The following is a 60208-nucleotide window of genomic DNA, read 5'->3' as shown; positions in this document are numbered from 1 at the left end:
AAGTCCTGTACATGTTTGGGGAGATTTATAGCACAATATTTCTCTTTTCTTGAGCAGTTGTAAGTGGTATTGTATTTTAAATTTCAGTGCCTATATGTTTATTGAGACATAGCCTGAGAAATCTTGAGAAAGAAGAACAAAACTAGAGATTATCACAATCCCAGATTTCAAGATATACTACAAAGCTACAGTAATCAAAACATTATGGTACTGGCATAAAATAGATGTATAGACCAATAGAACAGAATTGAGATCCCAAAAGTAAATCCATGCTTATATGGCCAATTAATCTACAATAAAGGAGGCAAGAATATACAACAACAAATCAAGTTTTGATTTGCATCTTCCTGATGAAAAGTGATGTTGAGCATCTTTTCATGTGTGTTTTGGGAAAACTGGACAGTTATATACAAAAGGATAAAACTGGACAGCTATATACAAAAGGATAAAACCACTCTCTTTTCTTTTTTAAAAAACTGGGTCGCTTTCTTACATGATTCACAAAAATAAATTCAAAAATGGATTAAAGACCTAAATATGAGACCTGAAACCATAAAACTCCTAAAAGAAAACATAGGCAGTAATTTCTTGGACATCAACCTTAGCAATACTTTTCTAGATGTCTCTTTAAGCAAGGGAAACATATGCAAAAACAGCCTATTGGGACTACATCAAAATAAAAAGCTTTTGTACAGTGAAGGAAACCATCAGCAAAACACAAAAGTAACCTACTGAATGGAAGAAAATATTTGCAAGGCATATATCTGATGAGGGGTGATACCCAAAACAAATAAAGAACTTATACAACTCCACACCAAAAAACAAACAAATAACCTGATTATAAAATTGGCAGAGGACCTGAATAGACATTTTTCCAAAGAAGAGGTACAGATGGCCAACAGACACATGAAAAGATGCTCAACGTTGGGGCGCCTGGGTGGCTCAGTTGTTAAGTGTCTGCCTTTGGCTCAGGTCATGATCCCAGGGTCCTGGGATCGAGCCCCACATCAGGCTCCCTGCTCCACGGGAAGCCTGCTTCTCCCTCTCCCACTCCCCTGCTTGTGTTCCTTCTCTCACTGTGTCTCTCTCTCTCTCTGTCAAATAAATAAAACCTTTTAAAAAAAAAGATGCTCAACATCACATAATCAGGGAAATACAAATCATAATCACAATGTAATATTACCTTACATGAGTCAGAATGGCTAGACAAGAAGTAGCGAGTGTTGGTGAGGATGTGGAGGAGAAGAAACCCTTGTGCACTGTTGGTGGGAATATAAATTGGTGCAGCTACTGTGGAAAACAGTATAGAAGTTCCTCCCAAAATTAAAAATAGAACTATATATGATTCAATAATTCCACTACTGGGTATTTACCCAAAGAAAATGAAAACGCTAATTCAAAAAGATATATGTACCCCTATGTTCATCACAGCATTATTTACAACAGCCAAGATATAGAAGCAACCTAAATGTCCATCAATAGATGAATAAAGAAGATGTCACACACACACACACACACACACACACACACACACACACACACACAGGAATATTACTCAGCCATAAAAAAAGAATACAATCTTGCCATTTGTGACAACATGGATAGACCTAGAAGTTATTATGCTAAATGCAGTGTATAGAATTGTCGAGTCAATATGTTGTACACCTGAAACTAATATAACATTATATGTCAATTATATTTCAATAATAATAAAAAAAAATTTTGGAAACTTCTTTTAAGTAGACATATAAAACAATTATTATTGAAATAAAGTTTGTTAGAATGACTTTATTTGATTGGGTGCTTGGGTGACTCAGTTGGTTGGGCAACTGCCTTCGGCTCAGGTCATGATCCTGGAATCTCAGGATTGAGTCCTGAGTCGGGCTCCCTGCTCAGCGGGGAGTCTGATTCTCCCTCTGACCCTCTCCCTCTCATGCTGTCTCTCTCTCTCTCATTGTCTCTATCTAAAATAAGTAAATAAAATCTTTAAAAAAAAAGAATGACTTGATTTGATTAAGATCAAAGTTATAATTTTTATAGTCTTACACATCTAACAAATATAATATTCAATTATTTGATTAGTAAGTTCAAGTAGAATAAGAATGTATGCCTGTATTTTATTTAATACTAACAATTAGGAAGACACGGCTGTTTTTTAATGAAACCTACAATATCAAAACAATCTTATTTATCAAAGATTTAATCAAATCAAATGAATTTGAAAAATATTTCTATATTCCCAGGAATTTTAGGAACATTTAATTTATATAAGCACTTATTTTTATCTAAACCAATTAGAATAGAGTTTCCTTACGGGATTTTATAAATTAATTTGATAACACCATCTGGAGGTGGGAAAATATCACATACACATACTGTACATACAGACAGATACAAGTGGAGATTTTATGGTTTTCATTCTAAAAATTTAACCATGAGTCAGGCATAAACACAGAATACAAAACTCTCTAGTGTGTATAAGCCTTGATCCTCTCCTCTGCCCTTCTTTATATTTTTATCAGAACTGTGTTTCTGCCAGATGGAAGAAGTTATGGTTACAGGCTCAATATGGGGGCTAAAACTCTTCACTGTATTTGTGGGAGGCGACTTTTAAGATTGCCTTTGTCCCTATATCTAATCTTACAGAAGCTGTGGACTACATCTGGGCTAAGGGACTGAGAAGACATTGGACATTTGGGTGTCTCCAAAGCCCATATGAGTGGGTAAAATAGCCAGTCTGCCTCCAATTAGTTTTTTTTTTTTTCAATGTCAAGTGGTTGCTTTTGGTGTCCCTCGGTCCTTGAGACCCCTGATGGGGGAGCATGGAGTTTGAGTGACTACAAGGAGTTGAGGGGCTAGAATGGGAAGGGGCTCACAGGGGTGAGCAGAAGAATGCAGGAGGTAAGGGTATGAAGGGTGACATCAAAAGATCTAAGGGAGCTGAAGGGAAGATTGGAGGTGGTAAAAGGATGGGGGCATAAAGGTGACAGGAGAGGATACATCTTAGATGAGATGGTTTGGGGAGATATTAAGTTTCCCAAAGAAACCCTCGAAATGGCAAATTGCCCACAGTAATGTAATGCCAATGGGAAAGGAAGTAAACAGAATGAATACCATAGTGATGAAGCATATAGTTAGTAAGGGTTTGGGAAGGAGGGATTTCAGTTGACTGAAAAGCTGCCATATTCTTAATGGTATCTAACAAAGAAAGAAGCTTGCCTTTAATACAGGCTTTCTGTCTTATGAACAGGGAAGTCTGGGACTCTAACCTAGACTCTGTTTGCCAGGGATTCTAATTCAGCTTCTAGAATATACTCAGAATCTTAAGAGTCCAGAAATCTGCCCTTACTGGCTTCAACAGACCTATTTTTCAGAGCACTGGATCAGGAGTCAGACTCACCAATAGATTCCCAATCAGTAAATCAGGAGTGAAGACAAAGCCTTCAAAGTTATGCAGCTGGGGCCATTAGCTAAGTCACTCACATATAAAATCTGATCTCACAGCCCAGATCTGGATGGAACTAAGAAGCTCCTTTGTATTTAAAAAGACTTATTCTAATGAAAGTAATGCAGGCTCATATTTGAAGAGTGAAATTGGACAAAACAATAAAAAGCAACAGTCCCCTAACCTCTTTCTCTCCTTCTTTCTTCTATTCCTCCCAATCATTTTGCCCAGACGGAGAGCTCTGTGGCTTTTGATTTTGATTTTTCTGTAGTTACTTCCTTGTGTTGGTTGAATGAGAAAAAAGGAAGAGCTGAAATAAAACAAAAGCATTTATTTGAGGTCTTAGAATTACAATTTGGGAAGCACAGATGTGGGGAGCAATACAAATTGTGTCCTCCTAGCAAACAAAAGTCAAGGGTTTTCAAAAGACAAAATGAAATGTTTCTATGGGTTGTTTCCAAAGACTTTTGGTTGGTGTTGGCAGCAGAAAACTAAGCTTGGCTGAATATAATTGGTTGCTAAGGCTATCACTAAGCTAAGTCTCTTATTGTAGCAAGTTGCAGGTGTTTGGGTAGAGTCCTTGGAATATTTGCAGTTTAGCCCAGTTCAAATTTTATGGATTCATCTGGTGAGAATGTGCAGAAAGCCCAGCTCCTTAGTGACCTCTAGTGGCCTCTTGGCTCTCTTTAAAAACACCTTGACATAAGTGACTCTGTTTCACTTACCTCTCACATGTCTACACTATGTGTTTTTACATCACAACTTCCTGTCGGTTGACTCTCTGTGCTCTGAGGGATCAGGATCATCTCTTTTGTCCCATCCTGCACCTTCCTACTCCTCTTCCCACTTGACTCTGTTATGATCCTCTTTCCTCCCATGGTCACACCTACATTTTTAAACAATCATCTTCCAATTAAGAAAGTAAAAGAAAATCTTCAGAAATGAAGAGAATCAGAGAAATCACATTTCCAAAAAAAATTTATTGAAATAAAATACTGGAGGATTTTTCAAGCAATATAAATCCAAGGAAAGACAGACAAGACATGTAACTCAAGAAAGAGAGATAAGCAACAAAATTTCCCAAAGTGGTGATTGTTCTTATGACTGCTGCTAATGCACCTGTGATTTTTAATGTAATTCCTAGAAAATAGTTCCTAAAGTGGAAGGACAGTTGTATGTAAGAGCATCTGAAACAAAACTTTCAGATGGTTGCAACCAAACCTGGGAGGAAGAGCAGAAAGGAAGGGAAGAGAGATAAAGGCAAGCTCAATATTTTGTCTCATTCAGAAGTGACCAGCACTTCTAGACATTGAGAAAAAATGTATATAAATGTATAAATTTTTAAGGGTAATTATAGCTAAAAATAGGTTATAGAACTTCCAAACCACTAGAGGGCACAGGAAGAAAGAACTCTATGACCCACCTAGTCAGGAAAGAAAATACACAAGAAGGGGGCGGAGCAAGATGGCAGAGAAGTAGGAGACCTGGATTTCGTCTGGTCTCAAGAATTCAGCTGGATAGGGATCAAACCATTCTGAACACCTATGAACTCAACAGGAGATTGAAGAAAAGAATAGCAACAACCCTCTGAACGGAAAAGCAACCACTTTCTGGAGGGTAGGATGTGCGGAGAAGTGAATCCGAGGCGATATTCGGGAGGATAGATGGTGGGGGAGGGGGCCTCCATTGGCCACTTCTGGCAAGTGATAGAGCAGTGGAGCACAAAATCAGAACTTTCAGAAGTCGGCTCCAGTGAGGGATGTCGCTCCAGTGGCTAAGCGGTGGGTGGAACCCTCGTGGGACAGTATGGTCTCAGGACCCTCGGGGTCACAGAAAGACCGGGGGTGCCTGAGGGTGGCAGAGCTCCTGGGTATCAGAGCGGGGAAGCAGGCTGCAGAGACGGAGCCAAGGAGCGGGCTCTCAGCTCAGGGTTGCCATAAACTGTGATCGGTGACACAGTTGGGCCACTGCTCCTCCAGCAGGGACCCAACAAGAGGCAGAGCCGGGGAGACTCCCCTTCCTCCCCTGGGACGAGTGGCACGGGAGCGCACCACAGGGATCTGCTGGGTTTGGAGACTCCATACCGAGTTGGGTGCCAGAGATAGAAATGCTCGGTCACAGGCCGGGTGAGCACAGAGACCGGGTCAGAAACTGGGGAGATGGGAGTGATTGACTGCTTTTCTCCGGGGGCACACTGAGGAGCGTGGCCGCGAGTTCTTGGCTCCTCCGGGGCGGAGATTGGGAGGCTGCCATTTTCACTCTTACCCTCCAAAGCAGTGCGAAAAGCTTGCAGGGAACAAAAGCTCCCAGAGCAAACCCGAACAGATTACTTAGCCTGGACTGACAAGGGCGGGGCAATTCTGCCTCCGGCAAACACATTTGGGAACCACGGCAACAGGCCCCTCCCCCAGAAGATCAGCAAGAACAGCCGGCCAAGACCAAGTTTACCAATCAATGAGAACGGCAGAACTCCAGCGCTAGGGGAATACTGCACAAAGAATTCATGGCTTTTTCACCATGATTCTTTAGTCTTTCAAAGTGTTTTTTTTTTAACTGTCTTTTTTTGGGGGGGGGAATTTTTCTTTTTCCCTTTTTCAACCAACATCTTATCCCTTTTTTTAAAAAAATTTTATTTTTATTTTTTATTTTTTTAGTCATATTTTATCCCTTCAGAGTAGTTACCCTTATTTTTGACATATATATATAAGTTGTTCTCTCTTTAACATTTTGAGATACAGTTTCTTCTAACAGATCAAAATATACCCTAAATCTCTAGTGTATGGCTTTGTTCTAATCTCCTGCCTGATCACATTTTCTCCCCCCCAACTTTTTTTTTCAAATCCTCTTCTTTCTTTTTTCAAACAACTTCTTACCAATTCCTTTTATAAAATTTTTTATAATTTTCATCTTTACAGTCATATTCCATCCCTTCATCATATCAACCCTTATTCTGTACATATATAAGTCTTTCTTTCTTTAAAATTTTGGGAGGCACTTTCTTCTAACAGACCAAAATACTCCCAAAATCTAGTGTGTGGCACTGATCTATGCACCAGCCTGATCATATTTAATCATATTCTGTTTTTTTTTGTTTTGTTCTGTTTTTGCTTGTTTTTATCTCTTTCTTTTTTTTTCCTCTTTTTTTTTTTTCCTTTCTTTCCCTTTCTCTTCCCCTGGTTTCAGGTCTTTTCTGATTTGTTTAGAATATATTTTCTGAGGATGTTGTTACCCTGTTAGCATTTTGATCTCTCATTCATCTATTCTCCTCTGGACAAAATGAAAAGATGGAAAAAATCACCTCAACAAAAAGAACAAGAAGTAGTACCATCTGCCAGGGACCTACTCAATACGGATATTAGTACGATGTCAGACCTAGAGTTCAGAATCATGATTTTAAAGATATTAGCTGGGCTTGAAAAGAGCATGGAAGTTATTAAAGAAACCCTTTCTGAAGAAATAAAAGACCTAAAATCTAACCAAGTCGAAATCAAAAAGGCTATTAATGAGGTGCAATAAAAAATGGGGGCACTAACTGCTAGGATAAATGAGGCAGAAGAAAGAATCAGCGATATAGAAGACCAAATGATGGAAAATAAAGAAGCTGAGAAAAAGAGAGATAAACAACTACTGGATCACGAGGGCAGAATTCGAGAGATAAGCGATACCATAAGATGAGAGAACATTAGAATAATTGGGATCCCTGAAGAAGAAGAAAGAGAGAGAGGGGCAGAAGGTATATTGGAGCAAATTATAACAGAGAACTTCCCTAATGTGGGGAAGGAAACAGGCATCAAAATCTAGGAGGCACAGAGAACCCCTCTCAAAATCAATAAAAATAGATCAACACTCCGATATCTAATAGTAAAACTTACAAGTCTCAGAGACAAAGAGAAAATCCTGAAAGCAGCTCAGGAGAAGAGATATATAACCTACAATGGTAGAAACATTAGTTGGCAACAGACCTATCCATAGAGACGTGGCAGGCCAGAAAGGACTGGCATGAAATATTGAGGGCACTAAATGAGAAAAATATGTAGCCAAGAATACTATATCCACCTAGGCTGTCATTGAAAATAGAAGGAGAGATAAAAAGTTTCCAGGACAAACAAAAACTAAAGGAATTTGCAAACACGAAACCAGCCCTCCAAGAAATATTGAAAGGGGTCCTCTAAGCAAAGAGAGAGCCTAAAAGCAGCATAGACCAGAAAGGAACACAGACAATATACAATAACAGTCACCTTACAGGCAATACAATGGCACTGAATTCATATCTTTCAATAGTTACCCTGAATGTATATGGGCTAAATGCCCCAATCAAAAGACACAGGCTATCAGATTGGATTAAAAAACAAGACTCATTGATATGCCTTCTGCAAGAGACTCATTTTAGACCCAAGACACCCCCAGATAGAAAGGGAGGGGGTAGAAAACCATTTACCATGCTAATGGACACCAAAAGAAAGCTGGGGTGGCAATCCTTTGATCAGACAAATTAGATCTTAAACCAAAGACTGTAATAAGAGATGAAGAAGGACACTATATCTTACTTAAAGGGTCTATCCAACAAGAAGACCTAATAATTGTAAGTATCTATGCCCCTCACATGGGAGCAGCCAATTATATAAGGCAATTAATAACAAAAGCAAAGAAACACATTGACAACAATACAGTAATAGTGGGGGACTTTAACACCCCCCTCACTGAAATGGACAGATCATCTAAGCAAAAGATCAATAAGGAAATAAAGACTTTAAATGAAACACTGGACTAAATGGACTTCACAGACATATTCAGAACATTCCATCCCAAAGCAATGCAATACACATTCTTCTCTAGTGCCCATGGAACATTCTCCAGAACAGAACACATCCTAGGTCACAAATCAGGTCTCAACTGGTACCAAAAGATTGGGAATATTCCCTGCATATTTTCAGACCACAATGCTTTGAAACTAGAACTCAATCACAAGAGGAAAGTTGAAAAGAACTCAAATACATGGAGGCTAAAGAGCATCCTACTAAAGAATGAATGGCTCAACCAGGAAATTAAAGAAGAATTTAAAAAAATTCATGGAAACCAATGAATATGAAAACACAACTGTTCAAAATCTTTGGGATGCAGCAAAGGAAGTCCTAAGAGGTAAGTATATAGCAATACAAGCCTTTCTCAAGAAATAAGAAAGGTCTCAAATACACAACCTAACCCTACACCTAAAGGAGCTAGAGAAAAAAACAGCAAATAAAGCCTAAACCCAGCAGGAGAAGAGAAATAATAAAGATCAGAGCAGAAATCAATGAAATAGAAACCAGAAGAACTGTAGAACAGATCAACAAAACTAGGAGCTGGTTCTTTGAAAGAATTAAGAAGATTGATAAACCCCTGGTCAGACTTACCAAAAAGAAAAGAGAAATGACCCAAATCAACAAAACCATGAATGAAAAAGATCACAACCAACACCAAAGAAATACAATTATAAGAACATATTATGACAACTATATGCCAGTAAATTAGATAATCTGGATTCCTAGAGATGTAACAACCACCAAAACTGAGCCAGGAAGAAATAGAAAACCTGAACAGACCTATAACCACTAAGGAAATTGAAGCAGTCATCAAAAATCTCCCAACAAACAAAAGCCCAGGGCCAGATGGCTTCCCAGGGGAATTCTTTCAGACATTTAAAGAAGAATTAATACCTATGCCCCTGAAACTGTTCCAAAAAATAGAAATGGAAGGAAAACTTCCAAACTCATTTTATGAGGCCACCATTACCTTGATCCCCAAACCAGACAAAGACCCCATCAGAAAGGAGAATTACAGACCAATATCCTTGATGAACATGGATGCAAAAATTCTCACCAAAATACTAGCCAATAGGATCCAACAGTACATTAAAAGGATTATTCACCATGACCAAGTGGGATTTATCCCTGGGCTGCAAGGTTGGTTCAACATCTGCAAATCATTCAACGTGTTACAATACATTAACAAAAGAAAGAACAAGAATCATATGATCCTCTCCATAGATGCAGAAAAAGCATTTGACAAAGTACAGCATCCTTTCTTGATCAAAACTCTTCAGAGTATAGGGATAGAGGGTACATACCTCAATATCATAAAAGCCATCTATGAAAAACCCACAGCGAATATCATTCTCAATGGGGAAAAGCTGAAAGCTTTTCCCCTAAGGTCAGGAATGCAGCAGGGATGTCCACTATCACCACTGCTATTCAACATAGTATTAGATGTCCTAGCCACAGCAAAAAGACAGAAGAAATCAGACAACAAAAAGAAATCAAAGGCATCCAAATCGGCAAAGAAGAAGTCAAACTCTCACTGTGTGCAGATGATATGATACCTTATGTGGTAAACCCAAAAAACTCCAAAACTGCTAGAACTCATACAGGAATTCAGTCAAGTGGCAGGATATAAATCAATGCACAGAAATCAGTGGCATTCCTATACACCAACAACAAGACAGAAGAGAGAGAAATTAAGGAGTCGATCCCATTTACAATTGCACCCAAAACCATAAGATACCTAGGAATAAATCTAACCAAGGAGGCAAAGAATCTGTACTCAGGAAACTATAAAATACTCATGAAAGAAATTGAGAAAAACACAAAGAAATGGAAAAACTTTCCATGTTCATGGATTGGAAGAAGAAATATTGTGAAGATGTTAATGCTACCTAGAGCAATCTACACATTCAATGCAATTCCCATCAAAATACCATCCACTTTTTTCAAAGCAATGGAACAAATAATCCTAAAATTTGTATGGCACCAGAAGAGACCCTGAATGGCCAGAGGAATGTTGAAAAAGAAAAGCAAAGCTGGTGGCATCACAATTCCGGACTTCCAGCTCTATTACAAAGCTGTCATCAACAAGACAGTATGGTACTGGCACAAAAACAGACACATAGATCAATGGAACAGAATAAAGAGCCCAGAAATGGACCCTCAACTCTATGGTCAACTAATCTTTGACAAAGCAGGAAAGAATGTCCAATGGGAAAAAGAGAGCCTCTTCAACAAATGGTGTGGGAAAATTGGATAGCCACAAGCAGAAGAATGAAACTGGACCATTTCCTTTCACCACACACAAAAATAGACTCAAAATGGTTGAAAGACCTAAATGTGAGACAGAAATCCATCAAAATCCTAAAAGAGAACACAGGCAGCAACCTCTTCAACCTCAGATGCAGCAACCTCTTCCTAGAAACATTGCCAAAGGCAAGGGAAGCAAGGGCAAAAATGAACTATTGGGATTTCATCAAGATAAAAACCATGTGCACAGCAAAAGAAACAGTCAACAAAACCAAAAGACAACCGACAGAATGGGAGAAGATATTTGCAAATGACATATCAGATAAATGGCTAGTATCTAAAATCTATAAAGAGCTTATCCAACTCAACACTCAAGGAAAAAATAATCCAATCAAGAAATGGGCAGAAGACATGAACAGACATTTTTCCAAAGAAGACATCCAAATGGCCAACAGACACATGAAAAAGTGCTCGACATTGCTTGGCATCAGGGAAATCCAAATCAAAACCTCAATGAGATACCACCTCACACCAGTCAGAATGGCTAAAATTAACAAGTCAGGAAACAACAGATGTTGGTGGGGATGTAAAGAAAGGGGAATCCTCCTACACTGGTGGTGGGAATGGAAGCCGGTGCAGCCACTCTGGAAAACAGTATGGAGTTTCCTCCAAAAGTTGAAAATAGAGCTACCATAAGACCCAGCAATTGTACTACTGGGTATTTACCCCAAACATACAAATATAGGGATCTGAAGGGGTACGTGCACCCCGATGTTTATAGCAGCAATGTCCACAATAGCCAAACTGTGGGAAGCGCCAAGATGTCCATCGACGGTTGGATAAAGCAGTTGTGGTAAATACATACACAATGGAATATTATGCAGTCATCAAAAGGAATGAGGTCTTGCCATTTGCAACGACGTGGATGGGACTGGAGGGTGTTATGCTGAGTGAAATAAGTCAATCAGAGAAAGACATGTATCATATGACCTCACTGATATGAGGAATTCTTAATCTCAGGAAACAAACTGAGGGTTGCTGGAGTGGGGGTGGGGTGTAAGGGATGGGATGGCTGGGTGATAGACATTGGGGAGGGTATGTGCTATGGTGAGCGCTGTGAATTGTGCAAGACTGTTGAATCACAGATCTGTACCTCTGAAACAAATAATGCAATATATGTTAAGAAAAAAAAAGATAGCAGGAGGGGAAGAATGAAGGCAGGTAAATCAGAAGGAGAGATGAACCATGAGAGACGATGGGCTCTGAGAAACAAACTGAGGGTTCTAGAGGGGAGGGGGTTAGGGGGATGGGTTAGCCTGGTGATGGGTATTAAAGAGGGCACGTTCTGCGTGGAGCACTTGGTGTTACGCACAAACAATGAATCGTGGAACACTACATCACAAACTAATGATGTAATGTATGGTGATTAATATAACAATAAAAAAATTTAAAGAAAATACACAGGAGGAAAGCATGTTTCATAGGAACATAAAATAAGAGGAGAATAAGTCCAAGAAAATCAATAACCACAATAAATATGACACCTTAATTTCTCCTATTAAAAGATGGAGACTTTGGGGTGCCTGGGTGGCTCAGTCATTAAGCGTCTGCCTTTGGCTCAGGTCATCATCCCCAGGGTCCTGGGATTGAGTCCCGAATCGGGCTCCCTGCTCAGCAGGAAGCCTGCTTCTCCCTCTCCCACTCCCCCTGCTTGTGTTCCCTCCTTTCGCTGTGTCTCTCTCTGTCAAATAATAAATAAATAAATAAATAAAAGATGGAAACTTTATCTTGTGGCAGAAAAAAATCTTATTAGTTTCTTATAATAGATCATATTCTGAAACAAATAATACATTATATGTTAATATAAAAAATAATGTTGAAAATACCAAACACTTACTAATTTTATGCCTGACACTGTTCTACATACATTGTATATGGTAACTTATTTAGAGTAATATCTAAAACAAGATCACAGAGAAAGTTTATAAACAAAGGGGTGGGCAATCAAAAGTATTCTTCTAAATAATTCTTGCATTAAACAGGAAAATAGGGGCATCTGGGTGGCTCACTCGGTTAAGCAGACTCTTTAATTTCAGCTCAAGTCATGATCTCAGGGTTCTGGGATGGAGCCCTGCATCAGGCTTCCCACTCAGCAGGGAGTCTACTTGTCCCTCTCCCTTCCCCTCCTCTCCCACTCTTTCAAATAAATAAAATCTGCAAAAGAAAAGAAAAGAAAACTAAAATTACAGACTACTCGATAATAAGCAACTATGAATAAACTATATATGGGATGTGGACTAGGGAATACACAGAGAACAATGACTAGTCTTACATGTATCTATTAGAAAGCAAGAGTTACAAAATAAATGAGGTCACAGGCATGTCAATCAAATTGTGAGAAAAAGGATAATAAAATGACCCCCTCAAAAGTAAAACAAGAAAAAAATCTAAAAGACAAAAACAGCTATCAAAGAAATAGGGAAATAGGTTCAGTGAAAACAATAGCTTTTTCTTTCAAAACAACAATAAAAAAAACTTTTTAGCAAGACTTCAAAAGAATGAAAGAAGGGAGAGAAAAAAGAAGGAACACATTAATATCAGAAACAACAGATATAGAGGTTTAAACAGCATGAGATATCACACAGAGTTTAAACCAATAAATATGAAAATACAGGTGAAGTTAATAATTTTCCAGGAAAATATAAATGACCCAAATTGATTTGTTTATTCTGGTCTATTCATGTACTGAGCAGACACTATCAGCATATATTTTTACAATAGTTATGCATCTATTGTCCCCGAAGCTCTTGTCCAGATGGTTCTGAGTTAATTCTAGGAAAACAACAGTTCTGTGGCACATAAAAAAAGTTCTTAGCAGAGAAGATGGAAAATTTTCTTAGTTCTAAGCTGCACAATCTTTTTTTTTTTTTTTTTAGAATGAGAGAGAGAGAGAGAGAGAGCATTGGGTCAGAGGGAGAAGCAGACTCCCCGCCGAGCAGGGAGCCCGACATGGGACTCGATCCTGGGACTCCAGGATCATGACCCGAGCCAAAGGCAGTCGCTTAACCAACTGAGCCACCCAGGCGTCCCTGCACAATCTTTTTTTTAAGATTTTATTTTTAAAGTAGTCTCCACACCCAACATAGGGCTCAGACTCACGACCCTGAGGTCAAGAGTCTCATGTTCTACCAACTGAGCCCGCCAGAAGCCCCAGCCACACAATCTTTATTCCAAACTGAATGAGAATAACACTGGGGGTGGGGCTGGTGAGAGAGATAAATGAAGGGAAATTATATCCTACCCCACTAATGAATACAGAAGAAAAGCTGATATTAAATATTAGTATACAGAGAAGAATTTTGTAAAAATACTGCACCATGACTACATAGAATTTATTCTAGGAATACAAGAATGGTTCAGCATTAATGTCAATGTCACAGTGGTGCCCACTCGGAGCTGGGGTAGAAAGCAGAGGTTTGGTGCCCATGAGTGGGAAGCACCATCTTTAAGAACAGCCTAATCTTTTTTTTTATTATTACAATCTCTTTATATAATTCAATCTCTGTCCAACTGTAAGTTTGAGCTGGCTCTGTGAAAAAGCATCATCAAGGTATACTAACCAGAGTTCATTCACTTCCCTCCTCCAGAGGGAAAGGACTCATGGGGACACGGTTCTCACGGGACCTGCATTCAGCTGGTGGCTTCTTTACTTCCAATTCTCATTCTACATATTCTGCATATCATGAGAAGGTGTTGGCTAACTCTTTACTGCAGAGGAAGTCTTCTGAGGTGGGAGTGTCCAATGCTGATGCCTTTGGGCAGCGCTCTCCAAGTCATCCCAGAAATGCCCATTGCCCTTGGAGACTTTGCTGGTTGTGCAGTACGTGCAGTCCTCGCTGCTCCACAACACCCACTCTCCCCTGGGACCCAGCTAAACATGTGAGCCTGCAGCTCGGAGAGCAGTGTACTTCACTCTCAATGCGTGTGTGTGCTTTACCATCTGTGTGACAAAAGTACAACGGTGGGTGTGTGCCGGCTGACAGGCACAGGACTTTCAGTCTGAGCTTTTTGGAGAACAACAAAGGAAGTTGTGTAATGAGGAAGGATCAGGGGGGCCATGCTTTGGGCTGAGTGGGGTGGAGGGAGCAGGTGATGAGAAATTAGAAAATCTGTTCTTCCCTTTTTGGAACTTCAGAAAGGACTTTTTTTTTTTTATGTTCAGTTAGCCAACATATAGTACATCATTAGTTTTTGATGTAGTGTTCAGTGATTCATTAGTTGCATATAACACCCAGTGCTCATCACAGCACGGGCCCTCCTCAATACCCATCACCCGGTTACCACATCCCCCCACCCCCCTCCCCTCTGTAACCCTCAGTTTGTTTCTCAGAGTCCAGAGTCTCTCATGGTTTGTCTCCCTCTCTGATTTCTTCCCCTTCAGTTTTCCCTTCCTTCCCCTACGGTCCTCCACGCTATTCCTTATGTTCCACATAGGAGTGAAACCATATGATAATTGTGTTTCTCTGCTTGACTTATTTCACTTAGCATAGGCAGAAGACATGAACAGACACTTCTCCAAAGAAGACATACAAATGGTTAACAGACACATGAAAAAATGTTCAAATCCATTCTTTCTGTTCCTGAGGAGAACAGGGCAAAATCCATCTCTGTTGATAACCGTCTCTTCTTTTGTATGTCAGTCCATGCAATCGACTAACCTCCTTTGTAAGGGGTAATTTGCTGGTGTATGAGAATATGCCAAGGGCCACAGAGACTTGATTCCTCAATTCCAGGAGCCAGAATTGTAGTTGAAAACACAGTCACATAAAGACATTTGCCAAGTGTGCCTCTGTGACACATTTACACAAGTTCAAACTCTAGGGGCAACTTGAAGAGTAAGAAAGAAGAGGTTTGTACACCAAGAGAGATGGAGTTCACCCATGAAGACACTGGAAGAAGGAGTTTTGAGCAGGATCTTGGAGAAAGAGTATGGATTGGCAGAGAGAAGAAGTGGGTAGAATGCCATATGAAAGAGATGGCAGCTGCAGGTGCTGACTGGTGAGGATCAGGGGTGGGGGTAACGAGAGAGAAGGCTGGGAAAGTTAGGATGAGGACCGAGAAGAGAGGTGGAGATAGAGGTGACACACATTCCTGCATGGACCCTGAGGAAGAGGGAAAACAGGTTTTTTCAAACTCGGGAGAGGACACGGCTCCCCAACCTTCCCAAGCCTGCCTCTGCACTCACAAGTTCATCCTAATCCCCTCTTACTGCCATTTTTTTTTTTTTTTTGCACTTTCCTGGACAGAGAAGGATTAACTTATCCACTTTTGAGTTCAGCATGACTCTTTGCTCCATCTCCTCTGGTACCCCATGCTGTATTTGAGGATGACCCTTGTGCTGCAGAGGGGGTTCTCTCACTCCCCCACCCCCAAGTCCCCTCAGAAAACCCCCTGGGGAGGGCTGGTGGACACCAAGGAGAATTGGTCTAAGTGACTCGAGAGGCTTGAACGGGGTGGGTTCTCCACTGTCCAAGGGCAGGTGGAAGTCCTTCCCTTCTCACTGACAGCCCTCCAGGAGTCCAGGGGTCATTCCTTTTTTGGATACAGGCCTTTGTGTGTTTCCTGAGGACTTTGAAATGGAGGTAGCCATATGCAGTTGGTGGGATGGTGCACAGGGTCCTGTCTCTGCCGGAGATGCTGTGTAGGCAGTAGCAGTTGGGGTATCCTTCCCACATCCCAGCAGGACTGTGTCCAGAGCCACAGAAGTGGATGCCACCTGTGGCTTTGGCATTTCTCATGTGACAGTCTCTCTTCTCCCCAGGCAATGTGGCAGACACCAGGGGAAGGACAATGAAAAGGTAAAGATAAATGTTTCCAAATAGTCCATCAGTATGGTCACCATTTTTCTTCTCCAGACTGAATCACTTCAGGTTCTTTCAACTTCCAAATGGCTCCTGGCTGTCCATCGAACAACTGTGTGACATGAAAAGTCCTTTGCAATTTGATCCCATCTATTTTTTTTTTACTTTAAGTTTTTATTTTAATTCCAGTTCTTTAATATACAGTGTAATATCAGCTTCAGGTGTAGAATATAGTGATTCAATAGTTCCATATATCATCCTGTGCTCATCACAAGTGCCCTCCTTAATCCCCATTAACCCAAACCCCCACCCATGTCCCCTCTGGTAACTATCAGTTTCTGCTCTATAGTTAAGTGTCTGTTTCTTGCTTTGACTCTCTCTTTCTCATTTTTCCCCTTGTTTTGTTTCTTAAATTCCACATGAATGAAATTATATGGTATTTGTCTTTCTCTGTCTGACTTATTTCACTTAGCATACATTTGTCCAGCTTCCCCTTCCACTGGTGAGTTTCATAAACTATCAAGACAAGCCCATAACCTTTTCCTACACTACACATGCTAATCACCTCCTTCCACTCACAATGTCTGTTCCCCTTGCCTTTATCATTTTCCTGCTCCTGCTCCTGCTCCCAATCTTGTTCAGTGTTCATTTTATGCTTAATATGTTCCCAAGCTCTCCTCTGTTTCTCCATCTCCAGGTACCTGCACCACCCACCACTTGAGCTCACCACACAGCCCCTTTGCCATCCTAGGATATCTTTATGCATGCACCAGCCTGCCTGAACATGGAGTGTCACCTTCAGCTCACTGTCCTCTCCTCCACCTACTTACTCTAAGCCCTAGCTCCCGCACAAGCCCATCCCCCAAAATCAGGCAATTCTGGGAGTTCCTGAGGGTGTCCTGTGTGTGAATGAGCTACACTGTGCCCCAGTTCTGACCTATCCCCTAGGAAAGATGTCAGTGTGGGGCTCAGCCAGGTCCCTGCACCATGGCCATGGCAATGGGGTGGTGTGAGGTAATGCTTACTTCCTCTTTGTTGAGCTCCACACTATTAGAGAAATCCCAATATATTGCCCCACCCTATTTCCAAGTTGTATGTGAATAGCTCTTGCAGGCTTTACTTATGGCAATGCTCCCAGGCTATCTTCTTTACTTCCCTTGCCATGCAGAGAAGGGCATAGCTGGTTAACAGTTGAGCGCCAGCCCTTTGTACATAGTCCAGTCTAGTCTCTGCATCCTTCACTGTGACATTGAGGAGAGAGGGGCTAGCTGGGGATGGCCATCCTGTCTCCTGAGGGCCCCAAAATCCCAGGCAGCCAACTGGAGCATTTTCTCCCTGCTCCGAGTCTCTGCAAAACTTCCAGCTACCTTTCTCCTCCTTCTAATACCTTAGGGGGATATTGTCCATGGAAATTCAATTCATGATTTTTCTCACAGAGACAGGATGTGACAGAAACTTCCTCGTTTTGTTCTGTCTATCTTGGTTTTTATAGCAAAAGGCAGAGCACACAATGTGTGTCTTAGGTAGAAGGTGGGTGGGTAATTCTGTCACAGATGAGTTGGCCCCCTGAACTCAGCTGCCAGCTCATGTCCAGGGGACCTTAGTATCTGGGACCAAGACATTTTACTACAGTCATGCCTTTTGCAGGGAGTTGAGCTCACCAGGAATCATCTGCCATTTCAGACCCCTTGCTGCTACCTGCCAGGTACGTGGCTCATTCTCAACACTTGTCTAAACCTCCAACTTTCAGAAATGGGAAGCAGAAAATGATGGCTTTGGAAAGAGGACAAGATGGGTTGGCATCACCTTATAGGCTGAACCTGGCTGAAGAATGGGTTGTTTCAAGTATGGCTAAGGGGAAATATTCATTCAGGTAGTTTCACTCGAGGAGGTAGGATTCTGACCTACCCCATTCCCTCTCCAGCCTCCCTGGGGTCTCTTCTTGGGGCGGTTCATCCACCTTGGAGACTGGGGTGGAAATCATCTTGTGAGCCAATTGAAATCAAACCAGAGTAAACCAGTGAGCATTACTTGATAGTTTGTGGAGGGCAAAACATTGCAGCAGATACTGGAGGGGGAGAGGGTAGGAGAGTGCTCTACCTCTCAAGGTGTACAGCTTAGGATGCGGGAATGGGAGAAGGACAAACACACTGCTGTTACACAGCCAAAGCTCATAGAAGTGGCAAAAGCAAAAAATAATCTTTATAGAGACACTCAAGAGCTGAGGGACTGCAAATAAAGAGAACATCAGGTGTTGTTCAGGAATTGTAGATGCAGAAAGAGAAGACTGGAATGGGGTTGGAGTGAGGCCAGGGAGAGAATGCAAAGAAACAGGCTTGCCCTGGGTAGAGGGTGGAGGCTTTTCTTCATCATGAGTGTGTGCGACCCTTACTCTTCTGTGTGTCTTCAGGGGACATCCCAGAGGCTCCCAGGAGAGTATAGGGAATGTGCCCCACCTGCAAAGACTAGCTCCAGCCTGGGACCCTCTTCCTGGCTGTCCTTCTCTTCCCTGGGTCTTCCACCTTCTCCGAGTCTCCAATGTGTCCAGACCCTGTTCCGAGCAAAACTTCCTCACGAGAAATAGTCTGCAATCCATTTACACTGTGGTGTGAATAGCTGAGATCTGAAAATGTTTCCCCTCACAGTACTTGCACTCCAGTGAGGATCAGAGCCTTTAAGCTGGAGAGTGAGTCAGAAAGGGTGGACTTCAGGCGGTAGATGGGCAGGAGGGGGGCCCTTTAGGGCATAAAGGGGCATTCAGCCCCTCTGAAGTCCCTTCAGGAAATCGTCAGTCTCCCTCCAAGTTAAAGGCTTTTCAATGTCTGTGCATTGGGAGCAAAGGGACCACAGGGCATGTATCTCCTGTCCAAGAAGATGTTGTTGGTAAAGTCTGAGGAAGACTCCAGTTTTGAGTTGTTTTATCAGCAGCTGGAGTTTGGGATTTTTATTCATTTGTGGGTTGGTTGCTTGTGCTTGCTTGCTTGGTCTTGTGGCTGAGACCTGGGGACTTAGTCTGCTTCTTCAGAGCATGTGAGATGCTGTCAGGGTGAGTGCTGCGGTCTGTGGTCAGGTGGTCCCTAACTGGAATCATGCTCGGAGGATAGGAAAACAGAGGGTGTTCCAGCCCTGACACAGGACAAAGCTGGTGCGGAATCTCTATCCACACTGGTGTAGAGACCTATTAATGATAATAATAACAATAAATACTTCTGGTATATGTAAGTGCTTGGTAGATAGTAAGTGCTCAAGTCATATTAGTTTTTATTACTGTGGGCATAAGCACATGTATGCCTATGTGTGTTTGTATGTTTATGACCTCCTCCCCCTGCAGCCTCAGTGATGGGATTCACATGGGTGTTTTGCACTACAAAACTGCGGTCCCACTAGTAATTCCAGGGTCTGGAACGCATGGACTGCCCTCCAGGAGGTGGCAGCCTCCCAGCTCAGGGAAAATGGGGCCCCCAGCTGTGAGCCCGTCTAATGCTCTGTCACTGTGTGGTAGGAGAACCCGAGTTACCACCTACACAGGTCTTGACTAATTCCTCAAAATCTGACTGATCTAAATAGACCCATAAGTACCCTCCGAGCCCCTCTTGTTTTGGAAGGTACTAGCTGGCGCTGATATACAGTCATGGCTTTTGCCTTCATGGTGTTCTATCCTCAGAGTCTAGACGAAAATACTGAGACACAAAAGAGAAGAGAAAGAAACAGGGAGAGGGAGAGAAAAAGCAAAAGGAAAGAGGGAGAGGGAGTCCAGCGTGGACTCCCTGCTCTGGAGCTCCTTTGCTGCCAGTTTCCTGTCATCAGCCAATAGGGCAAGAGGCTGGACAGTCTGGCCAGAGCCTAGACCTTGGCCCATAGCCTGTGTTTAAGCTGACTATTGTGTGACTAGTAATTCCAATAGCTATTGGCCATGAAAGTGGCTGAGACCCCTCCAGGGAGTCCTCTGACCTTCTCCTGCTGAGGGGTCCCTTTTGAAGCATTAATGGAGCTATTCCAACTTGCTCCTCTGCCTGCCTACCTGCATGTGAGCTCCAGGAGGGGAGGGCCCCAGCCCCTGGCCCACTGGCTTCACTGGCCATTGCCCACTCCTTCCCACTGGCTGGGTCCTTGTATTTCCATTGGCCAGGTTCTTCTAGCTCAGGGATTTCCCCCCACACACACCATTAACTCACCTGCATACTTCCTCTGACCATTCCTCTGCTACATGACCCAGCAACTTCTAAAGTCTTTCGTCTACACGCTCATGATGCGTTTGCTGTGTGGGTAGGGCTTTGCAGCCACAGGACACCAAGAACATGTTTTCAGGAGAAGGAGAATGAAGCAAAAGGGTGGGGTGGCAGAAGAGGGGAGAAAGGGAGACTGGAGCTGAAGAAATCTGCCTTCCTATGATGGGGTGAAAGGAGAGCATGCCGGCTCTAAAAGATGGAGAGCAAGATGTTTGGAAGGTGGAGGCAGGGGCAGGTGGTTCTGGCTTTTATGTACTGAAGAGCACTTAGCCCTCCCATGGAAGGCTTAATGACCTCCTGAGTTGGCATTGGTTTCTTCCATTGTTCAGGCAAAGAAATCAAGGGTCAGTCAGTTATAGAATCTGCCTAAAGTCCCACCACTAAACAGAGGAGAAATGTGGAGAGGCTTGAATGTATCCCAAGATGTATGGGTTGCCCATGCTCACTGGCTATCAGACTGTGAGATGTCACCACAGGTCCCAAGGGGGTCTCAGGACTGAGAGGGGATAGCCCTTGCCTGGGCCAGGGCTGGGTAGAGTGGACCACTAATGGGGGATGTGGCTAGATGGGACAACTCTGTTAATGTGGCCTGGAAGACACAGTCTTGCAGCAATAGGGACAGTCACCAGCTGACCTCTTGAAGGCTCCACCTGAGGTTTCAGGCCTGGAAGAAGGTGTCTCAGCTGCGGTGGGAGCTGGCCAGCTGCTGCCAGTCATGCGTCCCACTTCTGAAAGATCAGAACTCTGTGTTTGTTCCTCTGTTTGTGGACTGCATGTTCCAGGCCAAAGGGAAGTGGGGCAGGGAGAATGAAAATATCTCTGAGTCCTTATAGATTTCCTTTTATTCGGGGAAAGTCACTTAATCCTAGCTGAATCCCCACACAATGGGTGGCTCCATTCCTGGCTCTAAACAATGCAAAGCCAAGAAGCTGCTTCCTCTGGGACATTTTGGCCTTGTCCCCTTGCAGCTCCATGAGTCTAAGCAAGGTCAGCAGTGACACCTGGTAAAATTAGAAGCAGCACTCACATCCAGCTATGGTTTAAAAGAAGCCAGGCCCTGGAAGTGGTAAGAACTATTATTAAAAAAAAAAAAAATTGAAGCAGCAAGAGACATCAGGCCTGCTGGGCTGCATTCTAGCTCTCCTGCATCCATTTCAGCATCTCTTTGTTCCTCTCCAGGTGCCCCCCAGAGCTGAGAAGAAATGGTGGATTTCCCAGTCTTCCCGGACTTCTCCCAGGGAGTTCCTCTGCCCAGCAGTGTCTTCTTCCTCACCCATCTCCTTCTTCTCCTCCAGCCCGGAGAGCTGAACTCAGGTAGTTGTCAAACCTGCAGCCCAGCCAGCCAGGCCATGAGCACCTCAGCTTCTGCCCACCCTCCTACCTGGTGCTCCCAGGGCTGAGATCTACAGCCTGCCAGGCCATGTCAGGTGCTCACTCCCACATAGAAGGTGTAGCTTCTGAAGGGCAGGAAGGACCTCAGGCTCAACATCTCTCATGAAAGAAACAGCCAAAAGAGAGTATAAACTAATTATGCAAATGCAATTCTCTGATTCCCTGAGCTGGAAACCAGGGATACCAAAATGACCAGGCTCATCCCAGGTCCTCAAGAAGGTCAAGGGAGGGGGACAGACATGACATAAAAGGTGTTCAGCTGTATGGCTGCAAGAGAAATATATCCAAAGATCTGTGAGCACAGCTAAGAGAGAAATTTGTTTTCCAGAAAGCCAAGAAGAACCCTAGAGAGGAGGTACTGTTTGAGTAGACCCCTGAAGGAGACATAATTTCCAGGAAGATGACAGATGGAGGGTAAACTGAGGCAGTTCATGCTCCCAGGAAGAGGGCCAGGCATGAAGTGTGGTGGAAGAGACAGCTTGAGAGATCCTGGAAAGGGAAGCTGGAAGGGAGGGTGTTGGGGTTATTCCCAGTGGGCAACAAGATGTCTCAAATGGAGTGAACAACAACAACAACAACAACAAAACACTGCCATGTTCTATGAGCTAAGTGAAGGATGGGAGGGATCCATGAAGGGGAAGCTTTGGGAATGGGTTTTAGCTGAGCTTGAAAGGAAGAAAAGGAGGTACAAGAAAAGGCAAAGCCGGGGGTACCTGGTGGCTCAGTTGGTTGAACATCTGCCTTTGGCTCCGGTGGTGATCCCAGGGTCCTGGGATCAAGTCCCACGTTGGGCTCTCTGCTCAGCAGGGGTGTGGCGGGGGGGGGGGTGTCTGCTTCTCCCTCTCCCTCTGCACCTCCTAGCTGCTGCTCTTGCGCGCAGGGTCTCTCTCTCTCAAATAAATAAAAAAACCTTTAAAAAAAAGCAAGCAAGCAAGAAAGAAAAGGTGAAGTCAGAAGATTGAGGGCAACATCCTGAGTGACAGGAAACAGCACAGGCAAAGGAACTGCAACAGGAATAGCAACTCTCATGGGACTTGCAGAAAACAGGGAGTAGAGGAGCCACGTGGAGGCACCATTTAAGAGGATGATCAAATAAAAAAAATTCTACTAAATAAAAATCTTGAAGACAAGATTTGGCTTTTAGATAGAAAAACCCATGAAGCAAGGAGCCCCATAGATTATATTAATATACTTTGCTATTAACAGAAACTGTCCATGTGCATTATAAAAGATTAGAAAATCAGGCAAGGAAAAAACAAGAAAATATCTATTCCCATCATGCAGAAATTACCACCATCAACCATTTGGTATATCTCATTTTGGACCTTTCTTTTCTGCACATGTTTTTATGCAAACATGTCATTTTGTAATCAAATAAGAGAATAGTGTATGTATTGTTTTGAAACTTGCTTTTTTTTTTGTCAAAGATTCCTTTTCATTTGATATCTTGGCCATATTTACATAACTGTCCCCAAAACAACATTTGCAGCTGGTTGGTTCAAACCAATTACTAGTCCAGCACCACACATTGTATCTGGTTGTAATATCCTTTGTGTATATTTTAACCTGGCATCTTCATGACAATTACTTGTTCAAGAAGCCAAGCCAATTGTCTTGCCAAGTGTCTTTTTGTCATTTGAATGGCTTACTGTATGTAGATTCCTGAGCTGCAAAGGAATGTGATAAAAGCTTACCTTGGATGAGAGCTGATTTCGGCTGTCATTCTGGCTTCTCGTCCTAGAGGAGGTCAGGGTGGTGGGCCCTGGGGAGCCCATCCTGGCACTCGTGGGAGAAGAGGTGGAGTTCTCGTGCCACCTGTCACCATACCTGGATGCCGAGGATATGGAGATCCGCTGGTTCCGGAGTCAGACCTCTGATGTGGTGCACCTGTACCAGGGGCGACAAGAGCTTCACAGCCAGCAAATGGCGCAGTTCCGGAACAGGACCAAACTCATCAAGGATTATATCATGGATGGTAGCGTGAACTTGCAGCTCCGTGGTGTCATTCCTGCCGATGAAGGCCTGTATGGGTGCCGTTTCCTCTCCAGCAACTTCTCCAGGGAAGCGGTCTGGGAGCTGGAAGTAGCAGGTATGACCTGGCCAAAGAGACAGAGTAAAGGGTCCATCTGGATAGAGCTGCTTTGCTCAAGAATAGACAGAGAAATGCAGAAAAGGGGAAAACATATCTAATTTTAAAAAACCATCAAAAAGGAAGATTCATTACAAAATGAACAAAGTAAATGTTCACAAAAAAGATATACAAATGGCCCTTAAACATATAAAAAGATGATCACCCTTACCCATCATGAAAGAAAAGCAAATTAAAGTTACACTGAGATGAAACTCTTTTTTACCTCTGAGATTGGCAAAAACTCAACAGTTTGATCATACACCCATGGTGGAGCTGTGGGGAAGCAGGCCTTCTGCTTTGTACCCTGGTGATGGGAAGCAAAGCAAAGCTCCAGTGCATGGGAATTTGGCAATAGCTAACAGGACTGCCTATACATCTACCATTTGAACTGCAACCCCACCTCTAGGAGTTTACCCTGAAGATAAGCTTCCCACAGCTCCAATATGAAAAGGGTGTCCATATAAGTTTAATCTTTGTAGCATCATTTGTAATTGTACAACAGTGGAATACCTAAACATCTAAGCAAAGGGGTTGAGTATGGTCCATCATACAATGGAGTGAACCACACTATGCACCTGAAAATATGGGGAGGTGCTCTAGGAACTGATGAGTGATTTCTAGGATGTTGGTAAGAGAAAACAGCAAGGTGCAAAAGAGGTTCTATAGTATGTAAACTTTGGTGTAAAAAAAAAGAAACGTTGCACAAAAGAAACACAGGAAGGATGCACTAGGAACTAATGAACTAATGAAACTGGAACTAATGAAATTAGTTACCTAAGGGAGAGGAGAGAGCAGTGGATGGGAAGGATGGAGAAAGGTCTGGGACTTTCCTGATGTACATTTTTTACAGTATTGTTCTTTAACCATATCAATGTTTTGCATATTCAAAATATGAAGTTAGCTCCACAGGTTGGAGACATGAAAGAGTGTGTGTGACACAGGCACCTGAACTCTGGATTCAAGAGAGACAGAGGACAATCTATGAAAATGTGGGGTGGGATTTATCTTTACTTCAGGGGACTGTCTCTTGCATAATTGACTAAATGCCAGTAGCCCTTCTGGCCAAATGAACCCCCACAATATTTCCAAATGTCCCTCATGGGTTCTACTGTCCCCATGTCCCGCCTGCCACCACCAATTTAGACTGTCATTTATAGCCCACAGTTGGGGGTTGTGAGCCCACATGTGTGTTAAGATCAGTCACAGTTTGTGATACCTTATAATGACTGCAGACATTGCATGGTGGCATGAACTTCATGTACAACTTCTGGGAGGGAGCCTGATCTTTCCCACTCTTCCTGCCTCTCCCAGGGCTGGGCTCAGACCCTCACATCTCCCTCGAGGGCTTCAAGAAGGGAGACGTTCAGCTGAGGTGCAGCTCCAGTGGTTGGTACCCCAAACCCCAGGCTCAGTGGAAAGATCATAAAGGACAGTGCCTGCCTCCAGAGATGGAAGCCATTGTCCAGGATGCCCGGGGCCTGTTTGATCTGGAAACATCTGTGGTTGTCCAAGGAGGTTCCCACAGCAATGTGTCTTGCTCCATCCAGAACTCTCTCCTGCTCCAGAAGAAAGAGTTCACCATCCAGATAGCAGGTTAGTAGATGCTGACTAACCCTCATCTTCTTACCCACCATGTCCTTCATGTGCATTGTTCCAAAGGCCATCTAAAAGAGCACAATGGTACTGGGGCCTGGTTATCTCTGGGGTGGACTGACCTAGACACCTGAAAAGTCAGCACTTTGGATATCAGGAAACTACTGAGAGTACAACAGCTTACCACTCACCCAAACAGTATGCTGTGGAGGCCCCAGGGAATCAATATTATACACCAAAGGCTCTGCCCTAAAACCCAGAAACTCCTCATTAGAGGTCATCATGAGAGCCCATGTGTTCCTAATTTCATCCCTCAAATGATATTTATAAGTAATGTGGCCCAAACCATTGCCCTCAGGTTGACATTCCTGTGGGGGAAACACAAACAAAAGAGTGAATTATATTGTAAGATTAGAAGATGTAAGGTGCTGTACAGAAATACAAAGCAGGGAAGGGTGCTAAGGTGTGGTGGGGTGTGCATGTGGATTTAAAAGTGGTAGGTTAGGAAAGAAGATAGTTAGGCAATGAGTTGAAGGGTGAGGCCATTATCTAGGACCAAAGTCTTATCATGAGGCACAAACTGAAGGATCTGATGTTCGTGACTATTTTAAGTCCTGAGGATAAACCTAACCTATGGGTCATTCTTCACATTGGTACAAATCAATAGTTATATTACAGTTGGCCCTTGAACAATTCAGGGGGTTAAGGATGCTGACCACCCTCTGCCCTGAGCATTTGAAAATCCACGTATAACTTTTGACTCCCCAAAACTTAACTACTAATAATATACTGTTGACTGCTAACAGAAATAGAAGCTTAACACAGATTTTATGTATGTATTATATGCTGTATTCTTACAATCAGGTAAACCAGAGAAAATAAAATATTATTTAAAAAAAAAAACCATAAGGAGGAGAGGATCTTGGGAAAATGGTGGAGTAGGAGGACCCTGAGCTCATCCTGTCCCACATTCACTAGATATCAACCACATCCAAGTCAATAAACCAGACAGCAATCCGAAGATTGGCAGAACGAACTCTACAACTCAATATAGAGAAGAAGCTGCAGCTGAAATGTTAGGAAGGTCAAAAAGGCAGAGGGAGGCTGTGTGCACAGAGAAGGCAGAAAAATGGGCCCTCACACCAGGGAGTTGACCCAGGGAAGACTATTTCCCACAACGTATGTCATTAAAAACTACACAGGGTGCATTCTGTAAGTTTGTAAAAATAGTGGGATTTGGAGCCTGGAGCTTTTAAAAGTCAGCTGAGTCAGCACTGGGTGAGCTGGGAGGGTGAGTGACTGCTGGGTCACTGCCTTTAGAGAGATAGCAGCCTGCACAGAGAGGCAATATAAAAAAGGCAATTTACACAAAGCTGGGGTAAACAGGAGTCAGATCTGTTCATCCTGATTTCAGAGAGTGTTGGGGGACTTCTCTAAAAATAAGGGAGCTGGCAGGTGCCATTTTCCTCCCCCGACCCCAGCATAAACATGGAGCCACCTATGGGAGGTGGGGCTGCAGACACTTATAGTCTTGACCCAGCGTTCAGGGCAAATTTTGTTAAAGCTGCACATGCACCCTGCCCAGACAACAGGTGCATAGCTGCTACAGCACCCCCTGCCCAGCTGCAGTGCAATGCCCAGCCATGCACCACCAGCCACCCTCACATGCCAGGCCCAGCTGCATGTCATCATCGAGCATTGAGACCAGCCTTGTACCCCCACCAGACTGGCAAGAGTCCCCGGCCACCACAGTGCTTTAGGAGATCTGGCATTGGACTAGTGGCCCAATCAAATATTACTAATACCACCACCACACTCCCAAGTTCCCCAGTGGGCACACTCCCTCAGAGCTAGCATGCCTGTGTCCCACTAACATCACAGACAGCAAATTCAGCCACCACAGGAAGAGAATGAGGGTAGACAACTACACTGAAAAGAAAAGTGACTCAGACACAACAGCAAGACATAAGTAAAAAACATAGAATGATTTGCTAAAGTGCCAGTTCCTGGTAAACAGGGGACACTTTCTTGCAAGGCACTCCAGGACCTACTCTTCTTAAAGTCACTACTTTCAAAAGCAGAAAATGTTCTTAACACACAGAATAGACACAGAGAGGCAGAGAAAATGGGGAGACAGAGAAATTTATCACAAATGAGAGAATGAGATAAGGCCAGGGTAGATCTAAGTGAAACAGATGCAAGTATCATGTACATTAGAGAATTTAAAGCAATGATCATAAGGATACTAACTGGACTTGAGAAAAGACTGGAGGACATGGCTGAGACACTTAACACAGAGATAAGGAAAAACATAGCAGAGGGCACAAGATATGAAAACATTACTTTGAATGTAAATGGACCGAACATTCCAATCAAAAGACATAGGATGACAGAATGGATAAAAAACAAGACCCATCTCTATGCTGCCTACAGGAGATCTGTTTTAGACCTAAAGGCACCTGCACATTGAAAGTGAGGGGATGGAGAAACATCTATCATGCAAATGGATGTTAAAAGAAAATTGGAGCAATGACATTTACATTGGAAAAAGTAGACTTTAAAACAAAGACTGTAAAAAGAGACAAAGGACACTATTAAATAATAAAGGGGTCTAACCAAGAAGAAGATATAACAATTGTACAAATTTATGTACCCAACATAGGAGCACACAAATAGATGAATGGTTAATAATAAACATAAAAGAACTCATTGATACAATAATAGTAGGGGACATTAACACCCCACTTATATCAATGGACAGATCACCTAAACAGAAAATCAACAAGGAAATAAGAGCTTTGAATGACACACTGGACCAGATGGACTTAACAGATGTATTCAGAACATTCCATCCTAAAAGAGCAGAATACATATTCTTTTTAAGTACACACAGAACATTCTCCAGAATAGATCACATATTAGCACACAAAAAACCTCAACAAATTCAAGAAGATTGAAATTGCACCACCTGTCTTTTCTGACCACAATGCCATGAAACTTGAAGTCAACAAGACAAAATCTGGAAAGAACACAAACACATGGAGATCAAATAACATGCTATTAGGCAATGAATGGGTCAACCAGGAAATCGAAGAAGAACTTAAAAAATACATGGAAACAAATGAAAATGAAAACACAACAGTCTAAAACCTCTGGGATGCAGCGGAAGTGGATCTAAGAGGGAAGTACATAGCAAGACAGGCCTACTCCAAGAAGAAAGAGAAAGCTCAAAGGTAATGATTTCACCTTGCACCTAAAGGAGCTAAAGAAAGAACAAACAAAGCTGAAAACCAGCTGAAGGAAGGAAATACTAAAGACTAGAGGAAAAATAAATGATATGGAAACTACAAACAAAATAGAAAAGATACTCAACATCACTGGTCATCAGAGAAATGCAAATCAAAACTACAATGAGATATCACCTCCCACCTGTCAGAATGGCTTAAAATCAACAAAACAAGATTGTAACAACAGGTGTTGTCGAGGATGCAGAGAAAGGGGAACCCTCTTGCACTGTTGGTGGCAATACAAACTGGTGCAGCTGCTCTGGAAAACAGTAGGGAGGTTCCTGAAAAAGTTAAAAATAGAAATACCTTATTATCTTATAAGTGTTCTACTAGGTATTCACCCAAAGAATATAAGAACACTAATTTGAAGGGGTACCTGCACCCTGATGTTTATAGCAGCATTATTTGCAATAGTCAGAATATGGAAGGAGCCCAAATATCCATCAACTGATGAGTGGATAAAGAAGTGGTATATACATATACACACACACACACACAATGGAATATTATCAGCCATAAAAAGAATGAAATCTTGCCATTTACAACACCATGGGTGGAGCTAGAGATATTATGCTAGGCAAATGTAAGCAAAAGTATTATGCTAAGTCCGAGAAAGACAAATACCATATGATTTCACTCATATGTGGAATTTAAGAAACAACACAAATGAACAAAGAGAAATAAAATAAGAGAGAGGGAGAGAGAGAAACCAAGAAACAATCTCTTAACTGATGGTTACCAGAGGGGAGGTCGATCCGGGAGATGGGTTAAAGAGGTGATGGGGATTGAGGAGCATCTGGGTGATGCATGCAAGAATTGAATCACTATATTGCACACCTGAAACTGATATTACACTATATGTTAACTAACTGGAATTATATAAAAAAATACATCTATATGGACCCACACAGTTTAAATCTGTGTTGTTCAAGGGTCAACTGTATAATAACAGAAAGAAATCTGACCCTTCTAAATGATAACTTGCCATTGGGTAAGAGGACTCAAGAACACCACACGCCACACATACTTCATTGAAAATTTACTGTGTCATTGGAGTGGTCATTTGGGCTAGCTAATTGTGTTATCCAAGGAAAAATAAAACGTCTTAAATCTCTGTGACAAGCACATAGCCACAACTTGGAGCCAGGCACCTGAAACCCCCAATGAGATAGGACATAGGGACACTTTCTTCTTGATGTTTGCATTTCAAAGAAATGTCTCTGAACTCCTTAAGAAAAACATTCCTGGGTTGGAAGCTAGCAAAAGCTTATTTAGCTTTCAAAAACATTTACATATATTTCAAAGGGATAGAGAAAGGATTTTTTTTTTTTTAGTTTTATGAAGGAAAGAAAAGGGAAAAAGAGGGAGTCTGTTTCCAAATCCAATTATTTCTTTTTTGATTTGCATTTATCCTTTTCAAAGGATGTGGTTCACGTGGATATCTGTGAGGAGTACATTCAGGTAGAGCGGACAGCAAGTGCAAAGTTCCTGCACTGAGAATGGGGCCGCCTATGGCCACTAGGGGAGTAGGAAGGAGGCAGGAGAAGCTTGAACAAAGGGACAAGGTCGAGGGTAGCATCTCAGGGAGGCATTGAACCCGGAGCTCTTGCTCTTAACCTGTAGGTCAGAGCTTGGCAAACCATCTGTAGTGAAGGACCAATCCCTTGTGGCCCAATATTTGGGTACAAGACAATAAAAATGCACTACTAGAAAAATTAAACTGAAAAAGGAAAAATGAACCACATAATGCTAAGTGAAATTAGCCAGACACCAAAAGACAAATATTGTTTGATTCACTTATAGGGAGGTACCTACAGTAGTCAAATTCATAGATGCAAAGTGGAATAGAAGTTTCCAGTTGCTGGAAGCTGAGGTGGGTGGGGAGCGGGAAATGGGGAGTTAGTATTCAATGGGTAGAATTTCAGTTTGGGAAGACCACCATCTGAATATGGATGGTGATGATGATCCACAACATGAAAGTAACTTAATGCCATTGAATTGTACCTTTAAAAATGGTTAAAATGGTAAATTTTATGTTATATATTTTACTACAATAAAAAAGAGAAAAATATATTTTTAAAAAGACCACTGAGATAAAACCACCACTTTTAAAATAACAATACGTTAAATTGCCACATGAGTTTCTAGAGTTACTTTCCGATTTGCGCGTATCTCTTTGCCGACTGGCCCCTGTCGGAGGGAGCCTGGGCCACATGCTGCCTTAGGGCAAAGCCTCCCCAGTGAGCCAATTCTTCCAAAGGTGTGATGATGAGAAGTAAAAGTGTTTGCAAGAAGCGGAAAATGACTTGTGGGTTTGACTGTGGGGGTAGAGAGCAAAAATTCACTGGTTTTCGGACACCAATGCCTTCGATTTTTGTATTCTTCAGAAATAGGACAATTGTGGGGAAAATTTAGGGCGGGGTTGGGGGGGCAGGGCCATGGTCACATAAGTTCAAAAGCTGGGGGTTTGGGTGGGGTCCATCAGCCCCTCCCTTCCAGATCCTTCAGTTTGTATTTTCCCGGTTGCTGCTAAGCAAGTTCAGAGTCCGCCACTATTCCTCAGGGTCCTCCCTGCGGAGAGCGTGGGTGCGGCCGCTCTCGTGCCCATTTTACAGATTGCTCTGGTGCTGCCCACGAGGTTTAACGCCTGCCAACTTGGAAGGATTTCCGGCACGCTGGGTCCAGAATAGGCTTGTCCCTTAAGTGTTTGGTGGCGCCTAAAGCGAGACAACTCCCTGTGAGGTGTTTTCCAGACGCCTTTTTACCCGGAAGCTCCCCTTGGAAGAGGGCTTTCCTCGGGACTCTGGTTGGACTGCCTCTCCTCCTGGCTGCCCTCATGACGCTGGCGCTGTACTTCCTTCAGAAGCAACGGAGGTGCCAAGGTACAGGGCAGGCTGTTTGGGGCGGGGGTGTCTCCTGCCTGGCGCGGGCTCTGCTGGGGAGAAGAAGGGGGCACGCAAGAGGCGCGATCCTGCGGGAACGCGCTGCGAGTGGGGGTGGAACGCGCACTGGAAGGTCGAGCACGCACCCTCACCTATGCGCCCTTTCCTTCGATCTTTCAGAAAATCTGAGGAAGCAGGCTGAGAAGGACAAAGGTAAGCAGGGAAAGAGGCAAGAGGCGCACTCTTTGCCCGCTTCCCTAAGTAGCACAAAGTGGTGGGGGGCGGGGGAGTTTGCTGGGTCGGGGAGGCGAGTACTTCAGACCCGGGGCACTTGGGATCAGGACGGAGACGCAGAGTGGCGGAGGTTTGCTCAGCCACTTCCCCTGCCACGGAACCCACTCTTCCAACGCATGCAGCCGGTCCTGGTGGCCCAGAACGCACCGGGTCGAGTCTGTGCGCTTTAGGGAAGTGAAGCCTCAGTATTCATCAATTGAGATTTTTTTCTCTTTTCTTCGTGTTTTTTTTTTTTTTTTTTTCTTTTTTCTTTTCTCCAGAGAGACTCACAGCAGAGCTGGGTAAGTTCTGGGTGCCACTCCCACAGTGCTGGGTGCGGACTCGTGGGGTAACCCTGTGCATGCGCTGCGGAAAGTGTTCAGTAGCTTTAGGCTCTCAGGGGAGAGGGATGGATGGCAACAATCTAATTCTAAACCCATCCTTCTGCACCTCCCACCGCTCCACTCCCACACGATTCATGGTGCAGCTGCCAAGGAGGTCTGACTTCAGACCCCCGAAAAACCCTGCCTGCCCCTTTCCTGCAAATTATCGATTTGGTTACAATTCCATCATTAAACGTTTACTCCCACTGGTTCATCTTCCTAGGATTTCTTTCTCTTTTTAACGCGAATGCCACTGGGAAGGAAGGCAACTTTAATTTGCACCAAAATGTGACTAATTTATCAGGTTTGCTTTTCTCCCCGGGGACTCAAGACCCTGAACCTGTGGCTGTGTGTGTCTGTACGGAGGAGGGGAGAGTAAAGCCAAAGGAAGGGGGGCATTGAGGAAAAAGCTACCATGGGGGCAGGTGGGGTGGGGGAGACCTCAAGAACCACTTTGTATGCCCCAGTAAAACTCCAGATGAATTTATGAGGTTAGAGAAGCTTGTCCTGTAGTCCACCTAGTCCTGCGGAAGGCCAACTATAAAAAGTAATTAACACTATAGATTAAATTAGTGTACAGTGTTGCCTTTCCCGTGAGGGATTATTTTTTTAAGTTTTTATTTTAATTCCAGTTAGTTAACATACAGTGTAATATTAGTTTTACATGTACAAAATGCCGATTCCACACCTTCATTCATCACCCTGTACTTTAACAGACAAGTGCACTCCTTAATCCCCATCACCTATTTAACCCATCCCTCCACCCACCTCCCCTCTAGTGACCATCTATAATTAAGTCTGTTTCTTGATTTGTCATTCTCTCTCTATATATATTTTCCCCCTTTGTTTTTTTTTTTGTTTCTTAAATTCCACATGAGTGAAATCATATGGTATTTGTCTTTCTGTCTTATTTCCCTTAGCATTATACTCTCTAGTCTCCTAGTTCCATCCATGATGTTGCAAATGGCAAGATTTCATTTTTTATGGCTTAGTAATATTCCATTATATACATACATGTATATAATGTATATATATATGTGTGTATATATATATATATATATATGTATATACCACATCTTGTTTATCCATTCATCAGTTGATGTACACTTGGGCTGCTTCCACATTTTGGCTATTGTAAATAATACTGGTATAAACATTGGGGTATATGTATCCCCTTCAACTCGTGTTCTTGTATCCTTTGGGTAAATACCCAGTAGTGCCATTGCTGGATCATAAGGTAGTTCTATTTTTAACGTTTTGAAGAACCTCCATACTGTTTTCAGGAGTGGCTGCACCAGTTTGCATTCCCACCCACAATGCAAGAGGGTTTCTTTTTCTCCACAGCCTCACCTGTTTTTTCTTGTATTGTTGATTTTAGCCATTCTGACAGGTGGGAGATGAATCTTATTGTAGATTTGTTCTCCATTTCCCTGATGATAAGTGATGATGAGTGTTTTTTCACGTGTCTGTTGGCCATCTGTATGTCTTCTTTGGAAAAATGTGGGCTTTTTTTGCTTTCTGTCCATTTTTAAATTGGATTATTTGTTTTTAGGGTGTTGAGTTTTGTAAGTTCTTTTTAGATTTTGGATACTAACCCTTTATCAGATATGTGATTTGCAAGTATCTTTTCTTATTCAGTAGGTTGCCTTTTAGTTTTGTTGTCTCCTATGCTGTGCAGATGCTTTTAATTTGATGAAGTCCCAAAAGTTTGATTTTGCTTTTATTTACTTTGACTCAGGAGACCTATCTAGAAGAAGTTGCTAAGGTCTATGTCAAAGAAGTTACTGCCAATGTTTTCTTCAAGCATTTCTTTGGTTTCCTGACACATATTTAGGTCTCTCATCCATTTTGAATTTATTTTTGTGTATGGTGTAAGAAAATGGTCCGGTTTCATTTTTTTGCATGTTGCTGTCCAGTTTCCCCAACACCATTTATTGAAGAGACTGTGTTTTTCCCATTGGATATTCTTTCCTGCTTTGTCAAAGATTAATGGACTGTGTAGTTATGGGTTCATTTCTGGGTTTTCTATTCTGTTCCATTGATTTTTGTGCCAGTACCAAACTGTTTTGATTACAACAATTTGTATTAGACCTTAAAGTCCAGAATTATGCTGCCTCCAGCTTTGCTTTTCCTTTTCAAGATGGCTTTGGCTATTCAGAGTCTTTTGTGGTTCCATACAAATTTTAGAACTGTTTGTACTAGTGCTGTGAATAAAAGCTGTTGGTATTTTGATAAGGATTGCATTAAATGTGTAGATTGATTTGGGTAATATAGATATTTTAACAATATTTGTTCTTCCAATCCATGAGCATGAAATATCTTTCCATTTCTTTGTGTCATCTTCAATTTCTTTCATCGGTGTATTAAAGTTTTCAGAGAACAGGTCTTTCACCTCTTTGGTTAGATTTATTCCTAGGTATCTTATTGTTTTGGGTACAGTTGTAAGTGGGATTGTTTCCTTAATTTCTCTCTCTGCTTTTTTACTGTTGGTGTATTGAAATACAACAGATTTCTGTACTGTGATTTTGTATCCTGTAACTTTGCTGAATTTGTCTATCAGTTTTAGCAGGTTTTTGGTGGACTCCTTTGGGTTTTCTATATAAAGTATCACGTCATCTGTGAATGGTGAAAGTTTGATTTCTTCCTTGCCAATTTGGATTCCTTTTATTTCTTTTTTGTTGTCTGCTTGCTGAGGCTAGGATATCTAATATTATGTTAAATAACAGTGGTGAGAGTGGACATCCCTGCCTTGTTCCTGACCATTGAGGAAAAGTTCTCACTTTTTCTCCATTAAGGATGATATCAGCTCTGCGTTTTTCCTAGGTGGCCTTTATTATGTTGAGGTATGTTCCCTCTAAACCTACTTAGTTGAGGGTTTTTGTCATGAATCACTGTTGTACTTTGTCTTTCTGTATCTATTGAAATGATCATATGGTTTTTACTCTTTCTCTTATTGATGTGATGTATCACACTGATTGACTATAGATGTTGAACCACCCTTGCAGCCCAGGAATAAGTCCCACTTGATCATGGTGAATGATTTTTTTAATGTATTGTTGGATTCAGTTTGTTAGGATTTTGTTCAGGTTTTTTGCATCTGTGTTCATCAGGGGCTTTGGCATGTTCAGCTCTCTCTGTGTCTCTCTTTTGGTATCTTTATCTGGTTTTGGTGTTGGGGTAATGCTGGCCTCACAGAATGAATTACTTTTTCTATTTTTTAAAATAGTTGGGGAAAAGTAGTATTAACTCATCTTTAAATGTTTGGTAGAAGGACGCCTGGGTGGCTCAGTTGGTTAAGCGACTGCCTTCGGCTCAGGTCATGATCCTGGAGTCCCGGGATCAAGTCCCACATCGGGCTCCCTGCTCAGCAGGGAGTCTGCTTCTCCCTCTGACCCTCTTCCCTCTCGTGCTCTCTATCTCTCATTCTCTCTCTCTCAAATAAATAAATAAAATCTTAAAAAAAAAGTAGATGTTTGGTTGAATTGACCTGTGAAGCCATCTGGTCCTGAACTTTTTTGTTCATTGGGAGTTTTTTTAAAATTTAAAACCAATTAATTAACATAACAGTGTATTATTAGTTTCAGAGGTAGAGTTTAGTGATTCATCAGGTGGATATAACACCCAGTGCTCATTCCATCAAGTGCCCTCTTTAATGCCCATCACCCCCCGTTCCTTCCTTCCAGCAAACCTCAATTTGTTTCCTACAGTTAAGAGTCACTAATGGTTTTGCCTCCCTCTCTGATTTCATCTTATTTTATTTTTCCCTCCCTTCCCCTATATTCATCTGTTGTTTCTTTTTTTTTTTTTTTAAGATTTTTATTTATTTATTTAACAAAGATAGAGAGCACAAGTAGGCAGAGCGGCAGATAGGGAGAGGGAGAAGCAGGCTCTCCGCCGAGCAGGGAGCCCGATGTGGGGCTTGATCCCAGGACTCTGGGATCATGACCTGAGCTGAAGGCAGACACTTAATTGAGCCACTCAGGCACCCCCATCTGTTTTGTTTCTTAAATTCCACATATGAGTGAAATCATATGGTTTTTGTCTTTCTCTGACAGACTTATTTCACTTAGCATAATACCCTCTAGTTCCATCCACATCATTGCAAATGGTAAGATTTCATTCTTTCTGATGGCTGAGTAATATTCCATTGTAGATACATACCACCTCTTCTTTATCCACTCATCTGTCGATGGACATCTCAGCTGTTTCCATAGTTTGGTTACTGTGGACATTGCTGCTATAAACATTGAGATGCAGGTGCCCCTTTGAATCACTATCTTTGTGATTCCATAAATACCTAGTAGTGCAATTGCCAGGTCATAGGGTAGCTCTATTTTTAACTTTTTGAGGAACCTCCATACTGTTTTCCAGAGTGGCTGCACCAGTTTGCATTCCCACCAATAGTGTAAGAGGGATTCCCTTTCTCCGCATCCTCGCCAATAGCTGTTATTTCCCAACTTGTTAATTTTAGCCATTCTGACTGGTGTTGAGGTGGTATCTCATTGTGATTTTGATCTGTTGGGAGTTTTTTGATTACTGATTCAATTTCTTTGCTTGTTATTAGTCTGTTCAAGTTTTCCATTTCTTGCCTTTTCAGTTTTGGTATTTTATATATTTCTAGGAATTTATCCATTTCTTCTAGATTGTTCAATTTGTTGGTTTATAGTTTTTCATAACATTCTTTTATGATTGTATTTCTATGGTGTTGGTTGTTATTTCTCCCCTATTTGTGATTTTATTTATTTGAGTCCTTTCTCTTTTTTCTTGATAAGCATAGCTAGGGGACTATAAATTTATTTGATTTTTTTCAAAGAACAGTTCCTGGTTTCATTGATCTGTTCTATTGTTTTTGTAGTTTCTGTATCATTTATCTCTACTCTCATCTTAATTATTCCCTTCCCTCTGCTGGTTTTAGGTTTTGTTTGTTGTTCTTTTTCTAGCTCCTCTAGGTGCAAAGTTGGGATGTTTATTTGAGCTTTTTCTTGCTCCTTGAGGTAGGCCTGTATTGCTATATATTTGCCTCTAAGGACCACTGTTGCTGCATCCAAAAGGTTTGGACCATTGTGGTTTCATTTTCATTTGTTTCCATGTAATTTTTTATTTCTTCTTTGACTTGTGGTTGATCATTGTTTAATAGCATGGTTTTTGTTTGTTTGTTTGTTTGTTTTAATTTCCATGTGTTTGTGGTCTTTCCAGACTTTTTCTTCTGGTTGACTTCTCATTTCATAGCATTGTGGTCAGAAAAGTTGCATGGTATGACTTAGATCTTGAATTGTTCAGGCCTGATTTGTGACCCAGTATGTGATCTATTCTGGAGGAGGTTCCCTGTGCACTTGAAGAGAATGTGTATTCTGCTGTTTTAGGATGAAATGTTCTGAATATACCTATTAAATTCATCTGTTCCATTGTGTCATTCAAAGCGTTGTGTTCTTGTTTTCTCTTTCGATGATCTGTCCATTGCTGTGATTAGGATGTTAAAGTCTCCTACTATTATTAGATTATTATTGATTAGTTCCCTTATGTTTGTTATTAACTGTTTTATGTATTTGGGTGCTCCCATTTGGGGTACATAAGTATTTACAATTGTTATATCTCCTTGTTGGATTGTCCCCTTTGTTATTACATAGTGTCCTTCTAAATCAAATTTTACAGTCTTTCTTTTAAGTATTTTGTCCAATATAAGTATTGCTACTCTGGCTGTCTTTGACATCCATTTGAATGACACAGGTTTCTGTATCCTCTCAGTTTCAATCTCAGGTGTGTTAGGTCTAAAATGGGTCTCTCTCTCTCTCTTTTTTTTAAAGATTTTATTTATTCATTTGAGAGAGAGAGAGAGTGAGTGAGAGAGAGCATGAGTGAGTGGGCGGGGTGGGAGAAGCAGGCTCCCCACTGAGCAGGGAGCCCAATGCAGGGCTTGATCCCAGGACCCTAGGATCATGACCTGAGCTGAAAGCAGATGCTTAACTGACTGAGCCACCCACGTGCATAAAATGGTTCTCTTGTAGGCAGCATATAGATGGGTCTTCTTTTTTTTATCTGTTTTGTCACCCTATGTCTTTTTTGTTGTTTTTTTTATTGAAATTCCAGTCAGCTAACATACATTGTAATATTAGTTTCAGGTGAACAATATAGCGATTCAACACTTCTATACACCTCCCAGTGCTTATCACAAATGCACTCCTTAATCCCAATCATGTATTTAACCCATCTCCAACCCACCTCCCCTCTGGTAGCCATAGTTTTTTCTCTGTAATTATGACCTGTTTCTTCGTTTGCCTCTCCCTCTCTTTTTTTGGTCCTTTGCTTTCTTTCTTAAATTCCAATTTAAATGGGTGAAATCATATGGTATTCATCTTTCTCTGGCTGACTTACTTTGCTTTGCATAATACTTTCGAGCTCCATCTATGTCCATCTATATCTTGCAAATGGCAAGATTTCATTTTTTTTAATGCCTGAGTAATATACCATTATATATATATATATATATATATATATATATTACTACATCTTCAAGAGTCTATTTTAATAATTCTTGCAGAGCTTGTTTAGTGGTCATGAAGTCCTTTAATTTTTGTTTGTCTGGGTAGGTCTTTATCTCTCCTTCTATTCTGAATGATAGTCTTGTTGGATAGGGTATTCTTGGCTGCAGATCTTTTCCACTCAGCATTTTGAATATATCATGCTACTCTCTTCTGGCTTGAAAAGTTTCTGCTGAAAAATGTCTTGATAGTCTTACTGATTTTCTCTTCTAAGTCACTGACTTCTTTTGTCTTGCTGCTTTGAACATTTTTTCTTCATAACTATATTTTGTGAATTTAATTACTGTATGTCTTGGTTGGGTCTGCTCTTATTGATTTTGATGGGAGTTCTCTGTTCCTCTTGGACTGGATATCTATTCCCTTTCCCAGATTAGGGAAGTTTTCATCTATTATTTCTTTAAATAAATTTTCTGCCCCCTTTTCTCTCTCTTCTTATTCCGGGACTCCTGTAATACGAATGTTATTACGTTTGATGCAGTCCCTGAGTTCCCTAAGTCTGTTCTCATTTTGCAAAAAATTTTTCTCTATGTTCAGCTTGTTGGCTTTCCATTATTCTTTCTTCTAGATCACTAATTCATTCTTCTGCTTCTTCCAGTCTGCTGTTCTTTCCATGAAATGTGTTTTCATTTTGGTTATTGTGCCCTTTATCTCTGCTATGTTTTTCGTTATCTCTCTGTTAAGGGTCTCAGTCATGTCTTCCAGTCTTTTCTCAAGTCCAGTGAGTTCCTTAGAATCATTGCTTTAAATTTTCAATCAGGCATGTTACTTATATCTGTTTTACTTAGATCTCTGCCTTGGCCTTGTCCTCTTCTTTCATTTGTGATAAATTTCTCTGTCTCCTCATTTTGTCTGCCTCTGTGTGTGTGTTTCTGTGTGTTATGAATGTCAGGAAAGTATCTTATGTGTGTTGCTTACACCCTGCTGTTCTGTCTGAGTCACTTTTCCTTTTAGTGTAGTCATCTGCAGTGACCCTCTGCCTGTTGTGGGCTGTTGTGAGCTGTGCTTGCTCTCTGTGTTGTTAGTAGAACCCAGGCAGTCCAGCTCTGATGGGGTGTGCCTGCTGGGGAACTTAAGAGTGGGGCTGCCATGCTAGGAAAGTTTGCACTGGGCCACTGGTCCTATGTTGGATCCCCTAAAGTGCTGCAGTGGCTGGTGGTTGTTTGCTGGAGCTCCTGGGGCCATGAGGCTGGGTGTGGAGCATGAGGATGGCTGGACACAGCTGGGGCCAGTACACAATGGTGGTTGGGGGTGCACAGCTGGGAGTGGTGTGGCTTTAACAATATTTCCCCTGAGCCTATGGTCAAAGCTAGCAGACTTAGTGTGGGCTAGTCCTCAGGAGAACTTGTGGGAAGGGCACACTGCTAATGGGTTAGGTAGCAAGTGTCTGTGCAGCCCCAAACTCCCACAGGTGGCTCTGTGTTTATGCTGGAGTTCAGGAGAGGAAAACAATGCCTGCCATCTCCCTCATTTTTGAAGTCCCCTAACATGCTCCAAAATCATTATGAACAGATCTGTCTCCCATTTGCCCCCAGTGTTGTGTAAACTGCCATTTTTATGTTACATCTCTGGGCAGGCTGCTGTCTTCTTAAAGGCAGTGACTCAGCTATCACTTGCCCTCCGGGCTCATCCAGTGCTAAGTCAGCTGACCTTTAAAGCACAAGGCTTCAAGTCCCACTGGTTTTACAAACTCACAGAATTCAGCCCCTCTGTTTTTTAAAGCCAAGTGTTATGGGAATCAGTCTTCCCTGTGTGAGCTCCCTGGTGAGGGGGCCCATTTCTCTGCTCTCTCCAACTTTCTGACCATCCTAACCTTTCAAATGCAGTTTTGTCTCTATATTTAGTTGTGAAATTTTTTCTGCCAGTCTTCATATCTCTCTGCCAGTCTTGGATGTGGATGATATCTAGTTAAAAACATGGGAAGGGGTGAGATCAGGGTCCTCCTACTCCACTATCTTCCCGAGTCTCTAGCCATAATGATTTACTTTTAAAACAAGACATAAGAGGGGCGCCTGGGTGGCTTGGTTGGTTAAGCATCTGCCTTGGGCTCAGGTCATGATCCCAGGGTCCTGGGATTGAGTCCTGCATTGGGCTCCTTGCTCAGCAGGGAGCCTGCTTCTCCCTCTCTCCCCTGCTCATGCTCTATCTCTCACTATCTCTCTCTCTCTCAAAAAATAAATAAAATATTTTTAAAAATAAAAAAAAAAGTTTAAAAAACAGACAAAGTGGAGAAGTCAAAGGAATGCCTTCCTAGTGGCAAAATATCAGTCTTAATATCTGGCCAGGGGAAATAATTGAGTGTGATGTCCTCCCAGTCCTTAAAATAATGTACACAGCAAGTGACCCCGAGGTTTACACCAGCTGTGCTCAGTGCCTGGATTTACGAAGGACTTCATCCCCAGGAAAAGTTTCTGATTCTGGGGCAAATGAAAAGTAGCCTTTCAAACTAGACATGAGCCCTGGGAAGAGGCTCCTCAATACCAGGACCAGTTTTCCTTTTCTAGCCCTGTGCAGATTTCTGCCTTAGAGCAAATAATAGGGTGAGGCATAAGAATCATGCAGATGAGGGGCACCTGGGTGGCTCAGGTGTCAGCGGGAAGCCTGCTTCTCCCTCTCTCCCTGCCCCTACTTGTGTTCCCCCTCTCACTGTGTCTCTCTCTGTCAAATAAATAAAATCTTAAAAAAAAAAAAAAAGAGGGCGCCTGGGTGGCTCAGTCATTAAGCGTCTGCCTTCGGCTCAGGTCATGATCCCAGGGTCCTGGGATCGAGTCCCAGATCGGGCTCCCTGCTCAGCGGGAAGCCTGCTTCTCCCTCTCCCACTCCCCCTGCTTGTGTTCCTGCTCTCTCTGTGTCTCTCTGTCAAATAAATAAATAAAATCTCTAAAAAAAATTTAAAAAATTAAAAAAAAAGAATCATGCAGATGGGTGGTACAGAGACTAAGATGGGATTGGGGTGAACAGTCCTTTAAGACTAAGGAACCTCCTCCCAGTGACCTAACTGCCTTGGGAAGGTGGTTCCCCTCACCCAGAGACTGATGTTTTCTCTGTGTGTTTTGCTTACAGAGAAGCTTCAGACAGAGCTCGGTAAGTGACCCTTCTTCAGATTATTTCTTCTTGTCCATGTTTTAGCATCTGATTTTCCACGTATGTTCTTCTCATTTCCCAACCAGGTATGATGCCCAGGATGGAACCCTGCTAGCCATGTGGGTGGCAGGAAAAAGGGGAGAAAGGCAGGGGTGGGTACAAAATGCAATGTGGGAGCAGGGAAGCAGCACTGACCTGGTGTTCTAATTCTGTTTTTCCATGGCTGCTTCAGACTGGAGAAGGGCTGAAGGCCAGGCTGGTGAGTGAAGCTCGTTTCCCTCCCACTGTCCACTTTCATCTCAACATCCCAGTCACTCACTCTGACTCAGCAACCATACTTCATTCTGGTTTCTTTCATAGGCATATGGCATGTATTAATGTATGTCACTTACTAGAGGTTATGTTCAAGTTTTACTTTTCGATTTACTTTTCTATTGTTCTGAAGTGTAAGCATATTATAAACAATTGATGCCAATTCTGGTTGCACATCAGAATCACCTACATCCTGGCACCCACCCTCAAAGACTGACTTGTGGGTCTAGAGTGGGCATGTTACTCTATGTGTACATATTTTTCCCTGTCCCTTCCTCCATTCCCCACATAAAGCAAACAGTCTGATGTGTAGTTTTATTTTGTATGTATTTTTGCAAAAGGTGAATTTTTGGCTTTGTGCACAGGCATTTTCATTTCTGTAAATGATGTTTACAGTCTTGTGCTGTTCCTTGCTTTTCTCACTCATCACTGTGTTTTAGCGTCCATCCCTGCCACCATATCTGGTCTTTCTCTCCTTGCTGCAGGGTACTCCATTTTAGCCAGCCACATTCTTCAAATAGACATCCAGCCTGCCTCTGACTCCACACCACCACACACAACACTGAATGAATAGCCTCAAATGTGTCACCTTCTGGCTTTATGTGGAGATTTCTCTGGGATGTATACCCATGAAGGGAATTGCTGGCCCATGGGGGATATGTCACTAAGTGGGATAGAGGGATCCCCCAAAGGCAGTGTCATCATCCTGCCATTGGCAGTGCATGGAGACTCCCATGAGCCCATTTCCCACATAAGGCACTTTCTGAGTTAGCCAGTCGATGGGGATGAATGATTGCTCATTGCTCTTTCAGTCTGTTCTCCCCTGAATACTAAGTTTGGACATCTCTTCATATGCTAGTTGACTTTTGGGGCTTCCTCTTTTGAATATTGCCAGTTCGTGTCCTTTAGCCATTGTTTTAAGTAGACTCCATGCCAGGTGTGGAGCCCAATATGAGGCTCAAACTCATGACCCTGAGATCAAGACCTGAGCTGAGATCAAGAGCAGAAGCTTAACCAACTGAGCTACCCAGGTGCCCCTTTTGGCTGTTTTTAGTATGAGGTTGCTATCTTTCTTTTATCAATTCAAGGGGACATGACACATATATGTACATAATGACAATATATTGTCATATATATAGACATATATGACATATATATACACATATATATACATCAACAAAGTTTTAAAACCACAAGTCATTAGGTAAAAATTTGATGAATGAGATTTTATCAAAATTAATGGTTTCTTTTCAGTGGGAAACCAAGGACATAGCTAATAGCAGGTGACAGACTAGAAGAAGGAATTCACAGTGTTTAATACCAATGAGGGATTAATATCCTTATGCAGATATATCTTCATCAAATTTGTACTGTATGGCATGTGTTTTTGAAGTTTTGTTGAAGAAAACGTTCCTCACACTTAGGTCGTAAAGATACTCTCTTCCACTTTCTTCTATTCACTTTACATGTGTTCTATGTATATCTTTAACCCATCTGAAATTTGCCATTTTATTTGGTGCTAGGTGAGAATACAGCTATTTTTCTTCATATTGTGAGTCAGTTTTCCCAGTGCCATCTACTACGCTGTTCATGATTTCCCCATTGATGTGGGTATTGCCTTTAGTTCATATTTGGTTCTCATGTGTAGATGGATCTATCTGTTGACCACCTATTACTTCATTGTTTTCACTGTTATGGCTTTTATAGTACCCAAAAGTACAAATTTTCCTCCATTTCTGCTTCCTTTTAGAAGTGAATGGAACTTTTTATTTTTTTCTTTAAATTTTTTTATTCTTATGTTAATCACCATACATTACATCATTAGTTTGTGATGTAGTGTTCCATGATTCATTGTTTGTGCATAACACCCAGTGCTCCATGCAGAACGTGCCCTCTTTAATACCCATCACCAGGCTAACCAATCCCCCCACCCTCCTCCCCTCTAGAACCCTCAGTTTTTTTTCAGAGTCCATCGTCTCTCATGGTTCTTCTCCCCCTCCAATTTAGCCCCCTTCTGAATGGAACTTTTTAGGCCCATTTTAAATTTTAGGATCCATTTATAAAATTCCTTAAAAAAATCCAAAAGTAATTTTGCATGGATTGCTTTGAATTTATAGATACATTTAGAAAGAATCAACATCTTTATAGAATTGAGTTATTCTATGCAAGAATAACTACTAGTTATTCTGATGTAAACTCAGGACTTAAAGGCCCTTCTATAAATTTATGGAGCTCTGAAAATTTCTATTACTTTTACTATTTTGTGACTTGATGTCTCTGTTGTAAAGCAAATTAAGATAAAAGAGAAATCCACTCAGAATGGTTCATGTTAAGAAAGGAGGCAAAACAGGATTTTTAAATGACATTTTAGGACAGGAGCCATGCTCAGCCAGGCTTCCTGAGACTGAGCCTGCTGGTCAGAGATTTAAAAACTTCTTGTGCAATCTTCAGGGCATCCCGGCCATCTGTATTTGTTCTCTTTGCCCACATGCTCTGTTCTCCTGCCTTTTTCAGTACAAGGTTAGATTGCATGCAGATTTGATAAAACCCAGCACTGACAACAGCCACTTAACCTAATCCTAAATTCCCAGAGAAATGCCATTGTGAACACAGACCAGTCTGGACTCCAACTTGCTGTCATGGTGGGAATGGGATCATTGGGTTTGTAGCATCCCTCATTGCATTTTGAGCCTCCCTCAAGGTTGCACTGACTCAGATCTTTTGGTCTGTTTTTCCTTTCTGTTTGGTTTCAGAGTGGAGAGCAGCCCAACAATATGCAGGTAACTGAAGTCAAGGGATTATGACTTGTGACTGGGGTTGGTTGGATCTTAAACAAAAGGAAGGTAGAGAGATCTGAGATCTGAGATTGGAGGAAGGATCTGTCCAGGAGCCAAGTATGGAGCCTACACACACAAACACATAAACCTAATTTTGCACATACACAACATGACACATGTGCCTGCATGTGCACACATGCACACATACATGCTTGCATGCACACATCTGATTACATCCACACATGCACTTTTTGTGTGCACACACCTCCTCCTAAAAACACATTACTTTCTGGGTTTTACTAGATTTGTTTCCATCTGGCAGGAAGACTGCTAGGGCCAGTTTGTAGGAACCTCTCATTTGACAGAAGAGATCCTTGGAGTTCCCATCTATCAAATGGGTGTGCTTTGAGGGTTGGGTGTTAGAGGTCAGGGCACTGGACCAGATGATCTCAGAGGTCCCTTTCAGTTTTAAAATGCTAACTTTGCTATAAAACTGAGGCTCAGAGCTCACATGATGATCTCAAGGTCACACAGGGTGGTGGCATCAGTGAGGAATTGAACCAGCCGGGAGCCCCTTCCCCTTGACCAGGAATTGGGGGAAATGAGCCCACCTCCATCCCACGAATCTGCCTTGTTTTCTATCTCTGCTCTCCATAGCACCTAGAATGGCAGTTAGGAAACTTCCAGTTCAGAAAAGAAATGATTCTTTTAATGGCTTTCAAGTGCTCAGAAGTGCCTTGCAAGCTGCTTCAGTACACAGGGGTGGTTTCAGGGGTGGGAGTGACCACCAGGAGCACTAGAAGTTTATCTGTTGGGGAAGGGGACAGGCAGGGCCCTTCGCAGGCACTAACTCTGTGCCTCTGCACAGTGGACGTAACCCTTGATCCAGCCTCGGCGCACCGCAGCCTGGAAGTCTCTGAGGATGGCAAGAGCGTGTCCTCCTGCACAGCAGTGCCTGGCCCTGTGGTGGGGGACCCCCAGCGGTTCTCTGAGCAGACGTGTGTGCTGAGCTGTCAGCGCTTCTCTGCTGGCCGCCACTACTGGGAAGTGCACGTGGGCAGGCGCAGCCGCTGGTTCCTGGGTGTGTGCTTGGCCTCAGTGCCTCGCATGGGGCCGGGGCACCTAAGCCCAGCCAATGGCTACTGGGTGATGGGGCTGTGGAACCGCTGTGAGTACTTCATCCTGGACCCACACCGCGTTGCGCTCACCCTGCGTGTGCCGCCACGGTGTGTGGGCATCTTCCTGGATTGGGAGGCAGGAAAACTGTCCTTCTTCAATGTGTCAGATGGGTCCCACATCTTCACCTTCACCCACACCTTCTCAGGGACTCTCTGTGCGTATTTCAGGCCCAGAGCTCATGATGGTGGTGAACACCCAGATCCCCTCACCATCTGCCCAGTGCCTGTTAGCAGGACGTGCATCCTTGAAGAGGATGAAACTGATAGCTGGTTATAGCCCTATGAGCCCTTGGATCCCACCCTGGGCCTGTGGTGAGGCACTCTTTCCTGCCTGGGTCCTTGGCAGCTTCCAGGACACCTGGCTGGGATTTGCTCTCACATTTCCTCTAGAGTGGAGGAAACATCACCAAAATGTCAGCAAAGGCTAAAGACTCAGCACAGCAGAAGCAAACAAAAAGAGGAATCTTTACCTATAGATGGGGTATGCATGAATATATATATGTATGATTTTCTTTAATGAAAAAAGGGAATTCCAAAGCTTGTTTGTGTGTATGATAGGACTAAACAAAGGAGGAACAATAAATTCATGTTGTTGGGAGCTGCAGTGCGTACTGTGGGAGACCAGAAAGAAACTGGAATGGGGGGAAAATGGTGGGTAACCTTACTGGATTGGATAAGAAGTATCAGTTAACTTGTATTTTTTAAATATTTTCTGTATATGTATTCTAGCTCTAAAATGTCTAGAAGCAATGATACCTCAAAGTAGTGAGTTCACTTAGGGCTTTTAAAATGTCACTTCCCACTGAAATGAACTTGGAGAAATGGCTGATTCCAGGGTTGGAGCAGAGAAAGTACAGGTGAATCTGGAACATCTTGTGTTCAAATGTGCTCAGGAACTGATGGGGCCATAGGAACCAGGGTGGAGATACTCCACTGACCAGTTACGGGACAGTTTGAACTTTAAAATGAATCAAGACAAGGATGAATAATGACAAGAATTGATCAACAAGGGATTGGGCAAGTAAGAAAATTCCCTCTGTGTGCTGAGAGGTTTTTCAGTCAGAGATGAAATACAGAACTACAGAAAGAGGAAAGAAGAAAATGAAAGAGTAGCTCTGTGAACTCACAGTTTTTACAATGTACAGATAGATGGAGCACACGCATACACGTGATAAATAGGTAGACAGATAGATTTGTGTGTGCACACACATGGTTCCTGGCTCTGTCAGTTTTGACAGGAACAATAACGCTCCAGTACCAATGAGCACACCTAGCATCCAGAACTTAGTTTTTAGTACTATTTTCCACTAAAAGGAACCAAGGCTCCTTCGAGAAGTGATGGACTCCAGGGCTGAGTCAGGGAAAATACAAGATAGGTGTAATATTATGATTAATGAGAAGTATATGGTCTTCCACCTAGATTCTGGCACAGAACTAAAACCCTTAGACTTTCCTAAGTGATAAGAGCTTTTGATATTCATAACATTGATAAGTGTCTTTTGATATTCATAACAAGCCCCTTTCAACCACACCTCAGTTATGTTAGTGAAATGACTTCTAGAAAGCCCCCTAAGGGTGGAGCTGGTTTTCAGGGGAACCAAGTATGTGATTAAAAGGTTGAAATTTAGCCCCCCACCCCACCCCCACCACCCACCCCTAAACTCACAGAGTGAAGAAAGGCTGGAGATTAAGTTCAGTCACCAGTTGTAGACCCACACCTATGTGGTCATTAATCTTCTGCAAAACAGGAAAGAATATCTGATGCAAAAAAGACAGTCTATTCAACACATGGTATTGGGAAAACTGGACAACAACATGAAAAGAATGAACTGGACCATTTTTTTAAACCACACAAAGAAACAAACTCAAACTGGATGAAAGACCTAAATTTGAGACAGGAGTCCATCAAAATCCTAGAGGAGAACACAGGCAGTAACTTCTTTGATATTGGCCACAGCAACTTCTTACTGGACATGTCTCTGGAGGCAAGGGAAACAAAAGCAAAAATAAACTATTGGGACTTCATCCTGTTTCTGCACAGTGAAGGAAATAATCAAAACTGAAAAGGCAATCTACTGAATGGGAGAAGATATTTGCAAATGACGTATCTGGTAAAGGGTTAGTATGCAAAATCTAGAAAGAACTTATAAAACCCCAGAAAACAAAAAATCCAGTTAAAAAATGGGCAGAAGACATGAAGAGACATTTTTCTGAAGGAGACATACAGATGGCCAACAGACACATGAAAAAATGCTCAACATCAGTCATCATCAGGGAAATGCAAATCAAAACTACAGGGAGATATCACCTCACACCTGTCAGAATGGCTAAAATGAACAACACAGGAAACAACCGGTGTTGGTGAGGATACAGAAAGGGGAACCCTCTTACACTGTTGGGGGAAATGCAAACAGGTGCAGCCTCTGGATAACAGTATGGAGGTTCCTCAAAAACTTAAAAATAGAACTACCATATGATCCAGTGATGGCACTACTGGGTATTTACCCGAAGAATACAAGAACACTAATTCAAAGGGATACATGCACCCCCATGTTTATTGCAACATTATTTACAATAGCCAAGATATGGAAGCAATCCAAATGTCCATCAGTTGATGAATGGATAAAGAAGAGGTGGTATATATGTACAATGGAATATTACTTGGCCATAAAAAATGAAATCTTGCCATTTGCCATGACATGGATAGAGCTGGAGAGTATAATGCTAAGGGAAGTAAGTCAGTCAGAGAAAGACAGATACCATACGATTTCATTTATATGAGTAATTTAAGAAACAAAACAAATGAGCAAAGGGAAAAAAGACAAACCAAGAAACACTCTTAATTATAGAGAACAAACTGGTGGTTACCAGAGTGGGGGAGGTGAGAATGGCTTAAACAGGTGATGGGGATTAAGGAGGGCACTTGCTGTGATGAGCACAGCTGTCATATGGAAGTATTGAATCACTTATTGTACACCTGAAACTAATATTACCCTGTATGTTAACTAACTGGACTTTAAATAAAAACTTTTAAAAAATTAAAAAAACAGGGGTGCTTGGGTGGTTCAGTCATTAAGCATCTGCCTTTGGCTCAGGTCATGATCCCAGGGTCCTGGGATTGAGCCCCACATTGGGCTCCCTGCTCAGCAGGAAGCCTGCTTCTCCCTCTCCCACTCCCCCTGCTTGTGTTCCCTCTGTCACTGTGTCTCTCTCTGTCAAATAAATAAATAAAATCTTTTTAAAAAAGTAAAATAGAAACTTTTTAAGATGCTAAGTGAAATAAGTCAGTCAGAGAAAGACAAATACCATATGATTTCACTCATATATGGAATTTAAGAAACAAATGAGCAAAAGGGGAATAAAGAGAGACAAACCAAGAGAGAGACCTTAATTATAGAGAACAAACTGATGGTTACCAGAGGGAAGAGGGTTGATGGGATGGGTGAAATAGATTATGGGGATTAAGGAGGGCACTTGTGATGAGTACCTGGTGATGTATGAATTGTTGAATCACTATATTGTACACCTGAAACTAATATAACACTATATTAACAACTGGAATTAAAATAAAAACTTAAAAAAATCATAGCCTTGTTAACATACCATGTATGATATTCAGAAAAGGTTGGTTTTCTATAATCATTTGCATTAGTGTGCAAATATTTTGGGGTCCCACTCACAAACGTTATATGATAGCATTAAAAATATGTTCCTTGACTGTATACAGTGATTATCTATTCTTTTGATTGTTTTTGTACATTAAATAAGAAAAACAAACATATAGCTGATCCAAAAGGCAAGTTAAATTATTTTTAAATAACTGATAGCTCTACTGGTGGATTTTAAATAATGTTTCAGAGTAGAAACCCAAGCCTCCTTCCGGTCAAACCCCATGACTCTCTTGAAAATTTCTAAAAAAAAAATAAGACATGGTATGTTCAATTCTCCCCACTGTTTACATTTTCCATGGAGCTATTCCTCAAAACTGGGAAATGGTGAACATGGCACTTATGAGTGGATCCCAATCCAGTGTACAAAATACAACTGTGGGGGCGCCTGGGTGGTTCAGTTGGTTGAGCGACTGCCTTTGGCTCAGGTCATGATCCCAGAGTCCCGGGATCAAGTCCCGCATCGGGCTCCCTGCTCATCGGGGAGTCTGCTTCTCCCTCTGACCCTCCCCCCTCTCATGCTCTCTCTCTCTCTCTCTCATTCTCTCTCTCAAATAAATAAATAAATAAAATAAAAAAATATTAAAAAAAATACAACTGTGAAGGGAGGCTGCCCTTGTTTGAAGCAGCCCAGGTCTGGCTAATTCACAGGGGCAGGCAGAGCTGAGAGAGGACCTTAAATTCAACAGTGGGTAGGAGTCAAGTTATCATTGGCCCCATGGGAATCTTACAGGGGGAGACAAATATTCCCATAGACTGAGCATTTCCACACATCTTTGGTGGGATTATAAATTGGCACATTTTGAGGTCAATTTTGCTAATTCTACCAATTTCTACATGTGAGCATCCTCTGACCCAACAGTTCCAAATACAGGAATCTGACTACAGAAATATTCACACCAGCACCTGAAAATATGAGGATATCCATTGCAAGCATTGAAAGCAGTGATGGAATACCACCTACTTGCTATTAGGAGAACAGATAACATATAGTCTATTTATACTATGGGTACTGTGGCACGATAAATTTTTACAGGGAGTGTGTGTTATTGCTTTTGTAACTAAAAAAGTAAGCCACTGTTTTTTCCTTCTGCCTCATGCCAGTGAGAAACAATCACAAGAAAATATTTTTAAAATATATAATTGAAAATCAAAACCATCTGATTGAATAATCTTAACACTACAAGGTAGTGACATGACATGTTTTCATGTCTTTCATAGTTTTTAAATCCCTGCCTTTGATTGCCTCCATAGAGCCCTTCTTTCTTGTTCTTCAATAATAGAGTCCAAAATGTTTGTATGACTTTAATTATTAAATGATCTGTCCAGTTTGCAAACTCTGGTCTCATACCCAATTCTGGCATTTGGCAGGCTGTGTGCCTGCTCTAGGGAGGGGGCTGTTCTGCCCCTAGAGACCTCCACTTTCTCCCTCTGACAGACAATGCTGAGGCAAGGAGAGATGAAGGAAACGGTGCAGCCACAACCTCCCCCGGGTCCTCCCCATCCCACAGTTCCCCCAGCTTTAGCTGAATCCCTAACCTTTGCTCCATTAGTTCATGCAAGAACACTCCAATGCTCCTGTGATGTTGGGTCCCCTCACTTGTCAGACTACATGCTTGGGAAGGATGGTGCAGCAAAATAGTTCAATTTAGATAGCTTTCCAGATATTCTTTTGACAGAGGAAACTCACACCTTGTGTGTGTGTGCTGTGTTAAATGGGAGTTAGGTATGCTATCTCCAAGGACTACACCCTTTAGTTTCTCTTTCTCTCGGCAGATCAACAATCATATCAAACAAGATGCTAACAATCATATCAAACAAGATTTTGGGTGGCATCCCCCCAAACTATATATAATTCTTTTAGGGTTGGCTTAGGGGAGTAACAAGTACCCCATCCTCCTCTCCGTGGAGGACAGGGAATTGCCTCTCACCATTCCACTCCTAAGGCCTTGATGACCCCCTCACCTCACCCACTGTCTTTCCCATCCTCTGCCCCCCAAAACAAATGAGCTCCTCTTTTAGCCACATACTTATTTCACACTTTTTATTTTTTTAATTTATTTTATTATGTTATGTTAGTCACCATACAGTACACCTTTAGTTTTTGATGTAGTGTTCCATGATTTTTTGTTTGCGTATAACACCCAGTGCTCCATGCAATACATGCCCTCCTTAATACCCATCACCAGGCTAACCCATCCCCCCACCCCCCTCCCCTCTATAACCCTCTGTTTGTTTCTCAGAGTCACTAGTCTCTCATGGTTTGTGTCCCCCTCTGATTCCCCCCCTTCATTTTTCCCTTCCTTCTCCTAATGTCCTCCATGCTATTCCTTATGTTCCACAAATAAGTGAAACCATATGATAATTGACTTTCTCTACTTGACTTATGCCCTTCAACAGATGAATGGATAAAGAAGATGTGGTTCATATATACGATGGAATATTAGCCATCAGAAAGGATGAATACCCAACTTTCACATCAACATGGATGGGACTGGAGAAGATTATGCTAAATGAAATATTTCACACTTTTTAGTCTACAGTTTATGCTTAATGCAAATCAATTCTATACAATAAGAAATTATGAAGAATCAAAGCATAATTATGCAAATTCAAAATAGATATTCAACACAAAAAAATACAAGCATAAAAGCAGACTCACTCATGAACACACAGCAACATGAGATCCAGGAGATGTTGTTTCAAAGGACAGCAATGCTTGCCTTTCCTCTTAAAGACTGCAGCCGCATCAGAAGTAGAAAACCTCAGCTTATCATTATGTGTTCACATATGAGCCAAAATTTGTTTTTAAAAATGCTTTTTATATCAAAACTATTGTAAAAGATACATTTTCCAGAATTAATCCTCCTCTCAGGCTAGTTTCTAACATCTAAAAACTGACTGATAAGAAAAGTATTCCAAATATAATCATCTGACTCTTAGAGGTTAAAAAAGTTTTTTCAAAAATAGTGTAACTGCAAATTGAAACAGTGCAATCTCACTACACACTTATTAGAATGGCTAAAATCTCTCTCTGTCAAATAAATAAATAAATAAAATCTTTAAAAATAGAAAAAATAAAAAAATTAAAAAAAACAAAACATGAAAATGTAAAGCTCATTTGGTAGAGGTAAATATATAGTAAAGTGATTAATCACTTATAAAGTTAGTATAGAGGTTAAAAAAAGTAGTAAAAATAGCTACAACTATATTAATCATCAGTTAAATGATACTAAAAAAGATGTACAAGTGATATCAAAAACATAAAAATGGGGAGTAAAAATATAGTTTTAGAATACATTCAAATTTAGTTGCTATCAACTTAAAAGAGACTGTGTACTTACAAACACACTCTAGTATATGTTAGCCTCATGGTATCCATAAAGCAAAAACCTATAATAGTACACAAAAGATAATAAAGGAATTTAAGCATGACACTAAAGAAAATCACCAAACCACAAAGGAAGAGAGTAAGAAGAAAGGAACAGAAAAGAATTACAAAACAACCAGAAAACAATTAACAAAATGGCAATACGTACATATGTATAAATTATTACTTTAAATGAAAATGAACTAAATTCTCCAATCAAAACACATAGGGTCAATGAATGGATTAAAAAAATTCCATACACACATGCACCCCAATGTTTATAGCAGCAATGTTCACAAATGCCAAACTATGGAAAGAGCCCAGATGTCCATCAATAGATGAATGGATAAAAAAGACGTGGTATGGAATATTACTCAGATGTACAATGGAATATTACTAAGCCATCAAAAAGAATGAAATCTTGCCATTTGCAATGACATAGCTGGAACTAGAGTGTATTATGCTAAATGAAATAAGTCAGAGAAAGACAAATACCATATTATTTCACTCATATGTGGAATTTAAGAAAAACATGAACATAGGGGAATGGAAAGAAAAATAAGATAAAAACAGAGAAAGGCAAACCATAGAGACTATTTTTTAAAAATTTATTATTATTATTTATTTTAGAGAGAGAGGTGGAGAGAGAGAGAGAGCACCTGTGGGGGGGGTGTGGAGGAGCAGAGGGAGAGGGAGAGAGAAAACCCAAGCAGACTCCATGCTGAGCATGGAGCCTTACACGGGGCTTGATTTCAGGACCCTGAGATCACTACCGGAGCCAAAACCAAGAATTAGATGCTTAAATGACCATGCCACTCAGGTGCCCCACCGTAAGAGACTCTTAACTATAGGGAACAAACTGAGGGTTGCTAGAGAGGAGGTGGGTGGAGGGATGAGGTGATTAGGTGATGGGCCTTAAGGAGGGCACTTGTGATGTACACTGGCTGATGTATGTAACTGATGAATCACTAGATTTTACACCTGAAACTAATGTTACACTGTATGTTAACTAACTGGAATTTAAATAAAAACTTGAAAAAATGGTAGGGGACCTGAATAAACATTTTTCAAAAGAAGACATACAGGATGGCCAAGACACATGAAAACATGCTCAATATCACTAATCATTAGGGAAATGCAAATTAAAACCACAATCAGATATCAACTTACACCTGTCAGAATGGCCAGAATGAAAAAGACAAGAAATAACAAGAGTTGGTGAGGATGTGAAGAAAAAGAAAACCTTGTGCACTCTTGGTGGGAATGTAAGGTAGTGTAGCCACTGTGATAAAGAGGTCAAAATTACCATATGATCCAATAATTCCACTACTTGAATTATGCCAAAGAAAACAAAAAACACTAGTTAAATAAGATATTTGCACCCTTATGTTTATTGCAGCATTATTTACGGTAGCCAAGATATGGAAGCTATATATATTTATTTATATAAAATATAAACGGAAGCTATTTATATAAAATATTAGTCATAAAAAAGAATTAAATCTTATTATAGCAGAGAACTTCCCTAATGTGAGGAAGGAAACAGGCATTAAAATCCAGGAGGCACAAAGAACCCCTCTCAAAATCAATAATAATAGGTCAACACCCCGACATCTAATAGTAAAACTTACGAGTCTCAGAGACAAAGAGAAAATCCTGAAAGCAGCTCGGGAGAAGAGATATGTAACCTACAATGGTAGAAACATTAGATTGGCAACAGACCTATCCACAGAGACCTGGCAGGCCAGAAAGGACTGGCAAGATATCTTCAGAGCACTAAACGAGAAAAATATGCAGCCAAGAATACTATATCCAGCTAGGCTATCATTGAAAATAGAAGGAGAGATAAAAAGCTTCCAGAACAAACAAAAACTAAAGGAATTTGCACACACGAAACCAGCCCTCCAAGAAATATTGAGAGGGGTCCTCTAATCAAAGAGAGAACCTAAAAGCAGCAAAGAGCAGAAACGAACACAGACAACAGACAGTTAACAGTCACCTTACAGGTAATACAATGGCACTAAATTCATACCTTTCAATAGTTACCCTGAATGTAAATGGGCTAAATGCCCCAATCAAAAGACACAGGCTATCAGATTGGATCAAAAAACAAGACCCATCAATATGCTGTCTGCAAGAGACTCATTTTAGACCCAAAGACACCCCCAGATTGAAAGGGAGGGGGTGGAAAACCATTTACCATGCTAATGGACACCAAAAGAAAGCTGGGGTGGCAATCCTTATATCAGACAAACTAGATTTTAAAAGAAAGACTGTAATAAGAGATGAGGAAGGACACTATATCCTACTTAAAGGGTCTATCCAACAAGAAGATCTAACAATTGTAAATATCTATGCCCCGAACATGGGAGCAGCCAATTATATAAGGCAATTAATAACAAAAGCAAGAAACACATTGACAACAATACAATAATAGTGGGGGACTTTAACACCCCCCTGACTGAAATGGACAGATCATCTAAGCAAAAGATCAACAAGGAAATAAAGACTTTAAATGACACACTGGACCAAATGGACTTCACAGACATATTCAGAACATTCCATCCCAAAGCAAAGGAATACACATTCTTCTCTAGTGCCCATGGAACATTCTCCAGAATTGATCACATCCTAGGTCACAAATCAGGTCTCAATCGGTACCAAAAGATTGGGATCATTCCCTGCATATTTTCAGACCACAATGCTTTGAAACTAGAACTCAACCACAAGAGGAACGTCGGAAAGAACTCAAATACATGGAGGCTAAAGAGCATCCTACTAAAGAATGAATGGGTCAACCATGAAATTAAAGAAGAATTAAAAAAATTCATGGAAACCAATGAAAATGAAAACACAACTGTTCAAAATCTTTGGGATACAGCAAAGGCAGTCCTGAGAGGAAAGTATATAGCAATACAAGCCTTTCTCAAGAAACAAGAAAGGTCTCAAATACACAACCTAACCCTACACCTAAAGGAGCTGGAGAAAGAACAGCAAAGAAAGCCTAAACCCAGCAGGAGAAGAGAAATCATAAAGATCAGAGCAGAAATCAATGAACTAGAAACCAAAAGAACAGTAGAACAGATCAACGAAACTAGGAGCTGGTTCTTTGAAAGAATTAACAAGATTGATAAACCCCTGGCCAGACTGATCAAAAAGAAAAGAGAAATGACCCAAATCAACAAAATCATGAATGAAAGAGGAGAGATCACAACCAACACCAAAGAAATACAAACAATTATAAGAACATATTATGAGCAACTCTATGCCAGCAAATTAGATAACCTGGAAGAAATGGGTGCATTCCTAGAGATGTATCAACTACCAAAATTGAACCAGGAAGAAATAGAAAACCTGAACAGACCTATAACCACTAAGGAAATTGAAACAGTCATCAAAAATCTCCCAAGAAACAAAAGCCCAGGGCCAGATGGCTTCCCAGGGGAATTCTATCAGACATTTCAAGAATAATTAATACCTATTCTCCTGAAACTGTTCCAAAAAATAGAAATGGAAGGGAAACTTCCAAACTCATTTTATGAGGCCAGCATTACCTTGATCCCAAAACCAGACAAAGACCCCATCAAAAAAGAGAATTACAGACCAATATCCTTGATGAACATGGATGCAAAAATTCTCACCAAAATACTAGCCAATAGGATCCAACAATACATTAAAAGGATTATTCACCACGACCAAGTGGGATTTATCCCTGGGCTGCAAGGCTGGTTCAACATCCGCAAATCAATCAACGTGATACAATACATTAACAAAAGAAAGAACAAGAATCATATGATCCTCTCAATAGATGCAGAAAAAGCATTTGACAAAGTACAGCATCCTTTCTTGATCAAAACTCTTCAGAGTATAGGGATAGAGGGTACATACCTCAATGTCATAAAAGCCATCTATGAAAAACCTACAGCGAATATCATTCTCAATGGGGAAAGGCTGAGAGCTTTTCCCCTAAGGTCAGGAACGCGGCAGGGATGTCCACTCTCACCACTGCTATTCAACATAGTATTAGAAGTCCTAGCCACAGCAATTAGACAACAAAAAGAAATCAAAGGCATCCAAATCGGCAAAGAGGAAGTCAAACTCTCACTCTTTGCAGATGATATGATACTTTATGTGGAAAACCCAAAAGACTCCACCCCAAAACTGCTAGAACTCATACAGGAATTCAGTAAAGTAGCAGGATATAAAATCAATGCACAGAAATCAGTGGCATTCCTATACACCAACAACAAGACAGAAGAGAGACAAATCAAGGAGTCGATCGCATTTACAATTGCACCCAAAACCATTAGATACCTAGGAATAAATCTAACCAAAGAGGCAAAGGATCTGTACTCAGAAAACTATAAAATACTCATGAAAGAAATTGAAGAAGACACAAAGAAATGGAAAAACGTTCCATGCTCATGGATTGGGAGAATCAACATTGTGAAGATGTCAATGCTACCTAGAGCAATCTACACATTCAATGCAATCCCCATCAAAATACCATCCACTTTTTTCAAAGAAATGGAACAAATAATCCTAAAATTTGTATGGAACCAGAAGAGACCCAGAATAGCCAGAGGAATACTGAAAAAGAAAAACAAAGCTGGCGGCATGACAATTCCGGACTTCCAGCTCTATTACAAAGCTGTCATCATCAAGACAGTATGGTACTGGCACAAAAACAGACACATCGATCAATGGAACAGAATCGAGAGCCCAGAAATGGACCCTCAACTCTATGGTCAACTTATCTTTGACAAAGCGGGAAAGAATGTCCAATGGAAAAGAGACAGTCTCTTCAACAAATGGTGTTGGGAAAATTGGACAGCCACATGCAGAAAAATGAAACTGGACCATTTCCTTACACCACACACAAAAATAGACTCCAAATGGTTGAAAGACCTAAACGTGAGACAGGAGTCCATCAAAATCCTAAAGGAGAACACAGGTAGCAACCTTTTCGACCTTAGCCGCAGCAACTTCTTCCTAGAAACATCGCCAAAGGCACGGGAAGCCAGGGCAAAAATGAACTATTGGGATTTCATCAAGATAAAAAGTGTTTGCACAGCAAAAGAAACAGTCCACAAAACCAAAAGACAACCGACAAAATGGGAGAAAATATTTGCAAATGACCTATCAGATAAAGGGCTAGTATCCAAAATCTATAAAGAACTTATCAAACTCAACACCCAAAGAACAAATAATCCAATCAAGAAATGGGCAGAAGACATGAACAGACATTTCTCCAAAGAAGACATCCAAATGGCCAACAGGCACATGAAAAAGTGCTCAACATCGCTCAGCATCAGGGAAATCCAAATCAAAACCTCAATGAGATACCACCTCACACCCGTCAGAATGGCTAAAATTAACAAGTCAGGGAACGACAGATGTTGGCGGGGATGTGGAGAAAGGGGAACCCTCCTACACTGTTGGTGGGAATGCAAGCTGGTGCAACCCCTCTGGAAAACAGTATGGAGGTTCCTCAAACAGTTGAAATTAGAGCTACCGTTCGATCCAGCAATTGCACTACTGGGTATTTACCACAAAGATACAAATGTAGGGACCCAAAGGGGTACGTGTACCCCAATGTTTATAGCAGCAATGTCCACCATAGCCAAACTGTGGAAAGAGCCAATATGCCCATCGACAGATGAATGGATAAAGAAGATGTGGTATATATACACAATGGAATATTATGCAGCCATCAAAAGGAATGAGATCTTGCCATTTGCAACGACGTGGATGGAACTGGAGGGTGTTATGCTGAGTGAAATAAGTCAATCAGAGAAAGACATGTATCACATGACCTCACTGATATGAGGAATTCTTAATCTCAGGAAAGAAACTGAATGTTACTGGAGTGGTTGGGGGTGGGAGGGATGGGGTGGCTGGGTGATAGACATTGGGGAGGGTATGTGCTATGGTGAGCGCTGTGAATTGTGCAAGACTGTTGAATCACAGTTCTGTACTTCTGAAACAAATAACGCAACATATTTTAAGAAAAAAGAAAAAGAAGAAGATAACAGGAGAGGAAGAAAAGGGGAGTATGTCAGAGGGGAAGACGAACCATGAGAGATGATGGACTCTGAAAAACAAACTGAGGGTTCTAGAGGGGAGGGGGGTAGGGGGATGGGTTAGCCTGGTGATGGGTATTGAGGAGGGCACGTTCTGCATGGAGCACTGGGTGTTATGAACAAACAATGAATCATGGAACACTGCACCAAAAACTAATGATGTAATATATGGTGATTAACATAACAATAAAAAAATTAAAAAAAAAGAATTAAATCTTGCCATTTGCAAATCATGGATAGATCTAGAGGATATAATGCGAAGCAAAGTCAGTCAGAGAAAGAAATACCACATGATTTCGCTCATATGTGGAATTTAAGAAACAAAACAAAACAAACAAAATAAGAGACAAACAAAAAACCAGACTCTTAACTCAACTATAGGAAACAAACTGAGGGTTGCTGGAGGGAAAGTGGGGGTGGGGTGGGGTAACTGGTTGATGGGCCATAAGGAGGGCACTTGAAGTAATGAGCACTGGGTGTTATATACAACTGACGGGTCACTGAATTGTACTTCTGAAACTAATAATACAGTATGTTAATTAAATTGAATTTGAATTAAAAAATTGAAAAACAGACTCTTAAATATAGAGAATAAACCATTGGTTGCCAGAAAGGAGGTGTGTGTGTGTGGTGGGGAGGGGGGTGAGATAAGTGAAAGGCATTAAGAGTATACTT

At 41.5% G+C, this 60208-nt stretch overlaps 1 protein-coding gene across 1 annotated transcript; it reads left to right on the top strand.

The window, feature by feature from the left end:
- The first annotated feature begins 21786 nt into the window (after positions 1–21786).
- BTNL9 (butyrophilin like 9) lies at positions 21787–46728 on the top strand. The gene is given in 10 exon segments (XM_028092349.2): positions 21787–21898; positions 23718–24065; positions 25419–25700; positions 31741–31869; positions 32050–32082; positions 32424–32444; positions 42125–42145; positions 42378–42404; positions 45211–45237; positions 46103–46728. Coding segments are annotated over 10 exon segments (1626 nt in total).
- The last annotated feature ends 13480 nt before the right edge of the window (positions 46729–60208 follow it).

This window comes from Eumetopias jubatus, unplaced genomic scaffold (genome assembly GCF_037043125.1).
Source record: "Eumetopias jubatus isolate StellerSeaLion01/CBP00866 unplaced genomic scaffold, mEumJub1_p1.0 scaffold_5, whole genome shotgun sequence".
In the NCBI taxonomy this organism is placed as follows: domain Eukaryota; kingdom Metazoa; phylum Chordata; class Mammalia; order Carnivora; family Otariidae; genus Eumetopias; species Eumetopias jubatus.
Note: the sequence above shows the minus strand (reverse complement) of the source record. Positions and strands in the feature narration are given on the sequence as shown.